Source organism: Bactrocera oleae, chromosome 5, assembly GCF_042242935.1.
Source record: "Bactrocera oleae isolate idBacOlea1 chromosome 5, idBacOlea1, whole genome shotgun sequence".
In the NCBI taxonomy this organism is placed as follows: Eukaryota; Metazoa; Arthropoda; class Insecta; order Diptera; family Tephritidae; genus Bactrocera; species Bactrocera oleae.
The window spans coordinates 22,907,093-22,979,181 of record NC_091539.1 but is presented as its reverse complement, the minus strand read 5'-3'; the positions used below and the strand labels follow the sequence as shown (position 1 = coordinate 22,979,181).

Below are 72,089 nucleotides of genomic sequence, written 5' to 3'. Positions count from 1 at the left end.
GTGATATCGCTATACTCGGCGAGACGATTAGAATTCGCGTTAAAAGATTTTATGCTGAATATGCACGTTTTGCCAACTTCACAAACTGTCTTTAATTTGATTTTGCGATGGTGTATACATCTATTCTTGAAATCGACCAAGAGCTCTAAATCTGCCGGAAAGTCAGCACCAATAATTGCTTGAGAAACGTTGGCGATAACGAAATTCTTTAAAATTCGCGTCGTAAATTTAGGTTAAGTTTCAGAATTACCTCACTGATAACAGAGATGGGCGGTACATTCGCAGCAAACAATTTCATACCATTAGAAGAAGCTCAGGCTGTGTTGTTGCACTTTGGTATAACGAAGAGTGTCTATAACAAAATTTAAAAACGGTAAACCTTGTGTCTGGCAGCCGAGCGGTCCTATAAAGCTTTCATTAATAATACAAAATTACACGGCTCTGGGCATTTAGTTGCTTTCGCACCGAATTTACCTTGGCAGCAATAAATTTGATCGAGTTTCGCATCATTTCATCCTTGACATGATATGAAACTCTTTAATTCGAGAGAGAGCTGTCAAAACCCACATTTTTATAACATTTGTCAATCATGCCACTTTCGAAAGAAAATGGATTCGGTATTTTAAAAATAACTTTTGAGTATTTTGCATTTCGATAATATTTTTAGGTGCTCGGTTACTCGAAGGCCTATGTAACGCATATATAATATGTACATCAATAAATACGTGTATTCATATAATAAAATTTTGAAAACATCATATAACTTAGAATAAATATCATGGTTTTATGATTAACGTTTTAAATTGCATTAGCAAAAAAAAACCTTAGTTACACGTTGTTGAAAGTATATGTGTCGTTCTTTGAAAATTTCCTTTGGTTATCAGTTGTTCAAAAATCCCTAATCTTAATAATCAGGGAAAGAGAATGACAGAAAAATTAGGGAAAATGAGAGTGGCTCGCATCATGAACTCCCCACTCGAACATTCTCCTAGATGCGAATTTCGCTGTCTGGTTATGGTAATTTATCGTCGTTTCAATTACTGGCATCCCTATTCGTTACAAAAATAATAATTATTGCCAATATTTATCAGGCTAACCATATTCCAGAAAATAGTTATTCTAATTATTGTATATTGTGACGAACACGGATAATAGAACAAAATCGAATCAACGATAAACTGCCAGAAGCAACTAGTTAACGAATTCGTAGTTGCCAGAATGTTCTAGAAGCAATGTTTTGTTACAGATTTACTATATAAGGGCTGCCGGATTGTGCAGCAAACACAGTTCTAGCAGAGAACGTATATCATAGAGAAGGTTGAAATCTGGCTCGGAAGGAGAAATTTTACAGTGGAGAGTGAACAGAGCTGCGAATTCAATGAAAATTATGCTCAGAGACTTGCTTTGATATTACAGCTGCATGTTAGCCTTTTGGCTTATATTTTTATACGTTTATATGCAATCATATTTATTGATATGAATATCATTTTGCGAATTTTTATGAATGCATGCAAAACTGATAAGATCTATTAAATTATGGAATTTCGAAATAATATTTATAGTCAATTTGGGCATTTAATAATATTATATAGTTTTTACATAATATGCATTCTTATATAATTGTATATCTTTTATCATATTAATCTTATACAGTCATATGTACATTTATTTGAACATGCGCATTTGAATGTACGCATTCAGAAATTCAAATCATAATTTATCACTTATCAATTCACTATATGAAGAGAATGTTAATAAATATATAAATATTCATATATTAACATTCTCTGCTATATGTGCGCACATTGATTTATATGTCAACATATATATGTATGTATATATATATAACATTGCCAACAAATAATGCATTCACAAACCAACCTACATACATATGAATATCCGTACACATGTATATATGTCACCTGCAAAAACTACAAACATTGTTTCTTCCAAATAGGCGAAGCCCAAATTTATAGTAAATTGACAACAACAACAACATTTTCATTCATGAACGCAGGCGTACTTTTAACAAGCAACCTCGCTTCATTCATAAAAACAGATACCCTCACATCCCCCCGAGCATGCTTTTGCCCACAAGCGTCTTTTCACGACGATGGCAAAAGCTAAAAATCATAAATTGAACAAATTTCTGATATTCCCTCTAGAAGGGAAAAGTGACAACCCCTCAAATATGAGTATTAAAATATTTTAGAATAAAAGTGACAACATAGTATATTTGTCGATTTACAATTCAAGAAACTTTTTAAAGAAAATATTCAATATTCCTCTGATTTATGTATACAGTAAGCCCCGGTTAAGTATCACTCCTCCAATCCCTCTTATCTGCCTGTGTCTTGCTGTATCTCACGTTATTTTTTTCTTAATTTTTTAAGGAAAACGTTAATTTTTTTTTAAATACATAGAAATTATTTTTTTGGTACCAGTCGCATAAGTACCACAATCGCTTATGTACTACAAAGCACACAAAATCTGCAACTTTGGTTTTGGCACTTAACTGGGTTTGACTGTATTTGTCAAAGAATCTGCGTATGTAAATATGCGAATTTTTTGTACACACATCTGCCCGTATATATGCACATGACTTTTTGACTTTGTTTCCATTTACGCATGCCACGTTGAATATGAAAAAGGGTTGATTTTGCAATTGCCATATGCGATGTATGTTTGTAAGAGTGTGTATGGTTCTGATATCCCATGAAACAATGAGTGTACATATTTACATACATACGTTGCATATAGACAAATTAACAATTATAATGGGTACTTTCATATTTGTTTACATGCACACATAATTATACATATACTTACATATATATTATATGTATAAGAATATTTGCGACCGCTTGGTCTTTTCTTATGGGGTTATGTCAAGCTGACTGTATGACTGAACTGAACTGAAGCAGTCCATTAAATAGATATTTGAGGCAATCCCGACGAACCCTCCAGCCCGCATTAATTTTCTAATTAGGTGTCGCATATGCGTGGCTGAGCATGGAGGAATAATTAATTGTATAAAATAAAATAAGATTTTCTATACAATACAAAAAAAATTAATGTAATGCATTGATTAAAAAGAAACTTATTACGGTTTATTCTTGTAGCACGATTCGTGAGCCGCCCTGTATATGCAGAATATCTTAAAATTATATGTAAATTCGTTTGCGCATTGTAAATATAGAATATGTAAGCGTACATTTCTTAACATTGAATTTAGCAATATTTTTCTCTTTTAACATTCAAAATGCTCAATTCTGCTATTTTGTGCTCCGCAGGGGTAAAATTCTGGTGAAATCAGCTTATAATTTGTTTGTGGTGAAATTCACTAATGTTGGCGAGTAACCCTCCGTCAAGAGGAACATTTTGACAATCGGCACACCATGAACCTTCTCTATGATATACCAGAGAACATAAAACAATGAGAAGGTGCAGGTTCGACAGCGAACAATTTGTAGGAATTTATCAAGGAGTTCACCACATATGCACGAGAAACAAATAACATTTCTCGCTTTTATAACAGCGGTGAATCTGTAAACATACGCTCTCTTAACATAACCAAACGGCGAATATTGAAGAGAATATAATATGTATGCCAAACTGGGAATGTTGATATGCCATTTGAAATATATTCCCTTTAGTTGAACTATTATTTATTATTTTTTAAATTATTTTATGTTATATATCAAAACTTTTAAATTATTACTAATAAAGTATTTTGATATATTTCTTAAAATATTTCATTAATTGTACTTGACACCATTATGGAGTCATAAAAGTACAGAATTGTGTTTTGCCGTTGGTATTTCACATTCATGCTTCAATTTTTCTTTTCAAATGCATGTGTAAACATATGTAACAGGACATACATATATTATGTCGTTTACACATTTGTATGTATTTTTATGTAGATATGTACACTCATTACTTCATGTGAAATCTCCGTTGACACATTTTTTGCTTTTAGGTCAAAAAGTCAATCTGTCGAAGAACTGACGCGACGACAAAGCGTCACAACATTGTGTTGTTGGTAGAAAATCCGAGATGTGCCATACACACTCTTACAAACATACATCGCATATGGGCAAGTGCAAAGTCAATGTGTGTACAAAAAATTCGAACGTACTTACGTAAATTCTTTGACAAATACAGTCAATCCCGGTTAAGTGCCAAAACCAAAGATGCAGATTTTTTGTGCTTTGTAGTACATAAGCGATTGTGGTACTTAAGCGAGTGGTACCAAAAAAAAATTATTTCTATGTATTTAAAAAAGAATTACCGTTTTCTTTAAAAAATTAAGAAAAAAAAAGTGAGATGCAGCAAGACACCGGCAGATAAGAGGGATTGGAGGAGTGATACTTAACCGGGGTTTACTGTATACATAAATCAGAGGAATATTGAATATTTTCTTTAAAAAGTTTCTTGAATTGTAAATCGACAAATTTACTATGTTGTCACTTTTATTCTAAAATATTTTAATACTCATATTTGAGGGGTTGTCACTTTTCCCTTCTAGAGGGAATATCAGTAATTTGTTCAATTTATGATTTTTAGCTTTTGCCATCGTCGCGAAAAGACGCTTGTAGGCAAACGCATGCTCGGGGAGATGTGTAAGGCGTTTGCTTTTATGAATGAAACGACTTAGCTTATTGCTTGTGCGCCAGCGTTCATGAATGAAAATGTTGTTGGTGTGTGATTTACTACAAATTTAGGATTTGTCAATTTGGCTGCCATATTGATTTCTGGTGCTGATGCTATTTGAGACAATTGTTGTTTTTGTACAACAATGTTTGTATTTTTTCTATTGGCTCACATACTTACATTTGTACGCATATATATGTATATATGTGGATTTGCGTATGTATTACTTATTTTGCAATGTCATATGCATATTTGTACATACATACTTACATATAGAGCAGTGCGCTCACATGTATTTATTGATAATTGATAATATATTATTATATTATATAATATAACATATTGATGTACATACATAAATTATTAATTCTGTAAAAATTGAAATTAGAAAATTATGAAAATAGTAAAATATCATTTTTTGCATAATCTTTCACATTTTATCAATGTAGCATTTGTGCAAAAAAATAATAATTTATCAATTTTTCATCATAAAAATCGTTTATATGGCAAAAAATAATCATGCATATGTGAAGTGGCATTTGTATTTCTTGTTTTCTCATTCATTTCATTTCATTTTTCTCTTTATATTGGTAGATACGTATTTTGTCAGAGAACTTTGTTAAAAATTCTCATTTCTGTTAAATAACAGCAAAACTATACAGAAAGTGGTGAACTCCTTGATCTCAAATTTTCAGCCAACCAATCGAGCATCATACAAAATTCAATTTGCACCTTCTCATTGTTCTAAGTTCTCTGGATATACGTTCTCCGGTTCTAGTTAGAGTGTTGTCGTGATAAGAGCAATTAAGCTATAAGCAAGAAGTTGTAAGCTCGAATAACGAGCAATAAGTGTTAAGTTATTGGAATTAGAAATAAAGATAAGTGTGTAGCCATTAAATTGGGACTTTTATTTAACAATCCAGGTGATCGAACTCAAGAGTGAGTTACAGGTAGACGATTTATCGAGAAATCCGTTACAATATTTATTTTATTCTAATAAATATTATTGCCTTTTAAAATATATTTATTTTGAAAACATTGTTTTTATTGAGTAACAAGTATTGTCTGTGTAGACAGCAAGTAATACTGTCGTTTTAATATATCATTATGTATTCTTTGAAACTAGATAATCTTTTAAAAAATGTGTGTAGATCCAAAAGCCTACGAGGATATAAATATAAATTTTCTGATTTGAGTGAAAAGCCAGATCCTAGGACTATAACAAAGGACTATGTTGGTCCGCCCGACAAGTTATCTAATATACGGCCTTATGTTAGACATATCCCCAAGGATGAAACAGCCCTGGAAATGCGCCTAAGGCAAAGGCAGGAGGAGGCTGAAAAATGGAATCATGATTTCTGGTCAAATCATAATAAGAACTTCTATCAGGTAATGTAATATTGTTTGATTATTGTGTAAAGTTTCATATATACATGTATCGTATAACATCAAATCACTCACTCATTGTAGTTTACTGAGGTCTATTTACGTAAAACGAAAATGCAAAACTATTGATACAATTGTCAGTGATTATTAGTGGGTCAGCTTTAGTATATCGTCCCAGGCTTTCGGGTATAAAATGGGTATGGGCAGATTTCGGGGATAAAATGTGTATGGGCAGATAGAGGAGATCAACAATATATATAGATATAGCCGTGGGAAACTTATAGTTTTCGAGATATTTACGTTTAAACTTATTATATTTCACTTTTATATCCACTAACACTTAACTAATTCGTTTTTAGACATTATTTGGTAAATGCTTAGTTTAGGTCCCCCAACTAAGAAGTCCCCAAAAATCAATTTTTTTTCTTTAAATCGTCTTATTTTGACGCGAGTATTACAAATCTGGGCACGAGTATTACAAAAATGGGTATGGGCGGATAGAGGAGATCCTCCAGATCAAGAGCATATATAGATATAGCTGCGGGAAACTTATAGTTTTCGAGATATTTGGGTTTAAAGTTCAAAATTTCGACTATTTAAACTACGCATTTTTTCCATTTCAATTGAGTTATACACTTATATATCCACTAACACTGCTCTAATTCGTTTGTACACATTTATTTTACATTATATAAAGCAAAAATAGTTTAATTCAATAATTAAATTATTGTTAAATTCTATTAATTCTGACAATAACAAAAGGGTTGCAAAATTTCAAATAACCAGTGTTACCTTATCGACATCTTTTGTAATTGAACTGAAAGAAATTAAAACAGATAATACCCCAAATACAGGAATCCAAAACCTAGAGAAATAAACTATTACAAAGCATTGATGTTAAGTATTATGTTATACCCTCTATGACAATATTACTTTTTTCTTGTAGAACTTCTTTTTGCGTTGGCGGCCTTCGGCCGCGCTGCAAAAAAAAATAACCCTGGTCGGTCCAACACCGGGGTGTATCAAGGTTTTTTTGCGCAGAACTCCTTTTTGCTTTGGCGGCCTTCGGCCGCGCTTCAAAAAAATAACCCTGGTCGATCCAAGGTTTTTTTGCGCAGAACTTCTTTTTGCGTTGTTTCCTGTATCTAGGGTACAATCTCTCTGTTTATTTTATTTTTCTTCGTTTACAAAATATATTAGTATGGCAACACTGATGTTTTGACATTCGTTATTGTCAAAATTAATAAAATTGAAGAATGATTTAAATATGGAAATAAAGCTATTTTTGCAGCATCTAATATAAAAATAATTTCTAAAAACGAATTAGTCAAGTGTTAGTGGATATAAAAGTGAAAAATGTAAGTGTATAATTCATTTTAAATCGCAAAAATACGTACTTTAAATAGTTGAAATTTTCAACTTTAAACGTAAATATCTCGAAAACTATAAGTTTCCCGCGGTTATATCTTGAACAGGAGGATCTCCTCTATCCGCCCATACCCGTTTTATCCCCGAAAGCCCGTGACGTTATTCTAAAGCCGACCCCAAATCTGTGAGCGGAAATTGAATTTTTTCAATAATTTAGGTATATATTTACAAATATAATATATTTAACGCACTTTGCACATATTTTTCAAGTCACTTCTTCTTCTTGTTGTAGCGGCAAAATTCTTCAGAATTCAGATCACTTAGCTGTAATTACCAGTTCAGCGAGTTAAACATTTTCTTGTGAAAAAAATACTGAGAATTGTAACAGTCACAATTTCTTTTGCCGTTCGTAGTATAGCGGATAGACTCGTTGTACGCACGGTGGTTCCGTGGTCGGAATGTAGTTCATGACTGCATGTTTGGTTGATGTGTGCTTGAATGGAGTGCCCAACAAAACAAAGGAAAGTCCTTAAAAATTTGGGTGAATGTGTTACTTTCACTGACAGCGGTGATTGATGAGATTAAAGTATTGGTGTATGAGCCTGTGCTGTGGGAATCGGTGCAGAGGTCTGAGATGCATCCACGTTTGAGGTCCACGATGAGCCGTTTTTGGTGCAGAGGGATTTGATATGGATTGGATGTGGCACGTTGTCGATGCAAAATATCCAGCGTTTCCACCACAGTCGGGTCTACGTAAGCTGAACGGACTCGGATTTTATCCGGCCGAGGATTGTCAATTCGGCAGATTGCTGCCGCTATAACAACAACATGCAGCTCTTTAACCATACGTTTTTATCTCGGTCAAACATAATCAGTCGACGGGGACTGACATTGCCACCAGTAATCGTCGAATTTTCTGTTGGCTTGTGGTGTTTCTCTGGTGTATGCATTTTCTGGCTTCTCCTATTATTGTTGTTTGGTTAATATCTAGACCCTGCTTTTTCTTCTCTAACATCCCTTCCCTATGGTCCGACCTCGGCGAAACAGTACGATTCCTGGGCCTGCCGTTAGATAACCGCTACAACAACAAAACATTGCTTTGTGACGAAGATAGGTGAAATCGATCCACGAATTAACTCAGTTCTCTTCTAATAGGTATAAAGATTATCGTTACTCTAGTGTACAATATATTCATATCGGTAATATTTTATGTTTAATAAAATTGTGGGGAAACTAGTTTTGAACATACTTGAGTATGTTTGACAAATGTAAAATTTTTTATATTACTTAATATATGTGATATTTTAATGAAATTAAGTGAACATGCTTTCTTAACCACATTGATTTTTAGCGCTGAAAATTAATGTAGTATTTCCTCTACTCCATTATTAGCATTACAAGGCGTGTTATAAAAATAACCGTTCTTTTTGGACATTGAATAAAATGCAAAAAATAGGTACCATTCGCCTCGATACAACGTTCGGAACGATCAACCAGCGCGTACATAGAGATTTTGTGTCATTTTCTGCACACTTTTTCTTTTCTTGAAATTGTAACCGTCTGTCATCCGATGTACATAAAGTTAAGTGTGTTTGAAAAAGGATGATTGTATCCTTTTAATGCTGTAAAATTGCAATTTGTATTATTTAATTATAAAGTTCGGTTATTTTTGGGGCACCTTTGTATGTCGTCATTTTTACATAAAAAGCATTGATTTTGATAAATTTTTAGGAACGGGAAGAGTACGTTAAATCGCATGGAGCTGCAAAAAATGGGGATGTTTCTGCGGATAAGATGAGTGAATTCTACAAGGCATTTTTAGATAAGAACAAAAACACCCATCTGTGCTACAACTTTTCATGGTATTTAAAAAATTTTGAAATGCTGAAATTAGATTTTATAGTTTCTGTTAAACGCGCTTTAAAACGAGTAAAAACAAAAATATTGAAATGAAATGCACGTTGTTTGTTAAAATTAATTTTTTTTAACTGTTGTTCATTGAATTAAGTTATGTCAATACCCGGTGTTATAAATATTCAAAACATTAATAAGTATAATAAAATTTAAATTTTTATTAAAAAATAAATATATTTTTAAGTATAAATAAAAAAAATAAATATATTTTTAAGTATAAATAAAAAAAAATATATAGATTTTTAAGTACAAATAAAAAAAAAATATATATTTTTAAGTATAAATAAAAAAAAATAAATATATTTTTAAGTATAAATAAAAAATAAATAAATATATTTTTAAGTATAAAAAAAAAATAAATATATTTTTAAGTATAAATAAAAAAAAAATTATGAAAAAATTAATACGTTTTTGCCATTGCGATATTTAGTGTTACCAGGGGTGAAACACCACACGTTTACTTAATCTTTTAAACTCTTTTGGTATATGCACGAAAACTACACAAAATCATATTTTCAGTTTGTCCAAAAAGTAACTGAAGCTCCGAAGATATAAAGCAGCTGACTTTATTTGATAATTTGTGTACAATGTATGAGTGATAAAAAGGAAGGGAGAACAACAATATTTTACAGGGTGGCAAGAAGCACAAATGTATATGTAACTGTACATGTATATATACATGTTAATTTAATACTATTTACTACGAACTACTTTGGCTCCACAACATCTCGCGAAGTAGAGAGTTTATATTTCTGGACTACGTTCAATCAGAGAACTTAAATGAACGAGAAGGTGCAGGTTCGACAGCGAACAATTTGTAGCAATTTATCAAGGAGTTCACCACACATGCACGAGAAACAAATAACATTTCTCGCATTTATAACAGCGGTGAATCTGTAAACATACGCTCTCTTAACATAACCAACCGACGAATATTGAAGCAGAGAACTTAAATGAAGTTCTGTGATTGAAGAGAATATAATATGTAAGCAAAACTGGGAATATTGATATGCCATTTGAAATATATTCCCTTTTATTGAATTATTATTTATTATTTTTAAATTATTTTATGTTAATTCATTTTTACTTTATTGTGAGTTACTAATAATAATTTAAACATATTTTGATATATTTCTTAAAATAATTCATTTACTTGACACCATTATGGAGTCACAAAAGTACAGAATTGTGTTTTGCCGTCGGCATTTCACATTCATGCTTCAATTTTTCTTTTCAAATGCATGTGTAAAAGTAATTATGTACGTAAATATGTACTTCTTTTTCGTTTTGGCCCATTTTACATATGTATTTATTAAAGCAAGTGTCAGTTATTGCGCCAAAAAAATATATTCTTGCTCAAAAGTCTATTTTATTTCAATATTAATTTCAGTGGATTTTCCTACAGAAATTTGACTGGCGTAGAAGCAAATGTACAACATGTATATATGTACACTCATTACTTCATGTGAAATCTCCGTTGACACGTTTTTTGCTTTTATGTCAAAGAGTCAATCTGTCGAAGGACTGACGCGACGACAAAACGTCACAACATTGTGTTGTTGTTAAAAAATCCGAGATGTGCCGAAAAATAAACGAACGCTCGCCGATTGTCATTATTTCCCTTGCCGCTCTAACAGCTTTGCCAACAAATCATCGTAAATATGTGTGTTTTTATATGAACGTGCATACATATTGACGAAGATTTTTGCGAGCCACGGAAAAATATTTTAGAATTGTGAAATATTTTAAATCGACAAAAGCTTTGTTTTGTGGGCTTGCAGAGTTGTCACTTTTCCCTTGTAGAGGGATCATCAGAAAGATGTTCAATTTATGATTTCTAGCTTTTGCCATCGTCGCGAAAAGACGCTTGTAGGCAAACGCATGCTCGGGAAGATGTGTAAGGCGTTTGCTTTTATGAATGAAACGACTTAGCTTATTGCTTGTGCGCCAGCATTCATGATTGAAAATGTTGTTGGTGTGTGATTTACTACAAATTTAGGATTTGTCAATTTGGCTGCCATATTGATTTCTGGTGCTGATGCTATTTGAGACAATTGTTGTTTTTGTACAACAATGTTTGTATTTTGCCTATTGGCTGATGTGCTTACATTTGTATGCTTAAATGTAAGTAGATTTGTGTATGCATTACTTATTTTGCGCGGTCGTACGCATATTTGTACATACATACTTACATATAGAGCAGTGCGCTCACATGTTTTCATTGATAATTGATAATATATTATTAAAAATATATTATATAATATAACATATTGATGTACATATGTACATAAATAAATTATTAATTCTGTAACAACTGAAATTAGAAAATTATGAAAATAGTAAAATATCATTTCTTGCATAATCTTTCACATTTAATCAATGTAGCATTTGTGCAAAAAAGTCCTATTTTATCAATTTTTCATCATAAAAAACGTTTATATGGCAAAAAATAATCATGCATATGTGTAGTGGCATTTGTATTTTTTGATTTCTCATTCATTTTTCTCTTTATATTGGGAGATACGTAATTTGTCAGAGAACGTTGTTATAAAATCTCATTTCTGTTAAATAACAGCAAATATTACAGAAAATGGTGAACTCCTTGATCTCAATTTTTCAGCCAACCAATCGAGCATCATACAAAATTCAATTTGAACCTTCTCGTTGTTTTAAGTTCTCTGGTTCAATAAGGCCCAAATTCGGCGAATAGCTATTGTGCTACATCGTACAAATGTGTACCAGTCTTCTTGTATAGCAGACCTTGTTGCAATGTACCCTTGATGTATAATAAAATTCTGTCAAGTATTTGCCAAAGTTTTGTTCCTCATAAGTATCAAAAATTCATCTTCAAGCGCCCGTGCATCGAACCGTTTGCCATGAACATCAAATCGCGCTCGATAACATGTCCAATTCTGTAATGCCACAAATCAACACTGTTTTTCGCATTTGCCTGATTCGCGAAGTTTTTCGTTGTTTTTAAATAATATAAATTACGTTCGGCTTCAACTATCACTTTATCGTCACTGTTCATAATCACGGCTTCATTCTTTACGAATTTTACAGCGTAACACTCGTCTGTAATTTTACGAACCGATAACAAATTCGAACGCAAGTCAGCCACATGCTAAACGTTTTCTAAGTCCAAATCGTTTTGTTTTTCGCGAATGACTACCTTAGTGCACACTTTACCAACCCTTCTTATTTTTGTCGAGCAATTGGTTGTTAAACTCGTCATTTATTTGTTTGACACTTTCAAAAATATTTGTATTCGCACTCCTATGAGATGTACAATTACTGTCCAAACAGCATATAATATTTTCTACTGGGACTGCAAATTCCTTTTCCATTCTATTTAATGTCGCTTTCGCTTTAGATCCTTCTATTGTCAGTGGCTTGATCTGCAGTTACCTACCGAATTTTCGGCAAAGCTTAAATCCAGGCAGGAGCTCGCTTTTAACAAATACGCTTTAACATCATTTAATTTGCGCCCATACTTACATAACTTAAATTTAAGATACGCGTAATTATCTACGCGTAGACGGCATTGATTTGATGACGTGTAAACAATCGTCTAGTCGACACCATGTCGTCTACGCGGCACATCACTGCTCACACCCGAATTTTGCTTTTGTGGTTTGTTTTTGTAATTTTTCGCGAAATGTTCCGGTTTACCGCACCGCTGCGACTTTTTGTTTGCTTTGAATTCGCCAAATTTCGATCAACGTACGGTTGATTTTGGATTTGCTTCATGTAAAGCACGTTATTGGTTTCCACTTTACCCTCTTTTGATTTTGCCGACTCATGTGCTTCGAGAATTTTTACACTAAGTACATCCGGCTTCGGAAATTTGTCTCGCGTTTCAACTGCGCATCTAAATGTCTCGTATGACGCCGGCATACTGTACTATGGCGATTCCTATTTCTTTCAACTTCGCTATTGCATCGAAGAATGCGTTGAGATGTTGTCGACATTGCTACACGTTTAAGTAGTGTCGCTTTTCTAGCTGGACCTTCAGACTGAAATGTCGATTATAATTTCGATCAATTTCGTGCACTGCTGCACTCCGAAATCAGCCTTAGCCCCTAATAAATAAAATCATTTTAGTTTTACTTGGGTTGTCGGCTAGGCCGTTTCTATTCGCAAATGGTGAATCAGCATAAGCGGACAAAATGGATAGAGCACCTGGAGTTCTGGAACCTCTCCACCGGTGTGAGTTTTGGACTACTGTCAAGGCTTGTCTAATCCGACGAGAGATGACAACCGGGTTGAAATTCAATGCCATGCCTCCTCGGATCCGAAGAAGTGCCCGAGCTATTTTAGCCGGCAATTTACACTGCACCCTTCGGCCGACAAGGCCAAACGATGTATTACCCGACTGATGTGCAAATTGCCAAAAGATTGCGCACCACTTACATTCACCGATGGGGAGGTTCAGAGTGTCATCATTAAGGCTAAATCGTCTAAATCCATTGGCCCTGACGGAATAAGCATGTTGATGCTAAAATATCTAAGAACGACGGGAGTAAGCTACCTCACCAAGTTCCTCAACTTGTCGATGTCCACTCTTCAAATACTCAATGTGTGGAAAATCGGAAGAGTGGTCCCACTACTGAAACCAAAGGAGACTCTTATCGCCCGATATCTCTCCTTTTCCTAGTTGTGAAAAAACTTGAGGCCTTGCTACTCCCGACATTCACTTACCACCTGAGTCTAGCAGACCATAAGCATGGCAACAGGTGGAGGATCTTGTGATGCGTGGTGTTTTGACATTTTGCGCCGCCGTCGGGCAACACATCGTTTGGTCTTGTCTGCCGAAGGGCGCAGCTTAATTGTGAAATACCTCACGGACACGGGTCCGAGGAGGCATTGCCATCAAGTTGAATTTCAACCCGGTCGTCATATTTCCTCGTATGAGATAAAGCCTTGACAGTAGTCCAAAGCTAACTTACACTCGTGGAGAGGTTGCTTGACTTCAGACGCTCTACCCATTTTGTCCGCTTATGTTGGTTAACCAAGTGTCGAATCTCCAAATTGAGATCCCTTATTCGGTGATCACAGAGATCGGCTTGGCGTAAGGTGTCGCGATCGTTGGCTAGTACAGCTGCTTCGGCTGAGAAATAAGGGCGAAGTTACGCAATTCTTCCAGCCAGTATAAAGCGAGCGGTAGCAGCAGCGATCACCTTGCGGAATCGACGTTCGCCTATAATGACGTCCATAGGAATGTGTTGTGCGGCGAAGGTGCTCCGGTAAATTTTGTGGAGCCGACCCAGTTAGCTTTGTTAAAGTTAACAAAGGTGCGATTGTCCACAGAAAAAAAGTCGGGAGGTTTCTCGATCGAGATAATTATGGGCAGGTGGTCTGATGCTTGAGTTAGCATAAGTCGCCAAGTTATTCTGTATAGCAGAACACCGCTAGCGATGGTAATATCTGGCTAGCTATTACAGGTGCCAAAAATTCTGGTGGGGCCTTCGTCATTCATTGTGCAGAATGTCGAATCGTCTATCTGTTCCTCAGCTCCATCACTCTACAATCGTTTAACAGGCAGGAGTACCGCTTTTCTGCGGTCGCTTCGGTTAGCACCCTTTTGGCCCAATCAAGTATGCTAGCAGGCTGTTCAGGAATCTGACCAGCTTATTGATGGTCCGACTTAAGCTTTCTAGCTGCGGTCACGCGCTTCCTCACAGGGCCCTTAGCGTTCGCTTGGGTTCCCGTGCCCCCTTACGCTGAGGTTCCTCTACTAATGCTGGCGATTCCGCCTCGCGTATGTTATATGTAGGGTGCGTTCGAGCTACGTAATAATTACAGCAGTATAGCAACTGTGTTGTATATTTGCTGATGTGCCGACAAAAATTTAGTGTTGCCGATTATTTGTATACATTACGTGCAAAAATTGATAGTAGAACGTGAAGCTGTTGCAAGTGTTGCCAGAAATTCTGGCAGAACGTGATACTTTGATAAACTTGCAACACTGTTGTCGCGATTGCCATCTCGAACGGCATATACCTGGAAGACAAATTGCATATTTCAAATATTAGGCTACAAACAACTTTTCCCCATCAGCACTACACTCTGGTGAAACGGTCCTCTATGGCTACCAGAATAACAAGAATTCTGGCCAAAGTCTCCCGTTCGTAATGTAATACCTCCTGAATGTCGGAAAATTGAAAACCTACATGTTATTACTTAAACATCAAATTAAAGGAATAACAAATGATCTTTCCGCACAACTAACGCACTCCGACCTGCAATATGCCACGGTAAATCTTATCACACATACACAAACTGGCTATTTCTCTGATTCAAACTTACTCGAAAGACGACCTCGAAAAGGGAAGCTCACTTCCCAAATGGGCAATGCAAGACTAAAGAACTTCAAGCTTGGGTACAAAGAACGACATTCTATTATTATTCCATAGAAATCCCGTTTTAATTATTTGTTCCTAATACATGTATCTCCCCCAACTCACATTAAATGGTAAGCATCAGCTTGATGCCACAAATGGCCCGACAAGAATTGTATAAGACGCAACTAAAGTCAAAATAAAAAATCAAGATTATGAGCGACAATGGGAAAAACTTTGTCGAAGCTCAAAGAGCCACAGAGAAAGAGTGTAAAATTCTTGAAAGAAGTCTCCTCAGAAGTGGAAAGATTGGCAGTTGAGGCCTTCAGGGTCTCCTCACATGGGCGGACTCTGTGAATCAGCAGTAAAAAGCTTTATGTCCCATTTAAAGAATACGGCTGGTGATCATAAATTCAATTATGAGGAGTTTACACAATCGCTTGTATACATAGAAGCCGTACTAAACCCACGACCTATCTCACCACTCGCAAGATTCCTCTGGTTTTACAGCTCGATACACCTGAACATTTCCTCAGAGGAGCTCCACATCGCCCCATATCTGAGGCAGAAGGAGACTCACTCTCTTTAATAAATCGATAGGAAAAAATCAAGATTTTCCATCATGAACTTAGCCATAGATGGAGGGAAGATTACCTCGAAAGATCTCCATAAGAGACATTGATGTAAAATGATCCAGAAGGAACCCAGTGCGGGAAATGGAATGGCTGCTATGCCGCATTGAAAAGGTTCATCGAGGATTAGATGGTCTCATAAGAGTACTACGATGTTCGAACTCAAACCGGCATGTTCAGGGGTTTTGTTGAATCTGATTGTTGTCGGATTTAGAATTGAAACCGGTAAGAAAAAATGTAGTAGTGTCATGAATTCAGATATTTGAGTTTAGTTTGACATTCGAAACAGATATTGTATCAGTTTTGGGTGTCACGGAAACGGATTCTATCGGTTTTGTTATCTGAAACAAAGCAAGCGGATAGTCGCTGACAAATGTGAACTGTAAGTTAACAAATTCATTTATATTATTGTTACGATATAATTAATTTTTTTTTTATATAGGAAAATATAAGAATAAAACAAAATGCCATAATTATTGAGTTTCTTAAAAAAATTCAGATGTTTTAAGAGGACATAACAAACGTAATTTAACACTCGAATGCGTTGAGTTCATATACAAGCATACAACTAAATCAAATTTCACATGCAATTCCCCTGGTGCATCAAGTGGATTACTGTGATTTCTTAATATTTTCTTTTAATTTTTTCGTTGCTTTTTTTTTCCAATAAAATAAAAGCTTATAAAGCGAAACTCATTGTAAACTTTAGTAGACTTTATTCAGTATTTTAAATTTATCACATGCTTCCAAATTTATTCATTTGCAAGTTTCGTCACATTAGTAAACAGCTGATTCGAATATTGGTTTTGTTTGTTCGAAAATACGAAAATCCAATCAGATTCTGTGACACCATTAAAAATCAGAATTGGTTTACAATTCTGACAACTATGCAAGTTTGTATTGGATTCTACAACACCCCTGATTAACTTGACTACTCGTAAAACTGTGGTTTCTTCCCAACAAATCGAAGAACAATTTTATCAAAACCGAAAATCAAAATTAATCAAAAACCAATATCCGTATATCACTCGTAATATTCGAAATACAATCGTTTTGTAATTCATTTATGCAAATCTAATCCGAACAAACGCGATTAAAAATAAACTGCAATATATGTATATATATTTATATATCCTATCAAACTTCACAAAAAACAATTAAATAAATGATTCAAATTATGAGCCAAACCAAGTTTAACATAATTTCCTATTCCCAAAAAAATGGGCATAGAAGAAAGAAATATTTCGCTTAAGACTGTGAGGTCCGAGATTACTCTACCTAGAGCAGCAGCTGCACCCGTCGCGGCTTCGAGGTTGCAATGGGATATGGGACCGCCATTCGCAGCAGCAGGTAGAGAAACAGGCGAAGAACAACTATTTGCATCAGGGAACTTCACACTGCAGCCTTTGCCATCTCCCTCACGCCCTAAAGAAGTATACAATTTTCAAAAGCATGGAGCCCGCCCAGGGGCAGCAGGTCGCAAGAGTTCCCGGTCATTGCATGACTTGCTTGGCAGACGATCACGCCACTGTGTAATATGTTTTTATTATATTATTCTAATAAAGTTTCTGTGCGATTGTGCACACGTATACTTTAAATTATATTTGGTGGCCAGGAATGATAGGCTATTAAGTAGAAAACCACACCTCTTTTCCCAAAGTGCTGCCAGCTAGCGATTTGAGGATCTTTTTATGGCTCAGTACTTTGGTTGTTACCGCGATCGTATGCAGGGTGCATACAAGTGTTACGTAAAATAGTTATTTATAATCAATATTAATTGATATCTGGGAGGGACCAGTGAAGGTACCTAAATCATCGGTTCTTAAGAAACCATGTTTTCAAAATTTGCAACTAATACTAACGAAAAAATACAATATTTGTCTGCGTGATCATAATAATAGTGGTTTCATATTACAATAACAGCTGTTCCACTAAGGAAAACACCAATCAAGTCAAACTGCTTTTGAAGTTGTCATCGTTTATAGAAAATGAAATTCCCTCACGAGGTCATGTAAGATTTCCGCATATATAGGATGCGTTCGAGATGGCAATCACGACAACAGTGTTGCAAATTCATCAAAGTATCACGTTCTGCGTGAATTTCTGGCAATACCTGCAATAGCTACACGTTTTACTGTCACTTTTTGCGCGTAATTTATGCAACACTAAATTTTTGTCTGCACATCGGCAGAGTATCAGCAAATATACAACACAGTTGCTATACTGCTGCAATTATTATGTAGCTTGAAACCGTCGGAGACAATTCAAGAAGACCAAATCCGACCTGTGGCCAAACGAAGGATCGTAAGACCGATTATCACGTATGGAGCGGTATCGTGGGTTTCTAAAGCATCGCAGACTTCAGTTGGACTTAAACTGTCGAAGCTGCAAAGACTTGCCTGCATCTGCGCGTCGGGCGCAATGTGTACGTGTCCGACTGCAGCACTGGAAGTAATGCTCGAACTTACACCGCTGCATATGGTAATCAAACAGACAGCCAAACAGACTCTCCTCCAAATGACAGCAGAGGGAGTTGGCAGAGGGAAGGTAATCTCGTCGCAGCAGATGAAGGCGTTAAGTGAAGAAATGCCACTGGCCCTTCTCCCAAGGGACAGCATTACCAAAGTAGTAAACTTCACTAAGAAGTTCAAAGTTACCCTTGACAGCAAGGCCGAATGGAATGATTCATCGCAGTACCTGCTGCTAAGGGAAAGCACTATCAAGTGGTACACCGACGAGGGGATTGGGGCAGGGGTCGCTGGGCCAAGCACCAAACTCTTCATTCTCAAGGGAAGTTTTTAAAGCATTTTTCAAGCCGATGTCTATGCTATAAGTCGGTTTGTAGAGATAAACCTCCAACACAACTATCGCAATATCGCAGCTAGATTGATATTCTCCGGAATATCCTAATTACTGACTTCAAGTGGATAACTTAAGTGATAATCGGTGATTGTTGGAGTTACAGCAGATTCTAAGTTTGCAGTAAAGTTGTTATGTACAGACTGAATTGAAATGTTAAGGCTAAAATTTACAATAAATTCCGAATCTCCGATACCGGAGACTGCTCCGTCCCCTTGGGCAATCCGTCAATCAGAACCTTTTCTGGAGATGAAGTTAATTTTGTGAACTGCTCTTACTTTGCAAAAGATATAGAAAACGCTGAGGCGCTTAAGTAACAGTTAGCTTTATTTCATAAAAATGAAAGTGAACACTCTGGAATAATAGCTAACTTTGAAGCCATAAGAAGTAGGATATACTACCCTAAGCTTAAAATTGCTATACATAAACTAAAACATAACTGTCATATTTGTTCATTATCAAAATATAACAGAAATCTAAATAAAATTATGTTTAAATTTACAGAACCTCCATCTGCTATAAACAATACTATATAGATAGTACAAGATATAGGATAAAATTCTTTTGTCATCTTAATAGACAAATTCTCCACACATTCTGTCTTTTGTTCACTTACCTGACAAAAATAGTGTAACAATAGTACAAGAGCTCAGAAAATTTCTAGCATTAAGGAAAATGTTAGGAATTTTGTGTTTGATAATGAAATGAACTCAAAAAATGTTTTTTTGACTATTCAGGGAAAATAGTTTCACTTAACAAAACCAAATAGACACACAGGAAGTTTGGACATAGAGCGGTTAAATAGGACTTTAACCGAAGGAATTATAGCGCCTAGTCTTGAAAAAAAGCTACCAATACAAACACGAATGGCAAAAACAATTAATATATAATATCTGTAAATAATCAAATTCAGGTTTTAACATATCAGGAAAACGGCTGTTAAAAAAATCTTAAAAAAAGCAAACATTGCACATTATGTAATAATTGTAAGTTTATTTACAACAATGTTACGGAAATTGCTAACATCGACGCCACACAACTTTGTGTAAAATAAAGCATAGAAACAAGTTAAAAAATCCGGGAGTATCTTCAAAAAAGGGGTGGGGATGTTCCTATACCCATACATATATACGTACGAACGTACATACATACAAATAAATATACATTAATATCAAATTCGGTCAGTTCCCAAATGCAAAAATGCTTACTACCATATATCTCATTTCAAGGTAAACTGAATTTGAACCGAATACATTTTGCTAGCTCTAAATGCATTTGTAAAATTAATATAAACCATAAAAAATGTTCGCTAAAGCATTCGCAGAAATCCCCTTAAAAAAAAGAAAATGATGTCAAGGGAAAAGCATATATCGGCCAAATCAATGTAAATACTTACTCGAGATGATCTCCGTGTGAAATCCTTCCGTCGGTTAACTGGTTATCTTCTGACAAATCGCTTGAAGTAAATAAGAATCAACAAATCATGCGGCTTCTTTAGTGGCAGCAGATGATTGGCAGTCTGGAAGTCCAGATTTGAATCCAGTTTGTGAAGAACATGTCTGGTCGAATATCCCACCGAAATTTGGACAGTCTCAAAAATCTTTGGTTCGAGCAGAGTTGTTCACATCTATAGAAACTGTGCGTGCTGATGTTGATCAATGGCCGAATCGTTTGAGTGCTTGTGTTTTTTCTTCAGAAACAAATTTCTTACAACATATTTTTAATATTGATGTTACTTTGTAAATTCTTCTGAATTTGAATTAAAAATATTTTCCCTGCTTTGATTTTATAATAGTAACGGACTCTATGAAACGATCATTAACAACTTCGCAATACGCAACTTTTCATATCAATTTCCTCAAGCAAGTGACCGTAAACTAAGCTCAGAAATCCTTGTTATTTTTGGTACTGACTTGTGAGCACCGTGAAAGTAAAAATAAGAACATTAGCAGGGGATGATCTGTATCACAATTAAATCGTAAAAACTTATGTTGTCAAGTAATTTTTAATCATGAAACAAAACTTACTGTTTTATTTGGTCGGCTCGGGTTTTAGTTGAAGAGTATGTACTGAACTAAAATACTATCGCATTTCACATTCCCTCTCTCGACACACATGTTGCTCACTTGAAGAGATTTCTAGACCATAAGTCAGTTTTGGAGAATTTTTGAGTTATCTTTCCAAAATACGATTTTGACAAAGAAAAAAATTAAGCGCTGTTTTCCTTTTATGAAAAAGTGATCGAATGCTCGAAAGAATATATGCTCATGGAGGTTAAGAGGCGGAAGCAGAGAACTTTGTAAACAAAACATGTTACCCAAATATTTTTAAGTTTTAACGTATACTCGCATATAACTTATACTCAATAAAAACACCTGAACTGAGTTTTTCATGTTTGAAAATAATTGAAAGAAAAAGAGAACTGAAAAAAATAATCAAAACGTACATGCGGAATACAACAGGTCGGAAGACTCAACGGTCTAGTAACCATGAATATTCACAGAGACATACAAGCATAAGTGTTTCAGTTGACGCAGTTTTGAAAAAATTTTTGGAAATACCCAGACAAATATGACAAGAAACTTTAATATTGTTGTAAATGTTATTCGTTTTCATGGAATCGAGATAGTTTTTGTAAATGTAGAAAATTTAATACAAGTTCTTCATATAGTATGCATAAAGAAATGATAAATATTTCGCCAATCTTTTATTAATACCGAACTTTTATTTAGGGGCCAAACACCTGTTGTTATGTAAGTTTTTTTTTTACAAATGTTAAACACGCTTCAATTAATGCGTTTGTTATCCCGATAGGTTACCTTTGTTACATTCTCCTCTTTCACTACACGTCATTGTGATTATCTTATTCGCTCTCTCTCATTGCTTTTCAGCAAATGCCACCTATATTTTTCTGCTCTAATTTGCCAACTAAATATTTTGGAAAACTTTTTCTTTAACAGCGTCCTTTTCATTGGTCAATTGTTTGATTAGCCATCTGTTACTGAAAATAGTTTGTGGTTACCTTTAAATTAACGTTACCTTTTACCTTATAAATAAAACAATTGAAATTTAATTTTTTTTTTAAATGTTCATATTTATACAATATGGTTCTAGTTTTAGTCTTAATTTTTACAAAATTTTAGTAATTATTTTAGATTAGTTTTTAAATATTAACCTTTATATAATATATACACACATTACAAACAAAATTTGCCTTCTTACAACAATGTGTTTGGCTAACATTGATATATATTCATTATTATCATTATTTTTTATTAAAAACCTTATATGTGATTTATAGATAATATTAATTGTTTTAATTTACAATAGTTATACTAATGTTTAATATTCCACATTATATACAAACATGTATTACAATATTTATACTCTCGCAACCTGTTGCTACAGAGTATAATAGTTTTGTTCACCTAACGGTTGTTTGTATCACCTAAAACTAATCGAGTTAGATATAGGGTTATATATATATAAATGATCAGGATGAAGAGACGAGTTGAAATCCGGGTGACTGTCTGTCCGTCCGTCCGTCCGTCCGTGCAAGCTCTAACTTGAGTAAAAATTGAGATATCTTTACATGTTTCTTGGTACCCGCCCACAAAACGGCATTAATCAAAAACAAATAAATTGCCATAACTGAGCTCCTTAAAAAGATATAAGACTGTTTTTTGGTACACAGGATCAAATTAGGGAGGGGCATCTGCAGTTTCAATTCTTTTTTAAAAAGTGGGCGTGGTCCCGCCTCTAATAGGTTTAATGTGCATATCTCCTAAACCGCTAATGCTATAATAACAAAATTCCCTGGAAGCAAATTTTTTTAGAACCTCTACGAACAGTGTGAAAATAGTTGAAATCGGGTGGCAACTCCGCCCACTCCCCATATAACGGTACTGTTTAAAACTACTAAAAGCGCGATAAATCAAGCACTAAACACGCCAGAGACATTAAATTTTATCTCTGAGATGGTATAAGTTGGCTTTATAGGAACCGCGTTCAAAATTAGTCAGTGGGCGTGGCACAGCCCACTTTTAGGTGAAAACCCATATCTTGAGATCTGCTCAACCGATTTCAACCAAATTCGGTGCATAACGTTCATGTTTCTATGTCATAGTGCGAAAATGGGCGAAATCGGACTACAACCACGCTTACTTCCCATGTAACACCATTTTCAATTCCATCTGATTCTTTCACTTTCCACTATGCAAATCAGGTAACGATGATTATATCGGGGTAAAACTTTGCGTGAATAATGCAATTAAAGTATGCCACCTTGCGGCCAAAAATTGTCTAAATCGGACCAAAACTGTTCAAGCCCCTAAGTACTAAATATATGGACCCCATTGCCTATAGTTGACCTTCTACCGAAAATATCAGTCAATCCACAAAGAAATCTCAAACGAGTATACCATTTGACTTTGCGAGAGTATAAAATGTTCGGTTACATCCGAACTTAGCCCTTCCTTACTTGTTTTAATTAAATTTAGTACTTAATACTAATAGGTAATACAGATTTCATAACTTAAAAACTAAAACGGTGGTATAGAAGTGCTCCTTGAGAACTTTCCATTGAAATTCGCAAATATCTAAAGTGAACAAAATAGAAAAAAAAAAATTTTTTTGTATTTTTTAAAGTATCTATATTATATTTTAAGAATAAATGCAAGGCAGTTTTTATACAACTCTAATAAAAAGTTGAGGGCTACAATATATAACATACTATTTAACATAGACATGTTATTTATGATGATTACCTTGGTTTTCATGTTAAGAAGGTAAAAAATTGTTCTGAAACATAACATAGAATATTTTGTTAACTTCCCTTAACATTTTGTTTGGTTACCTTAACATTTGTTTCGTAATCAAATAAATGATTAACATGGGCTACATATGTTAAGGTAACCAAATAAAATGTTGAAATTTCAGTAAAGACATTTTCTAACTGAATAAAAGATTTTAGGGTAAGATGAAGAAATCCTCCCTTTCAATTTTGTGCTAAAATGAAGCAGAAGAAATGACTGAAGAGGGTTGAAACGTTGTAATATAACTTAAAATGTGCTTTCCAAGGAATAGTAGACTTTATAACAGTCCTTTAATTTTATTTTTATCATTTTTATACTCTCGCACCATGTTGCTACAGAGTATAGTAGTTTTGTTCACCTAACGGTTGTTTGTATCACCTAAAAGTAATCGAGATATATACCGAATTATATATATATAAATGATCAGGGTGACGAGACGAGTTGAAATTCTAGTGAATGCCTGTTCGTCCGTCCCTCTGTCCGTGCAAGCGATAACTTGAGTAATAATTGAAATATCTTGATGAAATTTGGTACACGTATTGCTTAGCACCCAAGGGGGGTTGTTATTGCAGATGGGAGTAATCGGACCACTGCCACGCCCACAAACACGTCATTAAACGAAAACCTATAGAGTGTCATAACCAAGTACTTAATAAAGATAAGAAACTGTAATTTGTGAAAAGGAATCGCCGAGCGGTCCTATAAAGCTTTCATTAATAATACAAAATTACACGGCTCTGGGCATTTAGTTGCTTTCGCACCGAATTTACCTTGGCAGCAATAAATTTGATCGAGTTTCGCATCATTTTATCCTTGACATGATATGAAACTCTTTAATTCGAGAGAGAGCTGTCAAAACCCACATTTTTATAACATTTGTCAATCATGCCACTGTCGAAAGAAAATGGATTCGGTATTTTAAAAATAACTTTTGAGTATTTTGCATTTCGATAATATTTTTAGGTGCTCGGTTACTCGTAGGCCTATGTAACGCATATATAATATGTACATCAATAAATACGTGTATTCATATAATAAAATTTTGAAAACATCATATAACTTAGAATAAATATCATGGTTTTATGATTAACGTTTTAAATTGCATTAGCAAAAAAAAACCTTAGTTACACGTTGTTGAAAGTATATGTGTCGTTCTTTGAAAATTTCCTTTGGTTATCAGTTGTTCAAAAATCCCTAATCTTAATAATCAGGGAAAGAGAATGACAGAAAAATTAGGGAAAATGAGAGTGGCTCGCATCATGAACTCCCCACTCGAACATTCTCCTAGATGCGAATTTCGCTGTCTGGTTATGGTAATTTATCGTCGTTTCAATTACGGGCATCCCTATTCGTTACAAAAATAATAATTATTGCCAATATTTATCAGGCTAACCATATTCCAGAAAATAGTTATTCTAATTATTGTATATTGTGACGAACACGGATAATAGAACAAAATCGAATCAACGATAAACTGCCAGAAGCAACTAGTTAGCGAATTCGTAGTTGCCAGAATGTTCTAGAAGCAATGTTTTGTTACAGATTTACTATATAAGGGCTGCCGGATTGTGCAGCAAACACAGTTCTAGCAGAGAACGTATATCATAGAGAAGGTTGAAATCTGGCTCGGAAGGAGAAATTTTACAGTGGAGAGTGAACAGCTGCGAATTCAATGAAAATTATGCTCAGAGACTTGCTTTGATATTACAGCTGCATGTTAGCCTTTTGGCTTATATTTTTATACGTTTATATGCAATCATATTTATTGATATGAATATCATTTTGCGAATTTTTATGAATGCATGCAAAACTGATAAGATCTATTAAATTATGGAATTTCGAAATAATATTTATAGTCAATTTGGGCATTTAATAATATTATATAGTTTTTACATAATATGCATTCTTATATAATTGTATATCTTTTATCATATTAATCTTATACAGTCATATGTACATTTATTTGAACATGCGCATTTGAATGTACGCATTCAGAAATTCAAATCATAATTTATCACTTATCAATTCACTATATGAAGAGAATGTTAATAAATATATAAATATTCATATATTAACATTCTCTGCTATATGTGCGCACATTGATTTATATGTATGTATATATATATAACATTGCCAACAAATAATGCATTCACAAACCAACCTACATACATATGAATATCCGTACACATGTATATATGTCACCTGCAAAAACTACAAACATTGTTTCTTCCAAATAGGCGAAGCCCAAATTTATAGTAAATTGACAACAACAACAACATTTTCATTCAAGAACGCAGGCGTACTTTTAACAAGCAACCTCGCTTCATTCATAAAAACAGATACCCTCACATCCCCCCGAGCATGCTTTTGCCCACAAGCGTCTTTTCACGACGATGGCAAAAGCTAAAAATCATAAATTGAACAAATTTCTAATATTCCCTCTAGAAGGGAAAAGTGACAACCCCTCAAATATGAGTATTAAAATATTTTAGAATAAAAGTGACAACATAGTATATTTGTCGACTTACAATTCAAGAAACTTTTTAAAGAAAATATTCAATATTCCTCTGATTTATGTATACAGTAAGCCCCGGTTAAGTATCACTCCTCCAATCCCTCTTATCTGCCTGTGTCTTGCTGTATCTCACGTTATTTTTTTCTTAATTTTTTAAGGAAAACGTTAATTTTTTTTTAAATACATAGAAATTATTTTTTTGGTACCAGTCGCATAAGTACCACAATCGCTTATGTACTACAAAGCACACAAAATCTGCAACTTTGGTTTTGGCACTTAACTGGGTTTGACTGTATTTGTCAAAGAATCTGCGTATGTAAATATGCGAATTTTTTGTACACACATCTGCCCGTATATATGCACATGACTTTTTGACTTTGTTTCCATTTACGCATGCCACGTTGAATATGAAAAAGGGTTGATTTTGCAATTGCCATATGCGATGTATGTTTGTAAGAGTGTGTATGGTTCTGATATCCCATGAAACAATGAGTGTACATATTTACATACATACGTTGCATATAGACAAATTAACAATTATAATGGGTACTTTCATATTTGTTTACATGCACACATAATTATACATATACTTACATATATATTATATGTATAAGAATATTTGCGACCGCTTGGTCTTTTCTTATGGGGTTATGTCAAGCTGACTGTATGACTGAACTGAACTGAAGCAGTCCATTAAATAGATATTTGAGGCAATCCCGACGAACCCTCCAGCCCGCATTAATTTTCTAATTAGGTGTCGCATATGCGTGGCTGAGCATGGAGGAATAATTAATTGTATAAAATAAAATAAGATTTTCTATACAATACAAAAAAAATTAATGTAATGCATTGATTAAAAAGAAACTTATTACGGTTTATTCTTGTAGCACGATTCGTGAGCCGCCCTGTATATGCAGAATATCTTAAAATTATATGTAAATTCGTTTGCGCATTGTAAATATAGAATATGTAAGCGTACATTTCTTAACATTGAATTTAGCAATATTTTTCTCTTTTAACATTCAAAATGCTCAATTCTGCTATTTTGTGCTCCGCAGGGGTAAAATTCTGGTGAAATCAGCTTATAATTTGTTTGTGGTGAAATTCACTAATGTTGGCGAGTAACCCTCCGTCAAGAGGAACATTTTGACAATCGGCACACCATGAACCAGAGAACATAAAACAATGAGAAGGTGCAGGTTCGACAGCGAACAATTTGTAGGAATTTATCAAGGAGTTCACCACATATGCACGAGAAACAAATAACATTTCTCGCTTTTATAACAGCGGTGAATCTGTAAACATACGCTCTCTTAACATAACCAAACGGCGAATATTGAAGAGAATATAATATGTATGCCAAACTGGGAATGTTGATATGCCATTTGAAATATATTCCCTTTAGTTGAACTATTATTTATTATTTTTTAAATTATTTTATGTTATATATCAAAACTTTTAAATTATTACTAATAAAGTATTTTGATATATTTCTTAAAATATTTCATTAATTGTACTTGACACCATTATGGAGTCATAAAAGTACAGAATTGTGTTTTGCCGTTGGTATTTCACATTCATGCTTCAATTTTTCTTTTCAAATGCATGTGTAAACATATGTAACAGGACATACATATATTATGTCGTTTACACATTTGTATGTATTTTTATGTAGATATGTACACTCATTACTTCATGTGAAATCTCCGTTGACACATTTTTTGCTTTTAGGTCAAAAAGTCAATCTGTCGAAGAACTGACGCGACGACAAAGCGTCACAACATTGTGTTGTTGGTAGAAAATCCGAGATGTGCCATACACACTCTTACAAACATACATCGCATATGGGCAAGTGCAAAGTCAATGTGTGTACAAAAAATTCGAACGTACTTACGTAAATTCTTTGACAAATACAGTCAATCCCGGTTAAGTGCCAAAACCAAAGATGCAGATTTTTTGTGCTTTGTAGTACATAAGCGATTGTGGTACTTAAGCGAGTGGTACCAAAAAAAAATTATTTCTATGTATTTAAAAAAGAATTACCGTTTTCTTTAAAAAATTAAGAAAAAAAAAGTGAGATGCAGCAAGACACCGGCAGATAAGAGGGATTGGAGGAGTGATACTTAACCGGGGTTTACTGTATACATAAATCAGAGGAATATTGAATATTTTCTTTAAAAAGTTTCTTGAATTGTAAATCGACAAATTTACTATGTTGTCACTTTTATTCTAAAATATTTTAATACTCATATTTGAGGGGTTGTCACTTTTCCCTTCTAGAGGGAATATCAGTAATTTGTTCAATTTATGATTTTTAGCTTTTGCCATCGTCGCGAAAAGACGCTTGTAGGCAAACGCATGCTCGGGGAGATGTGTAAGGCGTTTGCTTTTATGAATGAAACGACTTAGCTTATTGCTTGTGCGCCAGCGTTCATGAATGAAAATGTTGTTGGTGTGTGATTTACTACAAATTTAGGATTTGTCAATTTGGCTGCCATATTGATTTCTGGTGCTGATGCTATTTGAGACAATTGTTGTTTTTGTACAACAATGTTTGTATTTTTTCTATTGGCTCACATACTTACATTTGTACGCATATATATGTATATATGTGGATTTGCGTATGTATTACTTATTTTGCAATGTCATATGCATATTTGTACATACATACTTACATATAGAGCAGTGCGCTCACATGTATTTATTGATAATTGATAATATATTATTATATTATATAATATAACATATTGATGTACATACATAAATTATTAATTCTGTAAAAATTGAAATTAGAAAATTATGAAAATAGTAAAATATCATTTTTTGCATAATCTTTCACATTTTATCAATGTAGCATTTGTGCAAAAAAATAATAATTTATCAATTTTTCATCATAAAAATCGTTTATATGGCAAAAAATAATCATGCATATGTGAAGTGGCATTTGTATTTCTTGTTTTCTCATTCATTTCATTTCATTTTTCTCTTTATATTGGTAGATACGTATTTTGTCAGAGAACTTTGTTAAAAATTCTCATTTCTGTTAAATAACAGCAAAACTATACAGAAAGTGGTGAACTCCTTGATCTCAAATTTTCAGCCAACCAATCGAGCATCATACAAAATTCAATTTGCACCTTCTCATTGTTCTAAGTTCTCTGCATGAACCTTCTCTATGATATACCAGAGAACATAAAACAATGAGAAGGTGCAGGTTCGACAGCGAACAATTTGTAGGAATTTATCAAGGAGTTCACCACATATGCACGAGAAACAAATAACATTTCTCGCTTTTATAACAGCGGTGAATCTGTAAACATACGCTCTCTTAACATAACCAAACGGCGAATATTGAAGAGAATATAATATGTATGCCAAACTGGGAATGTTGATATGCCATTTGAAATATATTCCCTTTAGTTGAACTATTATTTATTATTTTTTAAATTATTTTATGTTATATATCAAAACTTTTAAATTATTACTAATAAAGTATTTTGATATATTTCTTAAAATATTTCATTAATTGTACTTGACACCATTATGGAGTCATAAAAGTACAGAATTGTGTTTTGCCGTTGGTATTTCACATTCATGCTTCAATTTTTCTTTTCAAATGCATGTGTAAACATATGTAACAGGACATACATATATTATGTCGTTTACACATTTGTATGTATTTTTATGTAGATATGTACACTCATTACTTCATGTGAAATCTCCGTTGACACATTTTTTGCTTTTAGGTCAAAAAGTCAATCTGTCGAAGAACTGACGCGACGACAAAGCGTCACAACATTGTGTTGTTGGTAGAAAATCCGAGATGTGCCATACACACTCTTACAAACATACATCGCATATGGGCAAGTGCAAAGTCAATGTGTGTACAAAAAATTCGAACGTACTTACGTAAATTCTTTGACAAATACAGTCAATCCCGGTTAAGTGCCAAAACCAAAGATGCAGATTTTTTGTGCTTTGTAGTACATAAGCGATTGTGGTACTTAAGCGAGTGGTACCAAAAAAAAATTATTTCTATGTATTTAAAAAAGAATTACCGTTTTCTTTAAAAAATTAAGAAAAAAAAAGTGAGATGCAGCAAGACACCGGCAGATAAGAGGGATTGGAGGAGTGATACTTAACCGGGGTTTACTGTATACATAAATCAGAGGAATATTGAATATTTTCTTTAAAAAGTTTCTTGAATTGTAAATCGACAAATTTACTATGTTGTCACTTTTATTCTAAAATATTTTAATACTCATATTTGAGGGGTTGTCACTTTTCCCTTCTAGAGGGAATATCAGTAATTTGTTCAATTTATGATTTTTAGCTTTTGCCATCGTCGCGAAAAGACGCTTGTAGGCAAACGCATGCTCGGGGAGATGTGTAAGGCGTTTGCTTTTATGAATGAAACGACTTAGCTTATTGCTTGTGCGCCAGCGTTCATGAATGAAAATGTTGTTGGTGTGTGATTTACTACAAATTTAGGATTTGTCAATTTGGCTGCCATATTGATTTCTGGTGCTGATGCTATTTGAGACAATTGTTGTTTTTGTACAACAATGTTTGTATTTTTTCTATTGGCTCACATACTTACATTTGTACGCATATATATGTATATATGTGGATTTGCGTATGTATTACTTATTTTGCAATGTCATATGCATATTTGTACATACATACTTACATATAGAGCAGTGCGCTCACATGTATTTATTGATAATTGATAATATATTATTATATTATATAATATAACATATTGATGTACATACATAAATTATTAATTCTGTAAAAATTGAAATTAGAAAATTATGAAAATAGTAAAATATCATTTTTTGCATAATCTTTCACATTTTATCAATGTAGCATTTGTGCAAAAAAATAATAATTTATCAATTTTTCATCATAAAAATCGTTTATATGGCAAAAAATAATCATGCATATGTGAAGTGGCATTTGTATTTCTTGTTTTCTCATTCATTTCATTTCATTTTTCTCTTTATATTGGTAGATACGTATTTTGTCAGAGAACTTTGTTAAAAATTCTCATTTCTGTTAAATAACAGCAAAACTATACAGAAAGTGGTGAACTCCTTGATCTCAAATTTTCAGCCAACCAATCGAGCATCATACAAAATTCAATTTGCACCTTCTCATTGTTCTAAGTTCTCTGGATATACGTTCTCCGGTTCTAGTTAGAGTGTTGTCGTGATAAGAGCAATTAAGCTATAAGCAAGAAGTTGTAAGCTCGAATAACGAGCAATAAGTGTTAAGTTATTGGAATTAGAAATAAAGATAAGTGTGTAGCCATTAAATTGGGACTTTTATTTAACAATCCAGGTGATCGAACTCAAGAGTGAGTTACAGGTAGACGATTTATCGAGAAATCCGTTACAATATTTATTTTATTCTAATAAATATTATTGCCTTTTAAAATATATTTATTTTGAAAACATTGTTTTTATTGAGTAACAAGTATTGTCTGTGTAGACAGCAAGTAATACTGTCGTTTTAATATATCATTATGTATTCTTTGAAACTAGATAATCTTTTAAAAAATGTGTGTAGATCCAAAAGCCTACGAGGATATAAATATAAATTTTCTGATTTGAGTGAAAAGCCAGATCCTAGGACTATAACAAAGGACTATGTTGGTCCGCCCGACAAGTTATCTAATATACGGCCTTATGTTAGACATATCCCCAAGGATGAAACAGCCCTGGAAATGCGCCTAAGGCAAAGGCAGGAGGAGGCTGAAAAATGGAATCATGATTTCTGGTCAAATCATAATAAGAACGGGTCGGCTTTAGAATAACGTCCCACGCTTTCGTGGATAAAATGGGTATGGGCGGATAGAGGAGATCCTCCAGATCAAGAATATATATAGATATAGCCGCGGGAAACTTATAGTTTTCGAGATATTTACGTTTAAAGTTGAAAATTTCAACTATTTAAAGTACGTATTTTTGCTATTTAAAATGAATTATACACTTGTATTTATCACTTTTATATCCACTAACACTTGACTAATTCGTTTTTAGAAATTTTTTTTATATTAGATGCTGCAAAAATAGCTTTATTTCAATATTTAAATCATTCTTCAATTTTATTAATTTTGACAATAACAAAATGGTTGTGAATGTCAAAACATCAGTGTTGCCATACTAATATATTTGGTAAACGAAGAAAAATAAAATAAACAGAGAGATTGTACCCTAGATACAGGAAACAACGCAAACAGAATTTCTGCGCGTAAAAACTTTGATACACCCCGGTGTTGGATCGACCAGGGTTATTTTTTTTGAAGCGCGGCCGAAGGCCGCCAACCCAAAAATAAGTTCTGCGCAAAAAAACCTTGATCCACCCCGGTGTTGGATCGACCAGGGTTATTTTTTTGAAGCGCGGCCGAAGGCCGCCAACGCAAAAAGGAGTTCTGCGCAAAAAAAACCTTGATCCACCCCGGTGTTGGATCGACCAGGGTTATTTTTTTGAAGCGCGGCCGAAGGCCGCCAACGCAAAAAGAAGTTCTGCGCAAAAAAACCTTGATCCACCCCGGTGTTGGATCGACCAGGGTTATTTTTTTGAAGCGCGGCCGAAGGCCGCCAACCCAAAAAGGAGTTCTGCGCAAAAAAACCTTGATACACCCCGGTGTTGGACCGACCAGGGTTATTTTTTTCAAGCGCGGCCGAAGGCCGCCAACGCAAAAAGAAGTTCTGCGCGAAAATTATTTTGATACACCCCGGTGTTGGACCGGCAAGGGTTATTTTTTTTGAAAAAGTAATATTGTCATAGAGGGTATAACATAATACTTAACATCAATGCTTTGTAATAGTTTATTTCTCTAGGTTTTGGATTCCTGTATTTGGGGTATTGTCTGTGTTAATTTCTTTCAGTTCAATTACAAAAGATGTCGATAAGGTAACACTGGTTATTTGAAATTTTGCAACCCTTTTGTTATTGTCAGAATTAATAGAATTTAACAATAATTTAATTATTGAATTAAACTATTTTTGCACTATATAATGTAAAATAAATGTGTACAAACGAATTAGTGAAGTGTTAGTCGATATAAAAGTGGAAAATATAAGTGTATAACCCATTCGAAATGGGAAAAATGCGTACTTTAAATAGTCAAAATTTTGAACTTTAAACCTAAATATCTCGAAAACTATAAGTTTCCCGCGGCTATATCTATATATATTCTTGATCTGGAGGATCTCCTCTATCCGCCCATACCCATTTTATCCCCGAAAGCGTGGGACGTTATACTAAAGTTTTCCCATAAGAACTTCTATCAGGTAATGTAATATTGTTTGATTATTGTGTAAAGTTTCATATATACATGTATCGTATAACATCAAATCACTCACTCATTGTAGTTTACTGAGGTCTATTTACGTAAAACGAAAATGCAAAACTATTGATACAATTGTCAGTGATTATTAGTGGGTCAGCTTTAGTATATCGTCCCAGGCTTTCGGGTATAAAATGGGTATGGGCAGATTTCGGGGATAAAATGTGTATGCGCAGATAGAGGAGATCAACACTATATATAGATATAGCCGTGGGAAACTTATAGTTTTCGAGATATTTACGTTTAAACTTATTATATTTCACTTTTATATCCACTAACACTTAACTAATTCGTTTTTAGACATTATTTGGTAAATGCTTAGTTTAGGTCCCCCAACTAAGAAGTCCCCAAAAATCAATTTTTTTTCTTTAAATCGTCTTATTTTGACGCGAGTATTACAAATCTGGGCACGAGTATTACAAAAATGGGTATGGGCGGATAGAGGAGATCCTCCAGATCAAGAGCATATATAGATATAGCTGCGGGAAACTTATAGTTTTCGAGATATTTGGGTTTTAAGTTCAAAATTTCGACTATTTAAACTACGCATTTTTTCCATTTCAATTGAGTTATACACTTATATATCCACTAACACTGCTATTTCGTTTGTACACATTTATTTTACATTATATAAAGCAAAAATAGTTTAATTCAATAATTAAATTATTGTTAAATTCTATTAATTCTGACAATAACAAAAGGGTTGCAAAATTTCAAATAACCAGTGTTACCTTATCGACATCTTTTGTAATTGAACTGAAAGAAATTAAAACAGATAATACCCCAAATACAGGAATCCAAAACCTAGAGAAATAAACTATTACAAAGCATTGATGTTAAGTATTATGTTATACCCTCTATGACAATATTACTTTTTTCTTGTAGAACTTCTTTTTGCGTTGGCGGCCTTCGGCCGCGCTGCAAAAAAAAATAACCCTGGTCGGTCCAACACCGGGGTGTATCAAGGTTTTTTTGCGCAGAACTCCTTTTTGCTTTGGCGGCCTTCGGCCGCGCTTCAAAAAAATAACCCTGGTCGATCCAAGGTTTTTTTGCGCAGAACTTCTTTTTGCGTTGTTTCCTGTATCTAGGGTACAATCTCTCTGTTTATTTTATTTTTCTTCGTTTACAAAATATATTAGTATGGCAACACTGATGTTTTGACATTCGTTATTGTCAAAATTAATAAAATTGAAGAATGATTTAAATATGGAAATAAAGCTATTTTTGCAGCATCTAATATAAAAATAATTTCTAAAAACGAATTAGTCAAGTGTTAGTGGATATAAAAGTGAAAAATGTAAGTGTATAATTCATTTTAAATCGCAAAAATACGTACTTTAAATAGTTGAAATTTTCAACTTTAAACGTAAATATCTCGAAAACTATAAGTTTCCCGCGGTTATATCTTGAACAGGAGGATCTCCTCTATCCGCCCATACCCGTTTTATCCCCGAAAGCCCGTGACGTTATTCTAAAGCCGACCCCAAATCTGTGAGCGGAAATTGAATTTTTTCAATAATTTAGGTATATATTTACAAATATAATATATTTAACGCACTTTGCACATATTTTTCAAGTCACTTCTTCTTCTTGTTGTAGCGGCAAAATTCTTCAGAATTCAGATCACTTAGCTGTAATTACCAGTTCAGCGAGTTAAACATTTTCTTGTGAAAAAAATACTGAGAATTGTAACAGTCACAATTTCTTTTGCCGTTCGTAGTATAGCGGATAGACTCGTTGTACGCACGGTGGTTCCGTGGTCGGAATGTAGTTCATGACTGCATGTTTGGTTGATGTGTGCTTGAATGGAGTGCCCAACAAAACAAAGGAAAGTCCTTAAAAATTTGGGTGAATGTGTTACTTTCACTGACAGCGGTGATTGATGAGATTAAAGTATTGGTGTATGAGCCTGTGCTGTGGGAATCGGTGCAGAGGTCTGAGATGCATCCACGTTTGAGGTCCACGATGAGCCGTTTTTGGTGCAGAGGGATTTGATATGGATTGGATGTGGCACGTTGTCGATGCAAAATATCCAGCGTTTCCACCACAGTCGGGTCTACGTAAGCTGAACGGACTCGGATTTTATCCGGCCGAGGATTGTCAATTCGGCAGATTGCTGCCGCTATAACAACAACATGCAGCTCTTTAACCATACGTTTTTATCTCGGTCAAACATAATCAGTCGACGGGGACTGACATTGCCACCAGTAATCGTCGAATTTTCTGTTGGCTTGTGGTGTTTCTCTGGTGTATGCATTTTCTGGCTTCTCCTATTATTGTTGTTTGGTTAATATCTAGACCCTGCTTTTTCTTCTCTAACATCCCTTCCCTATGGTCCGACCTCGGCGAAACAGTACGATTCCTGGGCCTGCCGTTAGATAACCGCTACAACAACAAAACATTGCTTTGTGACGAAGATAGGTGAAATCGATCCACGAATTAACTCAGTTCTCTTCTAATAGGTATAAAGATTATCGTTACTCTAGTGTACAATATATTCATATCGGTAATATTTTATGTTTAATAAAATTGTGGGGAAACTAGTTTTGAACATACTTGAGTATGTTTGACAAATGTAAAATTTTTTATATTACTTAATATATGTGATATTTTAATGAAATTAAGTGAACATGCTTTCTTAACCACATTGATTTTTAGCGCTGAAAATTAATGTAGTATTTCCTCTACTCCATTATTAGCATTACAAGGCGTGTTATAAAAATAACCGTTCTTTTTGGACATTGAATAAAATGCAAAAAATAGGTACCATTCGCCTCGATACAACGTTCGGAACGATCAACCAGCGCGTACATAGAGATTTTGTGTCATTTTCTGCACACTTTTTCTTTTCTTGAAATTGTAACCGTCTGTCATCCGATGTACATAAAGTTAAGTGTGTTTGAAAAAGGATGATTGTATCCTTTTAATGCTGTAAAATTGCAATTTGTATTATTTAATTATAAAGTTCGGTTATTTTTGGGGCACCTTTGTATGTCGTCATTTTTACATAAAAAGCATTGATTTTGATAAATTTTTAGGAACGGGAAGAGTACGTTAAATCGCATGGAGCTGCAAAAAATGGGGATGTTTCTGCGGATAAGATGAGTGAATTCTACAAGGCATTTTTAGATAAGAACAAAAACACCCATCTGTGCTACAACTTTTCATGGTATTTAAAAAATTTTGAAATGCTGAAATTAGATTTTATAGTTTCTGTTAAACGCGCTTTAAAACGAGTAAAAACAAAAATATTGAAATGAAATGCACGTTGTTTGTTAAAATTAATTTTTTTTAACTGTTGTTCATTGAATTAAGTTATGTCAATACCCGGTGTTATAAATATTCAAAACATTAATAAGTATAATAAAATTTAAATTTTTATTAAAAAATAAATATATTTTTAAGTATAAATAAAAAAAATAAATATATTTTTAAGTATAAATAAAAAAAAATATATAGATTTTTAAGTACAAATAAAAAAAAATATATATTTTTAAGTATAAATAAAAAAAAATAAATATATTTTTAAGTATAAATAAAAAATAAATAAATATATTTTTAAGTATAAAAAATAAATAAATATATTTTTAAGTATAAATAAAAAAAAATAAATATATTTTTAAGTATAAATAAAAAAAAAATTATGAAAAAATTAATACGTTTTTGCCATTGCGATATTTAGTGTTACCAGGGGTGAAACACCACACGTTTACTTAATATTTTAAACTCTTTTGGTATATGCACGAGAACTACACAAAATCATATTTTCAGTTTGTCCAAAAAGTAACTGAAGCTCCGAAGATATAAAGCAGCTGACTTTATTTGATAATTTGTGTACAATGTATGAGTGATAAAAAGGAAGGGAGAACAACAATATTTTACAGGGTGGCAAGAAGCACAAATGTATATGTAACTGTACATGTATATATACATGTTAATTTAATACTATTTACTACGAACTACTTTGGCTCCACAACATCTCGCGAAGTAGAGAGTTTATATTTCTGGACTACGTTCAATCAGAGAACTTAAATGAACGAGAAGGTGCAGGTTCGACATCGAACATTTTGTAGGAATTTATCAAGGAGTTCACCACACATGCACGAGAAACAAATAACATTTCTCGCATTTATAACAGCGGTGAATCTGTAAACATACGCTCTCTTAACATAACCAACCGACGAATATTGAAGAGAATATAATATGATATATGCAAAACTGGGAATATTGATATGCCATTTGAAATTTGAAATATATTCCCTTTTATTGAACTATTATTTATTATTATTTTTGTTGGTAGGCAAATTCTGAAAGTCGTGTTTTATTAAAATTATATACTATTAATAAATTTATATATTTTTCTAATATACAAAATTTTCTTTTTATTTTTCATTCCAGATTTTTTATAAATTTAAATTAATTAAATTTATGTTTATATAAACATGTATTCTTTCTATATTACAAAACATACATGGCATATGGGCAAGTGCAAAATCAACCCCTATTCATATACAACGTGGCATGCGTAAATGGAAACAAAGTCAACAAGTCATGTGCATATATACGGGCAGATGTGTGTACAAAAAATTCGAACGTACTTACGTACATTCTTCGACAAATACAGTCAATCCCGGTTAAGTGCCAAAACCAAAGATGCAGATTTTTTGTGCTTTGTAGTACATAAGCGATTGTGGTACTTAAGCGAGTGGTACCAAAAAAAATTATTTCTATTTATTTAAAAAAAATTACCGTTTTCTTTAAAAAATTAAGAAAAAAAAAATTAAGATGCAGCAAGACACCGGCAGATAAGAGGGATTGGAGGAGTGATACTTAACCGGGGTTTACTGTATACATAAATCAGAGGAATATTGAATATTTTCTTTAAAAAGTTTCTTGAATTGTTAATCGACAAATATACTATGTTGTCACTTTTATTCTAAAATATTTTAATACTCATATTTGAGGGGTTGTCACTTTTCCCTTCTAGAGGAAATATCAGAAATTTGTTCAATTTATGATTTTTAGCTTTTGCCATCGTCGTGAAAAGACGCTTGTAGGCAAAAGCATGCTCGGGGGGATGTGAGGGTATCTGTTTTTATGAATGAAGCGAGGTTGCTTGTTAAAAGTACGCCTGCGTTCATGAATGAAAATGTTGTTGTTGTGTAATTTACTATAAATTTGGGCTTCGCCTATTTGGCTGACATATTGACTTGTGACGATTGTTGTTTTTGTAAAACAATGTTTGTAGTTTTTGCGGGTGACATATTTACATGTGTTTTCTAGACGGAATATCAGAAATTTGTTCAATTTATGATTTTTAGCTTTTGCCATCGTCGCGAAAAGACGCTTGTAGGCAAACGCATGCTCGGGGAGATGTGTAAGGCGTTTGCTTTTATGAATGAAACGACTTAGCTTATTGCTTGTGCGCCAGCGTTCATGAATGAAAATGTTGTTGGTGTGTGATTTACTACAAATTTAGGATTTGTCAATTTGGCTGCCATATTGATTTCTGGTGCTGATGCTATTTGAGACAATTGTTGTTTTTGTACAACAATGTTTGTATTTTTTCTATTGGCTCACATCCTTACATTTGTACGCATATATATGTATATATGTGGATTTGCGTATGTATTACTTATTTTGCAATGTCATATGCATATTTGTACATACATACTTACATATAGAGCAGTGCGCTCACATGTATTTATTGATAATTGATAATATATTATTATATTATATAATATAACATATTGATGTACATACATAAATTATTAATTCTGTAAAAATTGAAATTAAAAAATTATGAAATTAGTAAAATATCATTTTTTGCATAATCTTTCACATTTTATCAATGTAGCATTTGTGCAAAAAAATAATAATTTTTCATCATAAAAATCGTTTATATGGCAAAAAATAATCATGCATATGTGAAGTGGCATTTGTATTTCTTGATTTCTCATTCATTTCATTTCATTTTTCTCTTTATATTGGGAGATACGTAATTTGTCAGAGAACGTTGTTAAAATTCTCATTTCTGTTAAATAACAGCAAAACTATACAGAAAGTGGTGAATTCCTTGATCTCAATTTTTCAGCAAACCAATCGAGCATCATACAAAATTCAATTTGCACCTTCTCATTGTTCTAAGTTCTCTGGATATACGTTCTCCGGTTCTAGTTAGAGTGTTGTCGTGATAAGAGCAATTAAGCTATAAGCAAGAAGTTGTAAGCTCGAATAACGAGCAATAAGTGTTAAGTTATTGGAATTAGAAATAAAGATAAGTGTGTAGCCATTAAATTGGGACTTTTATTTAACAATCCAGTGATCGAACTCAAGAGTGAGTTACAGGTAGACGATTTATCGAGAAATCCGTTACAATATTTATTTTATTCTAATAAATATTATTGCCTTTTAAAATATATTTATTTTGAAAACATTGTTTTTATTGAGTAACAAGTATTGTCTGTGTAGACAGCAAGTAATACTGTCGTTTTAATATATCATTATGTATTCTTTGAAACTAGATAATCTTTTAAAAAATGTGTGTAGATCCAAAAGCCTACGAGGATATAAATATAAATTTTCTGATTTGAGTGAAAAGCCAGATCCTAGGACTATAACAAAGGACTATGTTGGTCCGCCCGACAAGTTATCTAATATACGGCCTTATGTTAGACATATCCCCAAGGATGAAACAGCCCTGGAAATGCGCCTAAGGCAAAGGCAGGAGGAGGCTGAAAAATGGAATCATGATTTCTGGTCAAATCATAATAAGAACTTCTATCAGGTAATGTAATATTGTTTGATTATTGTGTAAAGTTTCATATATACATGTATCGTATAACATCAAATCACTCACTCATTGTAGTTTACTGAGGTCTATTTACGTAAAACGAAAATGCAAAACTATTGATACAATTGTCAGTGATTATTAGTGGGTCAGCTTTAGTATATCGTCCCAGGCTTTCGGGTATAAAATGGGTATGGGCAGATTTCGGGGATAAAATGTGTATGCGCAGATAGAGGAGATCAACACTATATATAGATATAGCCGTGGGAAACTTATAGTTTTCGAGATATTTACGTTTAAACTTATTATATTTCACTTTTATATCCACTAACACTTAACTAATTCGTTTTTAGACATTATTTGGTAAATGCTTAGTTTAGGTCCCCCAACTAAGAAGTCCCCAAAAATCAATTTTTTTTCTTTAAATCGTCTTATTTTGACGCGAGTATTACAAATCTGGGCACGAGTATTACAAAAATGGGTATGGGCGGATAGAGGAGATCCTCCAGATCAAGAGCATATATAGATATAGCTGCGGGAAACTTATAGTTTTCGAGATATTTGGGTTTTAAGTTCAAAATTTCGACTATTTAAACTACGCATTTTTTCCATTTCAATTGAGTTATACACTTATATATCCACTAACACTGCTATTTCGTTTGTACACATTTATTTTACATTATATAAAGCAAAAATAGTTTAATTCAATAATTAAATTATTGTTAAATTCTATTAATTCTGACAATAACAAAAGGGTTGCAAAATTTCAAATAACCAGTGTTACCTTATCGACATCTTTTGTAATTGAACTGAAAGAAATTAAAACAGATAATACCCCAAATACAGGAATCCAAAACCTAGAGAAATAAACTATTACAAAGCATTGATGTTAAGTATTATGTTATACCCTCTATGACAATATTACTTTTTTCTTGTACAACTTCTTTCTGCGTTGGCGGCCTTCGGCCGCGCTGCAAAAAAAATAACCCTGGTCGGTCCAACACCGGGGTGTATCAAGGTTTTTTTGCGCAGAACTCCTTTTTGCTTTGGCGGCCTTCGGCCGCGCTTCAAAAAAATAACCCTGGTCGATCCAAGGTTTTTTTGCGCAGAACTTCTTTTTGCGTTGTTTCCTGTATCTAGGGTACAATCTCTCTGTTTATTTTATTTTTCTTCGTTTACAAAATATATTAGTATGGCAACACTGATGTTTTGACATTCGTTATTGTCAAAATTAATAAAATTGAAGAATGATTTAAATATGGAAATAAAGCTATTTTTGCAGCATCTAATATAAAAATAATTTCTAAAAACGAATTAGTCAAGTGTTAGTGGATATAAAAGTGAAAAATGTAAGTGTATAATTCATTTTAAATCGCAAAAATACGTACTTTAAATAGTTGAAATTTTCAACTTTAAACGTAAATATCTCGAAAACTATAAGTTTCCCGCGGTTATATCTTGAACAGGAGGATCTCCTCTATCCGCCCATACCCATTTTATCCCCGAAAGCCCGTGACGTTATTCTAAAGCCGACCCCAAATCTGTGAGCGGAAAGTGAATTTTTTCAATAATTTAGGTATATATTTACAAATATAATATATTTAACGCACTTTGCACATATTTTTCAAGTCACTTCTTCTTCTTGTTGTAGCGGCAAAATTCTTCAGAATTCAGATCACTTAGCTGTAATTACCAGTTCAGCGAGTTAAACATTTTCTTGTGAAAAAAATACTGAGAATTGTAACAGTCACAATTTCTTTTGCCGTTCGTAGTATAGCGGATAGACTCGTTGTACGCACGGTGGTTCCGTGGTCGGAATGTAGTTCATGACTGCATGTTTGGTTGATGTGTGCTTGAATGGAGTGCCCAACAAAACAAAGGAAAGTCCTTAAAAATTTGGGTGAATGTGTTACTTTCACTGACAGCGGTGATTGATGAGATTAAAGTATTGGTGTATGAGCCTGTGCTGTGGGAATCGGTGCAGAGGTCTGAGATGCATCCACGTTTGAGGTCCACGATGAGCCGTTTTTGGTGCAGAGGGATTTGATATGGATTGGATGTGGCACGTTGTCGATGCAAAATATCCAGCGTTTCCACCACAGTCGGGTCTACGTAAGCTGAACGGACTCGGATTTTATCCGGCCGAGGATTGTCAATTCGGCAGATTGCTGCCGCTATAACAACAACATGCAGCTCTTTAACCATACGTTTTTATCTCGGTCAAACATAATCAGTCGACGGGGACTGACATTGCCACCAGTAATCGTCGAATTTTCTGTTGGCTGGTGGTGTTTCTCTGGTGTATGCATTTTCTGGCTTCTCCTATTATTGTTGTTTGGTTAATATCTAGACCCTGCTTTTTCTTCTCTAACATCCCTTCCCTATGGTCCGACCTCGGCGAAACAGTACGATTCCTGGGCCTGCCGTTAGATGAGCTTGGTGACAATTAACTTGCGCCGTGGCACGCAAGCGCTGGTCTAGATAACCGCTACAACAACAAAACATTGCTTTGTGACGAAGATAGGTGAAATCGATCCACGAATTAACTCAGTTCTCTTCTAATAGGTATAAAGATTATCGTTACTCTAGTGTACAATATATTCATATCGGTAATATTTTATGTTTAATAAAATTGTGGGGAAACTAGTTTTGAACATACTTGAGTATGTTTGACAAATGTAAAATTTTTTATATTACTTAATATATGTGATATTTTAATGAAATTAAGTGAACATGCTTTCTTAACCACATTGATTTTTAGCGCTGAAAATTAATGTAGTATTTCCTCTACTCCATTATTAGCATTACAAGGCGTGTTATAAAAATAACCGTTCTTTTTGGACATTGAATAAAATGCAAAAAATAGGTACCATTCGCCTCGATACAACGTTCGGAACGATCAACCAGCGCGTACATAGAGATTTTGTGTCATTTTCTGCACACTTTTTCTTTTCTTGAAATTGTAACCGTCTGTCATCCGATGTACATAAAGTTAAGTGTGTTTGAAAAAGGATGATTGTATCCTTTTAATGCTGTAAAATTGCAATTTGTATTATTTAATTATAAAGTTCGGTTATTTTTGGGGCACCTTTGTATGTCGTCATTTTTACATAAAAAGCATTGATTTTGATAAATTTTTAGGAACGGGAAGAGTACGTTAAATCGCATGGAGCTGCAAAAAATGGGGATGTTTCTGCGGATAAGATGAGTGAATTCTACAAGGCATTTTTAGATAAGAACAAAAACACCCATCTGTGCTACAACTTTTCATGGTATTTAAAAAATTTTGAAATGCTGAAATTAGATTTTATAGTTTCTGTTAAACGCGCTTTAAAACGAGTAAAAACAAAAATATTGAAATGAAATGCACGTTGTTTGTTAAAATTAATTTTTTTTAACTGTTGTTCATTGAATTAAGTTATGTCAATACCCGGTGTTATAAATATTCAAAACATTAATAAGTATAATAAAATTTAAATTTTTATTAAAAAATAAATATATTTTTAAGTATAAATAAAAAAAATAAATATATTTTTAAGTATAAATAAAAAAAAATATATAGATTTTTAAGTACAAATAAAAAAAAATATATATTTTTAAGTATAAATAAAAAAAAATAAATATATTTTTAAGTATAAATAAAAAATAAATAAATATATTTTTAAGTATAAAAAATAAATAAATATATTTTTAAGTATAAATAAAAAAAAATAAATATATTTTTAAGTATAAATAAAAAAAAAATTATGAAAAAATTAATACGTTTTTGCCATTGCGATATTTAGTGTTACCAGGGGTGAAACACCACACGTTTACTTAATATTTTAAACTCTTTTGGTATATGCACGAGAACTACACAAAATCATATTTTCAGTTTGTCCAAAAAGTAACTGAAGCTCCGAAGATATAAAGCAGCTGACTTTATTTGATAATTTGTGTACAATGTATGAGTGATAAAAAGGAAGGGAGAACAACAATATTTTACAGGGTGGCAAGAAGCACAAATGTATATGTAACTGTACATGTATATATACATGTTAATTTAATACTATTTACTACGAACTACTTTGGCTCCACAACATCTCGCGAAGTAGAGAGTTTATATTTCTGGACTACGTTCAATCAGAGAACTTAAATGAACGAGAAGGTGCAGGTTCGACAGCGAACAATTTGTAGCAATTTATCAAGGAGTTCACCACACATGCACGAGAAACAAATAACATTTCTCGCATTTATAACAGCGGTGAATCTGTAAACATACGCTCTCTTAACATAACCAACCGACGAATATTGAAGCAGAGAACTTAAATGAAGTTCTGTGATTGAAGAGAATATAATATGTAAGCAAAACTGGGAATATTGATATGCCATTTGAAATATATTCCCTTTTATTGAATTATTATTTTTAAATTATTTTATGTTAATTCATTTTTACTTTATTGTGAGTTACTAATAATAATTTAAACATATTTTGATATATTTCTTAAAATAATTCATTTACTTGACACCATTATGGGTCACAAAAGTACAGAATTGTGTTTTGCCGTCGGCATTTCACATTCAGCTTCAATTTTTCTTTTCAAATGCATGTGTAAAAGTAATTATGTACGTAAATATGTACTTCTTTTTCGTTTTGGCCCATTTTACATATGTATTTATTAAAGCAAGTGTCAGTTATTGCGCCAAAAAAATATATTCTTGCTCAAAAGTCTATTTTATTTCAATATTAATTTCAGTGGATTTTCCTACAGAAATTTGACTGGCGTAGAAGCAAATGTACAACATGTATATATGTACACTCATTACTTCATGTGAAATCTCCGTTGACACGTTTTTTGCTTTTATGTCAAAGAGTCAATCTGTCGAAGGACTGACGCGACGACAAAACGTCACAACATTGTGTTGTTGTTAAAAAATCCGAGATGTGCCGAAAAATAAACGAACGCTCGCCGATTGTCATTATTTCCCTTGCCGCTCTAACAGCTTTGCCAACAAATCATCGTAAATATGTGTGTTTTTATATGAACGTGCATACATATTGACGAAGATTTTTGCGAGCCACGGAAAAATATTTTAGAATTGTGAAATATTTTAAATCGACAAAAGCTTTGTTTTGTGGGCTTGCAGAGTTGTCACTTTTCCCTTGTAGAGGGATCATCAGAAAGATGTTCAATTTATGATTTCTAGCTTTTGCCATCGTCGCGAAAAGACGCTTGTAGGCAAACGCATGCTCGGGAAGATGTGTAAGGCGTTTGCTTTTATGAATGAAACGACTTAGCTTATTGCTTGTGCGCCAGCATTCATGATTGAAAATGTTGTTGGTGTGTGATTGACTACAAATTTAGGATTTGTCAATTTGGCTGCCATATTGATTTCTGGTGCTGATGCTATTTGAGACAATTGTTGTTTTTGTACAACAATGTTTGTATTTTGCCTATTGGCTGATGTGCTTACATTTGTATGCTTAAATGTAAGTAGATTTGTGTATGCATTACTTATTTTGCGCGGTCGTACGCATATTTGTACATACATACTTACATATAGAGCAGTGCGCTCACATGTTTTCATTGATAATTGATAATATATTATTAAAAATATATTATATAATATAACATATTGATGTACATATGTACATAAATAAATTATTAATTCTGTAACAACTGAAATTAGAAAATTATGAAAATAGTAAAATATCATTTCTTGCATAATCTTTCACATTTAATCAATGTAGCATTTGTGCAAAAAAGTCCTATTTTATCAATTTTTCATCATAAAAAACGTTTATATGGCAAAAAATAATCATGCATATGTGTAGTGGCATTTGTATTTTTTGATTTCTCATTCATTTTTCTCTTTATATTGGGAGATACGTAATTTGTCAGAGAACGTTGTTATAAAATCTCATTTCTGTTAAATAACAGCAAATATTACAGAAAATGGTGAACTCCTTGATCTCAATTTTTCAGCCAACCAATCGAGCATCATACAAAATTCAATTTGAACCTTCTCGTTGTTTTAAGTTCTCTGGTTCAATAAGGCCCAAATTCGGCGAATAGCTATTGTGCTACATCGTACAAATGTGTACCAGTCTTCTTGTATAGCAGACCTTGTTGCAATGTACCCTTGATGTATAATAAAATTCTGTCAAGTATTTGCCAAAGTTTTGTTCCTCATAAGTATCAAAAATTCATCTTCAAGCGCCCGTGCATCGAACCGTTTGCCATGAACATCAAATCGCGCTCGATAACATGTCCAATTCTGTAATGCCACAAATCAACACTGTTTTTCGCATTTGCCTGATTCGCGAAGTTTTTCGTTGTTTTTAAATAATATAAATTACGTTCGGCTTCAACTATCACTTTATCGTCACTGTTCATAATCACGGCTTCATTCTTTACGAATTTTACAGCGTAACACTCGTCTGTAATTTTACGAACCGATAACAAATTCGAACGCAAGTCAGCCACATGCTAAACGTTTTCTAAGTCCAAATCGTTTTGTTTTTCGCGAATGACTACCTTAGTGCACACTTTACCAACCCTTCTTATTTTTGTCGAGCAATTGGTTGTTAAACTCGTCATTTATTTGTTTGACACTTTCAAAAATATTTGTATTCGCACTCCTATGAGATGTACAATTACTGTCCAAACAGCATATAATATTTTCTACTGGGACTGCAAATTCCTTTTCCATTCTATTTAATGTCGCTTTCGCTTTAGATCCTTCTATTGTCAGTGGCTTGATCTGCAGTTACCTACCGAATTTTCGGCAAAGCTTAAATCCAGGCAGGAGCTCGCTTTTAACAAATACGCTTTTACATCATTTAATTTGCGCCCATACTTACATAACTTAAATTTAAGCAGTAATAATATTTTTATAGTTTCAGAATTCTTATTTGAAATCCTGGATGGAGCTGGCATTGAAGAGTGGGATCACTTTCGACACAAAACCGGATTCTTATATTACAAAACCTATCGTTTTTTGGAGTATGGCAGAAATGAAGTATCCAACATTAGGAAAATTAGCACTCAAATTGTTGATCATACCTCTTTCCTCCGCTCAGATTGAAATACTTGTTTCCAGCTCATAGGCCCAGCTTCATACTCCTTCGAGGAACCGGTTGACGTGTCATAGGTCAAACAAATTTTTCTATTTATTTTATACTTTAGGAATCAAAGATACGCGTAATTATCTACGCGTAGACGGCATTGATTTGATGACGTGTAAACAATCGTCTAGTCGACACCATGTCGTCTACGCGGCACATCACTGCTCACACCCGAATTTTGCTTTTGTGGTTTGTTTTTGTAATTTTTCGCGAAATGTTCCGGTTTACCGCACCGCTGCGACTTTTTGTTTGCTTTGAATTCGCCAAATTTCGATCAACGTACGGTTGATTTTGGATTTGCTTCATGTAAAGCACGTTATTGGTTTCCACTTTACCCTCTTTTGATTTTGCCGACTCATGTGCTTCGAGAATTTTTACACTAAGTACATCCGGCTTCGGAAATTTGTCTCGCGTTTCAACTGCGCATCTAAATGTCTCGTATGACGCCGGCATACTGTACTATGGCGATTCCTATTTCTTTCAACTTCGCTATTGCATCGAAGAATGCGTTGAGATGTTGTCGACATTGCTACACGTTTAAGTAGTGTCGCTTTTCTAGCTGGACCTTCAGACTGAAATGTCGATTATAATTTCGATCAATTTCGTGCACTGCTGCACTCCGAAATCAGCCTTAGCCCCTAATAAATAAAATCATTTTAGTTTTACTTGGGTTGTCGGCTAGGCCGTTTCTATTCGCAAATGGTGAATCAGCATAAGCGGACAAAATGGATAGAGCACCTGGAGTTCTGGAACCTCTCCACCGGTGTGAGTTTTGGACTACTGTCAAGGCTTGTCTAATCCGACGAGAGATGACAACCGGGTTGAAATTCAATGCCATGCCTCCTCGGATCCGAAGAAGTGCCCGAGCTATTTTAGCCGGCAATTTACACTGCACCCTTCGGCCGACAAGGCCAAACGATGTATTACCCGACTGATGTGCAAATTGCCAAAAGATTGCGCACCACTTACATTCACCGATGGGGAGGTTCAGAGTGTCATCATAAAGGCTAAATCGTCTAAATCCATTGGCCCTGACGGAATAAGCATGTTGATGCTAAAATATCTAAGAACGACGGGAGTAAGCTACCTCACCAAGTTCCTCAACTTGTCGATGTCCACTCTTCAAATACTCAATGTGTGGAAAGTCGGAAGAGTGGTCCCACTACTGAAACCAAAGGAGACTCTTATCGCCCGATATCTCTCCTTTTCCTAGTTGTGAAAAAACTTGAGGCCTTGCTACTCCCGACATTCACTTACCACCTGAGTCTAGCAGACCATAAGCATGGCAACAGGTGGAGGATCTTGTGATGCGTGGTGTTTTGACATTTTGCGCCGCCGTCGGGCAACACATCGTTTGGTCTTGTCTGCCGAAGGGCGCAGCTTAATTGTGAAATACCTCACGGACACGGGTCCGAGGAGGCATTGCCATCAAGTTGAATTTCAACCCGGTCGTCATATTTCCTCGTATGAGATAAAGCCTTGACAGTAGTCCAAAGCTAACTTACACTCGTGGAGAGGTTGCTTGACTTCAGACGCTCTACCCATTTTGTCCGCTTATGTTGGTTAACCAAGTGTCGAATCTCCAAATTGAGATCCCTTATTCGGTGATCACAGAGATCGGCTTGGCGTAAGGTGTCGCGATCGTTGGCTAGTACAGCTGCTTCGACTGAGAAATAAGGGCGAAGTTACGCAATTCTTCCAGCCAGTATAAAGCGAGCGGTAGCAGCAGCGATCACCTTGCGGAATCGACGTTCGCCTATAATGACGTCCATAGGAATGTGTTGTGCGGCGAAGGTGCTCCGGTAAATTTTGTGGAGCCGACCCAGTTAGCTTTGTTAAAGTTAACAAAGGTGCGATTGTCCACAGAAAAAAAGTCGGGAGGTTTCTCGATCGAGATAATTATGGGCAGGTGGTCTGATGCTTGAGTTAGCATAAGTCGCCAAGTTATTCTGTATAGCAGAACACCGCTAGCGATGGTAATATCTGGCTAGCTATTACAGGTGCCAAAAATTCTGGTGGGGCCTTCGTCATGCATTGTGCAGAATGTCGAATCGTCTATCTGTTCCTCAGCTCCATCACTCTACAATCGTTTAACAGGCAGGAGTACCGCTTTTCTGCGGTCGCTTCGGTTAGCACCCTTTTGGCCCAATCAAGTATGCTAGCAGGCTGTTCAGGAATCTGACCAGCTTATTGATGGTCCGACTTAAGCTTTCTAGCTGCGGTCACGCGCTTCCTCACAGGGCCCTTGGGTTCCCGTGCCCCCTTACGCTGAGGTTCCTCTACTAATGCTGGCGATTCCGCCTCGCACTTTCGCCCTACCTGATAAATTGATGAGTAATTGACATGCGTATGTTATATGTAGGGTGCGTTCGAGCTACGTAATAATTACAGCAGTATAGCAACTGTGTTGTATATTTGCTGATGTGCCGACAAAAATTTAGTGTTGCCGATTATTTGTATACATTACGTGCAAAAATTGATAGTAGAACGTGAAGCTGTTGCAAGTGTTGCCAGAAATTCTGGCAGAACGTGATACTTTGATAAACTTGCAACACTGTTGTCGCGATTGCCATCTCGAACGGCATATACCTGGAAGACAAATTGCATATTTCAAATATTAGGCTACAAACATCTTTTCCTCATCAGCACTACACTCTGGTGAAACGGTCCTCTATGGCTACCAGAATAACAAGAATTCTGGCCAAAGTCTCCCGTTCGTAATGTAATACCTCCTGAATGTCGGAAAATTGAAAACCTACATGTTATTACTTAAACATCAAATTAAAGGAATAACAAATGATCTTTCCGCACAACTAACGCACTCCGACCTGCAATATGCCACGGTAAATCTTATCACACATACACAAACTGGCTATTTCTCTGATTCAAACTTACTCGAAAGACGACCTCGAAAAGGGAAGCTCACTTCCCAAATGGGCGATGCAAGACTAACGAACTTCAAGCTTGGGTACAAAGAACGACATTCTATTATTATTCCATAGAAATCCCGTTTTAATTATTTGTTCCTAATACATGTATCTCCCCCAACTCACATTAAATGGTAAGCATCAGCTTGATGCCACAAATGGCCCGACAAGAATTGTATAAGACGCAACTAAAGTCAAAATAAAAAATCAAGATTATGAGCGACAATGGGAAAAACTTTGTCGAAGCTCAAAGAGCCACAGAGAAAGAGTGTAAAATTCTTGAAAGAAGTCTCCTCAGAAGTGGAAAGATTGGCAGTTGAGGCCTTCAGGGTCTCCTCACATGGGCGGACTCTGTGAATCAGCAGTAAAAAGCTTTATGTCCCATTTAAAGAATACGGCTGGTGATCATAAATTCAATTATGAGGAGTTTACACAATCGCTTGTATACATAGAAGCCGTACTAAACCCACGACCTATCTCACCACTCGCAAGATTCCTCAGGTTTTACAGCTCGATACACCTGAACATTTCCTCAGAGGAGCTCCACATCGCCCCATATCTGAGGCAGAAGGAGACTCACTCTCTTTAATAAATCGATAGGAAAAAATCAAGATTTTCCATCATGAACTTAGCCATAGATGGAGGGAAGATTACCTCGAAAGATCTCCATAAGAGACATTGATGTAAAATGATCCAGAAGGAACCCAGTGCGGGAAATGGAATGGCTGCTATGCCGCATTGAAAAGGTTCATCGAGGATTAGATGGTCTCATAAGAGTACTACGATGTTCGAACTCAAACCGGCATGTTCAGGGGTGTTGTTGAATCTGATAGTTGTCGGATTTAGAATTGAAACCGGTAAGAAAAAATGTAGTAGTGTCATGAATTCAGATATTTGAGTTTAGTTTGACATTCGAAACAGATATTGTATCAGTTTTGGGTGTCACGGAAACGGATTATATCGGTTTTGTTATCTGAAACAAAGCAAGCGGATAGTCGCTGACAAATGTGAACTGTAAGTTAACAAATTCATTTATATTATTGTTACGATATAATTAATTTTTTTTTTTATATAGGAAAATATAAGAATAAAACAAAATGCCATAATTATTGAGTTTCTTAAAAAAATTCAGATATTTTAAGAGGACATAACAAACGTAATTTAACACTCGAATGCGTTGAGTTCATATACAAGCATACAACTAAATCAAATTTCACATGCAATTCCCCTGGTGCATCAAGTGGATTACTGTGATTTCTTAATATTTTCTTTTAATTTTTTCGTTGCTTTTTTTTCCAATAAAATAAAAGCTTATAAAGCGCAACTCATTGTAAACTTTAGTAGACTTTATTCAGTATTTTAAATTTATCACATGCTTCCAAATTTATTCATTTGCAAGTTTCGTCACATTAGTAAACAGCTGATTCGAATATTGGTTTTGTTTGTTCGAAAATACGAAAATCCAATCAGATTCTGTGACACCATTAAAAATCAGAATTGGTTTACAATTCCGACAACTATGCAAGTTTGTATTGGATTCTACAACACCCCTGATTAACTTGACTACTCGTAAAACTGTGGTTTCTTCCCAACAAATCGAAGAACAAGTTTTATCAAAACCGAAAATCAAAATTAATCAAAAACCAATATCCGTATATCACTCGTAATATTCGAAATACAATCGTTTTGTAATTCATTTATGCAAATCTAATCCGAACAAACGCGATTAAAAATAAACTGCAATATATGTATATATATTTATATATCCTATCAAACTTCACAAAAAACAATTAAATAAATGATTCAAATTATGAGCCAAACCAAGTTTAACATAATTTCCTATTCCCAAAAAAAATGGGCATAGAAGAAAGAAATATTTCGCTTAAGACTGTGAGGTCCGAGATTACTCTACCTAGAGCAGCAGCTGCACCCGTCGCGGCTTCGAGGTTGCAATGGGATATGGGACCGCCATTCGCAGCAGCAGGTAGAGAAACAGGCGAAGAACAACTATTTGCATCAGGGAACTTCACACTGCAGCCTTTGCCATCTCCCTCACGCCCTAAAGAAGTATACAATTTTCAAAAGCATGGAGCCCGCCCAGGGGCAGCAGGTCGCAAGAGTTCCCGGTCATTGCATGACTTGCTTGGCAGACGATCACGCCACTGTGTAATATGTTTTTATTATATTATTCTAATAAAGTTTCTGTGCGATTGTGCACACGTATACTTTAAATTATATTTGGTGGCCAGGAATGATAGGCTATTAAGTAGAAAACCACACTTCTTTTCCCAAAGTGCTGCCAGCTAGCGATTTGAGGATCTTTTTATGGCTCAGTACTTTGGTTGTTACCGCGATCGTATGCAGGGTGCATACAAGTGTTACGTAAAATAGTTATTTATAATCAATATTAATTGATATCTGGGAGGGACCAGTGAAGGTACCTAAATCATCGGTTCTTAAGAAACCATGTTTTCAAAATTTGCAACTAATACTAACGAAAAAATACAATATTTGTCTGCGTGATCATAATAATAGTGGTTTCATATTACAATAACAGCTGTTCCACTAAGGAAAACACCAATCAAGTCAAACTGCTTTTGAAGTTGTCATCGTTTATAGAAAATGAAATTCCCTCACGAGGTCATGTAAGATTTCCGCATATATAGGATGCGTTCGAGATGGCAATCACGACAACAGTGTTGCAAATTCATCAAAGTATCACGTTCTGCGTGAATTTCTGGCAATACCTGCAATAGCTACACGTTTTACTGTCACTTTTTGCGCGTAATTTATGCAACACTAAATTTTTGTCTGCACATCGGCAGAGTATCAGCAAATATACAACACAGTTGCTATACTGCTGCAATTATTATGTAGCTTGAAACCGTCGGAGACAATTCAAGAAGACCAAATCCGACCTGTGGCCAAACGAAGGCCATCACGCTAAGACTGGATAGTCGCCAAACAGCTCTTCACTGCAGACTCCATCAAGTGGGCTTTGGCCTTCTTTGATACATATAAGTCTCCGTGTGCGGATGGCATCCTTCCAGCATTTCTGGCCAATCAGTCTTACTTCCTTCCTGCTTAAGAGTATGGAAAAGATCATAGACAACGAAATACGATCGAAGGTGCTGAAGGCTTACAGCATCCTTACAGAGCAGGCAGATCAACAAATACTGCTCTGTATCAGCTAACCTCGGAGATCCAGAGTTCGTTAGACGGGGGTGAGGTGATGTTATGCGCCTTCCTTGACATCGAAGGTGCTTTTGACAATACATCTCACGAAAGCGTGTCAAAAGCAATGGAGAAAAGGAGTGCGGCAGCACCAGTATGCAGATGGATCACAGCCGTACTGTGCACTAGGGTAGATGAAACCTCAGTAGGAGATACTAAAATTCGTCTTGGCACAACAAGAGGTTGCCCACAGGGTGGAGTGCTGGGAAATCCTGGGGGTGTTTCCCAAGGACCATCAGATGGATGTACACCATGATCGTAAGACCGATTATCACGTATGGAGCGGTATCGTGGGTTTCTAAAGCATCGCAGACTTCAGTTGGACTTAAACTGTCGAAGCTGCAAAGACTTGCCTGCATCTGCGCGTCGGGCGCAATGTGTACGTGTCCGACTGCAGCACTGGAAGTAATGCTCGAACTTACACCGCTGCATATGGTAATCAAACAGACAGCCAAACAGACTCTCCTCCAAATGACAGCAGAGGGAGTTGGCAGAGGGAAGGTAATCTCGTCGCAGCAGATGAAGGCGTTAAGTGAAGAAATGCCACTGGCCCTTCTCCCAAGGGACAGCATTACCAAAGTAGTAAACTTCACTAAGAAGTTCAAAGTTACCCTTGACAGCAAGGCCGAATGGAATGATTCATCGCAGTACCTGCTGCTAAGGGAAAGCACTATCAAGTGGTTCACCGACGAGGGGATTGGGGCAGGGGTCGCTGGGCCAAGCACCAAACTCTTCATTCTCAAGGGAAGTTTTTAAAGCATTTTTCAAGCCGATGTCTATGCTATAAGTCGGTGTGTAGAGATAAACCTCCAACACAACTATCGCAATATCGCAGCTAGATTGATATTCTCCGGAATATAATTACTGACTTCAAGTGGATAACTTAAGTGATAATCGGTGATTGTTGGAGTTACAGCAGATTCTAAGTTTACAGTAAAGTTGTTATGTACAGACTGAATTGAAATGTTAAGGCTAAAATTTACAATAAATTCCGAATCTCCGATACCGGAGACTGCTCCGTCCCCTTGGGCAATCCGTCAATCAGAACCTTTTCTGGAGATGAAGTTAATTTTGTGAACTGCTCTTACTTTGCAAAAGATATAGAAAACGCTGAGGCGCTTAAGTAACAGTTAGCTTTATTTCATAAAAATGAAAGTGAACACTCTGGAATAATAGCTAACTTTGAAGCCATAAGAAGTAGGATATACTACCCTAAGCTTAAAATTGCTATACATAAACTAAAACATAACTGTCATATTTGTTCATTATCAAAATATAACAGAAATCTAAATAAAATTATGTTTAAATTTACAGAACCTCCATCTGCTATAAACAATACTATATAGATAGTACAAGATATAGGATAAAATTCTTCTGTCATCTTAATAGACAAATTCTCCACACATTCTGTCTTTTGTTCACTTACCTGACAAAAATAGTGTAACAATAGTACAAGAGCTCAGAAAATTTCTAGCATTAAGGAAAATGTTAGGAATTTTGTGTTTGATAATGAAATGAACTCAAAAAATTTTTTTTTGACTCTTAAGGGAAAATAGTTTCACTTAACAAAACCAAATAGACACACAGGAAGTTTGGACATAGAGCGGTTAAATAGGACTTTAACCGAAGGAATTATAGCGCCTAGTCTTGAAAAAAAGCTACCAATACAAACACGAATGGCAAAAACAATTAATATATAATATCTGTAAATAATCAAATTCAGGTTTTAACATATCAGGAAAACGGCTGTTAAAAAAATCTTAAAATAAGCAAACATTGCACATTATGTAATAATTGTAAGTTTATTTACAACAATGTTACGGAAATTGCTAACATCGACGCCACACAACTTTGTGTAAAATAAAGCATAGAAACAAGTTAAAAAATCCGGGAGTATCTTCAAAAAAGGGGTGGGGATGTTCCTATACCCATACATATATACGTACGAACGTACATACATACAAATAAATATACATTAATATCAAATTCGGTCAGTTCCCAAATGCAAAAATGCTTACTACCATATATCTCATTTCAAGGTAAACTGAATTTGAACCGAATACATTTTGCTAGCTCTAAATGCATTTGTAAAATTAATATAAACCATAAAAAATGTTCGCTAAAGCATTCGCAGAAATCCCCTTAAAAAAAAGAAAATGATGTCAAGGGAAAAGGATATATCGGCCAAATCAATGTAAATACTTACTCGAGATGATCTCCGTGTGAAATCCTTCCGTCGGTTAACTGGTTATCTTCTGACAAATCGCTTGAAGTAAATAAGAATCAACAAATCATGCGGCTTCTTTAGTGGCAGCAGATGATTGGCAGTCTGGAAGTCCAGATTTGAATCCAGTTTGTGAAGAACATGTCTGGTCGAATATCCCACCGAAATTTGGACAGTCTCAAAAATCTTTGGTTCGAGCAGAGTTGTTCACATCTATAGAAACTGTGCGTGCTGATGTTGATCAATGGCCGAATCGTTTGAGTGCTTGTGTTTTTTCTTCAGAAACAAATTTCTTACAACATATTTTTAATATTGATGTTACTTTGTAAATTCTTCTGAATTTGAATTAAAAATATTTTCCCTGCTTTGATTTTATAATAGTAACGGACTCTATGAAACGATCATTAACAACTTCGCAATACGCAACTTTTCATATCAATTTCCTCAAGCAAGTGACCGTAAACTAAGCTCAGAAATCCTTGTTATTTTTGGTACTGACTTGTGAGCACCGTGAAAGTAAAAATAAGAACATTAGCAGGGGATGATCTGTATCACAATTAAATCGTAAAAACTTATGTTGTCAAGTAGTTTTTAATCATGAAACAAAACTTACTGTTTTATTTGGTCGGCTCGGGTTTTAGTTGAAGAGTATGTACTGAACTAGAATACTATCGCATTTCACATTCCCTCTCTCGACACACATGTTGCTCACTTGAAGAGATTTCTAGACCATAAGTCAGTTTTGGAGAATTTTTGAGTTATCTTTCCAAAATACGATTTTGACAAAGAAAAAAATTAAGCGCTGTTTTCCTTTTATGAAAAAGTGATCGAATGCTCGAAAGAATATATGCTCATGGAGGTTAAGAGGCGGAAGCAGAGAACTTTGTAAACAAAACATGTTACCCAAATATTTTTAAGTTTTAACGTATACTCGCATATAACTTATACTCAATAAAAACACCTGAACTGAGTTTTTCATGTTTGAAAATAATTGAAAGAAAAAGAGAACTGAAAAAAAATAATCAAAACGTACATGCGGAATACAACAGGTCGGAAGACTCAACGGTCTAGTAACCATGAATATTCACAGAGACATACAAGCATAAGTGTTTCAGTTGACGCAGTTTTGAAAAAATTTTTGGAAATACCCAGACAAATATGACAAGAGACTTTAATATTGTTGTAAATGTTATTCGTTTTCATGGAATCGAGATAGTTTTTGTAAATGTAGAAAATTTAATACAAGTTCTTCATATAGTATGCATAAAGAAATGATAAATATTTCGCCAATCTTTTATTTATACCGAACTTTTATTTAGGGGCCAAACACCTGTTGTTATGTAAGTTTTTTTTTTACAAATGTTAAACACGCTTCAATTAATGCGTTTGTTATCCCGATAGGTTACCTTTGTTACATTCTCCTCTTTCACTACACGTCATTGTGATTATCTTATTCGCTCTCTCTCATTGCTTTTCAGCAAATGCCACCTATATTTTTCTGCTCTAATTTGCCAACTAAATATTTTGGAAAACTTTTTCTTTAACAGCGTCCTTTTCATTGGCTAATTGTTTGATTAGCCATCTGTTACTGAAAATAGTTTGTGGTTACCTTTAAATTAACGTTACCTTTTACCTTATAAATAAAACAATTGAAATTTAATTTTTTTTTTAAATGTTCATATTTATACAATATGGTTCTAGTTTTAGTCTTAATTTTTACAAAATTTTAGTAATTATTTTAAATTAGTTTTTAAATATTAACCTTTATATAATATATACACACATTACAAACAAAATTTACCTTCTTACAACAATGTGTTTGGCTAACATTGATATATATTCATTATTATCATTATTTTTTATTAAAAACCTTATATGTGATTTATAGATAATATTAATTGTTTTAATTTACAATAGTTATACTAATGTTTAATATTCCACATTATATACAAACATGTATTACAATATTTATACTCTCGCAACCTGTTGCTACAGAGTATAATAGTTTTGTTCACCTAACGGTTGTTTGTATCACCTAAAACTAATCGAGTTAGATATAGGGTTATATATATATAAATGATCAGGATGAAGAGACGAGTTGAAATCCGGGTGACTGTCTGTCCGTCCGTCCGTCCGTCCGTCCGTCCGTGCAAGCTCTAACTTGAGTAAAAATTGAGATATCTTTACATGTTTCTTGGTACCCGCCCACAAAACGGCATTAATCAAAAACAAATAAATTGCCATAACTGAGCTCCTTAAAAAGATATAAGACTGTTTTTTGGTACACAGGATCAAATTAGGGAGGGGCATCTGCAGTTTCAATTCTTTTTTAAAAAGTGGGCGTGGTCCCGCCTCTAATAGGTTTAATGTGCATATCTCCTAAACCGCTAATGCTATAATAACAAAATTCCCTGGAAGCAAATTTTTTTAGAACCTCTACGAACAGTGTGAAAATAGTTGAAATCGGGTGGCAACTCCGCCCACTCCCCATATAACGGTACTGTTAAAAACTACTAAAAGCGCGATAAATCAAGCACTAAACACGCCAGAGACATTAAATTTTATCTCTGAGATGGTATAAGTTGGCTTTATAGGAACCGCGTTCAAAATTAGTCAGTGGGCGTGGCACAGCCCACTTTTAGGTGAAAACCCATATCTTGAGATCTGCTCAACCGATTTCAACCAAATTCGGTGCATAACGTTCATGTTTCTATGTCATAGTGCGAAAATGGGCGAAATCGGACTACAACCACGCTTACTTCCCATGTAACACCATTTTCAATTCCATCTGATTCTTTCACTTTCCACTATGCAAATCAGGTAACGATGATTATATCGGGGTAAAACTTTGCGTGAATAATGCAATTAAAGTATGCCACCTTGCGGCTAAAAATTGTCTAAATCGGACCAAAACTGTTCAAGCCCCTAAGTACTAAATATATGGACCCCATTGCCTATAGTTGACCTTCTACCGAAAATATCAGTCAATCCACAAAGAAATCTCAAACGAGTATACCATTTGACTTTGCGAGAGTATAAAATGTTCGGTTACATCCGAACTTAGCCCTTCCTTACTTGTTTTAATTAAATTTAGTACTTAATACTAATAGGTAATACAGATTTCATAACTTAAAAACTAAAACGGTGGTATAGAAGTGCTCCTTGAGAACTTTCCATTGAAATTCGCAAATATCTAAAGTGAACAAAATAGAAAAAAAAAATTTTTTTTTGTATTTTTTAAAGTATCTATATTATATTTTAAGAATAAATGCATGGCAGTTTTTATACAACTCTAATAAAAAGTTGAGGGCTACAATATATAACATACTATTTAACATAGACATGTTATTTATGGTGATTACATTGGTTTTCATGTTAAGAAGGTAAAAAATTGTTCTGAAACATAACATAGAATATTTTGTTAACTTCCCTTAACATTTTATTTGGTTACCTTAACATTTGTTTCGTAATCAAATAAATGATTAACATGGGCTACATATGTTAAGGTAACCAAATAAAATGTTGAAATTTCAGTAAAGACATTTTCTAACTGAATAAAAGATTTTAGGGTAAGATGAAGAAATCCTCCCTTTCAATTTTGTGCTAAAATGAATCAGAAGAAATGACTGAAGAGGGTTGAAACGTTGTAATATAACTTAAAAAGTGCTTTCCAAGGAATAGTAGACTTTATAACAGTCCTTTAATTTTATTTTTATCATTTTTATACTCTCGCACCATGTTGCTACAGAGTATAGTAGTTTTGTTCACCTAACGGTTGTTTGTATCACCTAAAAGTAATCGAGATATATACCGAATTATATATATATAAATGATCAGGGTGACGAGACGAGTTGAAATTCTAGTGAATGCCTGTTCGTCCGTCCCTCTGTCCGTGCAAGCGATAACTTGAGTAATAATTGAAATATCTTGATGAAATTTGGTACACGTATTGCTTAGCACCCAAGGGGGGTTGTTATTGCAGATGGGAGTAATCGGACCACTGCCACGCCCACAAACACGTCATTAAACGAAAACCTATAGAGTGTCATAACCAAGTACTTAATAAAGATAAGAAACTGTAATTTGTGAAAAGGAATCACAGTGGTGAGGGGCTCTTGAGGGCCGCTAAACATTCTTAAAGGCTGTGGCCTGGCCCTTTAAATGGTTACATGTACATATCTTCTAAAGGACTAAAGCTAACTCAATCAAACTGGGTGAGAAGAAGTCTTTTTAGCGCTTCTTTATACACTGTGAAAAAAGAGAATCAAATAATAACGACACCCACTCCCCAACGGCTATGTTGAAAATTAGTAAAAGTGCGAAAACTCACTGGAAAGTAAAATAATATCGGTTGTATGGATACATAGAATTTCAAAATGCACTTATGTACTCAATTTCATTCTGATATATCAAAAACTGACGAAAAAATTTTTATAATCCCGAAAAAAATACTTCACTTAAAAAATTGCTGGCTTAAAACCAGTTTTAGACTCATATTCTCTTAGGCAAAGATGTTCAGAATAATCTGTAGAACTTCCGCGAGTTTTTAGTTTTTTTGGCTCCCTGTAAATCAACCCGCTCTATGTACATACATATATGTCGGATTTTGTTTAAATTTTTTACAAATTTGTGTTTGGGATGCCGAAAAAAGGTTTTGGATAGTGCAGCGGTATAATGCTTTGCAGTCGGTCATTTCCATCCAAAGGGAATTAAGACGGAACCGCATTGCCCCGAGTAGATAGACTATTATGAGGTTGGTAAACATGTTTGCCGAAACTGAGAGATTGGTATGTTCGTGTTCAAGATATAATCGTGGCTGTAGCATCGTCAATTCAGGCACATCCAAGAGTTTCGACTCACAACTTGGAGTTAGCAGTCGAACATTATAACGGATAATTCATTATGGCTTGAACCTGTTTCCGACCAAAGTTTAAATAACAAGCCGGTTGAACCCTCTAGATTTGCATATTCGCCTTTAATTTTTTCAAAAAATTAATGAAATGGCCGAAGTCAATAACTTGATAAATTGCCTGTTTATTTCTGACAAGACCCATTTTGATCTAAACGGAAATGTAAACAAGCAAAATCGTCATATATGAAATGAATTGAATCTAGAAATATTCTACGATACGGAACTTCACCCAGAACGAGTCACTGTATTGATGATAATTAGATGTCGCATATGCTGGCTGAGTTATTACAAAAAGAATAGCATAGCTTAGAAATTGTAAAGGGTGTTCGTGAATGGGAATTAGATATTTATACATTTCTTGTGTATTAAAAAAGTTGTAAGTGGATTTGGATTTTAGTATTTGCATAATTTCAATTTGTTCATTTTGGTAACCATATATCATATTTTTTAATGTGGTTTAAATATGTCTTATTATCTAAAGTGGTACTAATATTAAATGAAATGAATTTTGTTTCTGTGACATTATGTGACATCCATACCATATATGATATTAAATATGGCACATTATTTTCTTGAACAATGCTACAATATACTTTATCCTTATTTAATAATACTGCGATTCTTGTTTACAAATATTTATTCCTATATTATTTTTACACTTATAAATTTATTTTCACATTTTGCAATTTTAAAGTGAAACTTTTTTCGCGTGACACTTACGTGACGTCACTTATCAGTAATAACATGAGCGCGCACTGCTCTATATGTACATACATATGTGCGTATGACATTGCCGAACAAATAATGCATACACAAACCTACATACACATATGTGTGCAAATTTAAATATGTTACTTGCAAAAACAACAATCGCCTGAAGTAGCATATGCATCACACAGATATGTATATCAATATGGCAGCCAAATACGCAATACACAATGAACGCAATACACATCTCCCCGAGCATGAGTTTGCCTACAATCGTCTTTTCGCGACGATGGCAAAAGCTGGAAAGGCAATTGCAAACACAGAAAAAATTTACAAAAATGACAACATAGTTCTTGTCGATTTAAAATATTTTTTATGGCTTATTGAATATTTAGGTAATAATACAATCCTTACCTTGTTATATATAATATTTAAATAGATTTTATGGATTTTGCGATAGGAATAGGTAAATTGAACATAGATACTTATGTTCTGTGATACCAAATATATACAGATTATCTGTAAATTATATGCAGCGTCGTTTGCGCATTGTAAATAAACGAATCTGCAAGCGTACATTTCTTAACATTGGAATTAGCAGTATTTTTCTAATTTAACAGTGCTCAATTCTGCTATTTTTGAGTCCCTCGAAGTTAAATGTGGTGAAACACGTTCATGGTTTTCAGTACCCCTCCGAAAAGTGGTGAAACACGTTCACCGTTTTCAGAACCCCTTCGAAAAGTGATAATGGCCGCACCGTGAACCTTCTCCATGAAAAACGTTGTCTGTAAAGACTATTACTCATTTGTGCCAGTGCTCCACGCTATTTTGTTGGTTTTTGTTAGTGTTTAATATAAATGTTGTTATTTATTCGCTTTTGGTAAGCAACGACACAGCTAGTGAGTTAATACAACTGATCAACGAGGAAAAAGCGAAGAATAGTACACAAATTAATAACGATGGATTAATTTTACGCCGTAAAAAGCAGAACGCCGAAAGAGCACGTGCTTATGGAAAAAGATCTTGGTGAGTAAACATAGTTTTCATATATAATTTTTAGAACTTTTTGATGGTGCATGTTGTTGTTATGGATTTACTTTAATTTAGGGGGCTTGAATTTATTATTTAACTTATTTCGTATGACTATTAAATTAAATATTTTTATTTATATTCGGTTCATTTACATATATTTAATTTTATTTAACAGATGCCATGCCGAGTACTAGTACCGTTCAAAGTGGTTAGCTTGTATCTGAAAATATTGTTACAGTAAAAATTTTACATCAAAAGCAACGAAATACGAAACGATGCCGCAGGTATCGTCAAATATGCAAGCGGTTGTGCAACTCATGATGTAGATGGAATTAATAATAGAATGATTGAAAATAGTTGAAAAACGGACGAAAAGGACTCAACGATTATAACATATTGTTTTCAGTTTGTTATGTATGTCGTATTCTGAGACGCAGTGTTCAATAATTATTAGTTTGAGACCTAGTCTACTTTTATCATTTCCCTTTTCCAAGTATAAAATTAATGTTGATGAAGCGATTTGTATACTCTTAATAGAATATTATTCCGAAAAATTTTAGTTTAACGTCTATAATGTGAACAAAAAATTTCGCTTTTACCATGTGTTTAAGATTTATTTTCTATTTTTTATTTTATATCACACGATGCACCTTGTGCATAGTGTTTCTCTTTTTCCTATCATCCCGTACTTCAGTTATTTGCTGTAACTATTATACTATTCCTGTAGATTCTTTCTTCTCCTTTGGATCGCCGCAGTAAACAGACGATTTTAAGTTTATTCCTGCCTTTTATTGAACATAATTCCTCCTGTGAGGACTAAGAACATTGCCAACTTTGAGAGTTTTAATTGGTGATTCTCATAAGTAAATTATCTTGACGCTATCTTAAAGGGTTAACGCTATATTTTAGGATAAAGTTCAGTTTATGCAGTACCACTGTAAGGCATAACCGCACTTTACATTTACATAAATAGGAAATGGCAGAAATAAATCCCCGCCAGTTTCATGCAGATGCGCAAGGGCACGCAGGTGAATTAGATGCATCCAAGCAACTGTTGAACTCGGCAAAATCCCATTACGACCGCATGCTCGTAAACCACGAGTCTCTCCTCAGTCTTGCGAAAGACGAAGAGTTGGAAGTACATTCAGCATGGTGGGACGTCACTGAAGAAATGTATAACGACCTATGTTCCAGCCTTATGCGCTTACGTCCGACGAAAAGTGACGAGTTACACGCTCTAAGGGAGGGCAATATAGACTCGTCGGTCGAGTTTAAGTTGGCGCCATTGCATATGCCATCATTTGATGGCGCGTTTCATAATTGGTTGGCAATTAAGGAGGCATTCGAAACTTTAGTGCACAACCGGGAATTGCCCACCGCATTCAAACTCGGTAAGTTGCGGCAAGCTGTTCCCTGCTCCTTGGTTTTGGTGTTTGTTCTGGAGGTTACGAAGAACTGTGGGCAGCTTTAAAAAAACGATATGATAACCCCAAACAGTTGGCAGAAATTCAGGTGGCGCGTTTCCTAAAACTTTCATTGGCTTCAGAGGAGTCAGCGCAATTATTGCTGAATATTGGGGATGTTGTAAGTGATTCTCTGCGTTCGTTAGCTGTTATGAATTTGTCAGTTCAAGAGTGAAATGCATTAACTGTATCAAATATCAAAGCTCCCTCCTACAACAAAGCGCGAATGATGCATGCACTGCTCTCCAACGGAGTGGTCAAGGTTATCGGATTTATTGAAATTATGGAAGAAAAGGACTCAAAGTCTATCAACAGAGCTTGCTCGGGTCGCAGATGGTCCCGATACACTATCCTGTCGTCCATATCAGCGCGTATCAACCACGCGCACCGTAAAATGCAACCATTCAATGGAAGAATCAAAGTGTCAGTATTGTCAATGCCCTCATAAGGTTACGCGTTGTCCAACCTTATTAGACTTACCACAAGAGAAACGTTTCGATGTCCTCAGGAAACTAGGCTTATACTTAACCTGCTTAAGGTCAGGGCATATGTCCAAACAGTGTCCCTCTGGAGGATGTCGCCAATGTGGCCGCAGGCACTATACCATATTTTGTCGAGATTCACAGCACTCTGCTTCGCTTTCCGCCACGAGGAGAGGGGTGACTACTACCAGTACTAAACCGCAGCCCTGTCAACCGTTAGTACCGGCTCAAAATACGTTATGACACCATGACTCTGTAATTGGATGCCATGCTCGGGGTGACCAAATCATACTTCTTGCTACAACGTGTGCATATGTCTCTGGAGACAACTCGGAGGAACGACTGGCGAGAATTTTCCTGGATCACAAGTAATTTTTTTACATATACAGCGTGTGGGTCCAACCATTGGAATTCGTTGAACGATATCCTTTACCGTTTCCGAAGATACCCAATTGCTCTCACAGCTGATGTAGAAAAGATGTTTCGCCAGGTTTTAGTAGCACCAGAGGATCGAGATCTTCAACGTATCTTATGGCGCGAATCCCCGAACGAGGATATTAAAATACATCAGCTTACGGCGGTGACGTATGGCATGGCATGTAGCCCTTGCAATGCAGTGCGAGCGCTGAAACAATGTGTTGTCGATAATTATACAGCGGTGAGCGACCGTAAGCAGATTGAAGAGAGGGCCAGATTTTTAACTTCAATCGGTTGCAGCTCACCACCCGACGTATCGATGGACAACATATCCACTAACACAGCGGTTTAGTTTTATCAAACGACTAAAGAGAACTACAGCTATAATCCTCGGCTGGTTACCAAAGCATCGCCACCTCTGCCAACATCTTGTGACAGCTTCAGAGATGGAAACCGTGCTTGAATTACTCATTCGTATTGATCAAGCGTCCGCTTTTCCACAAGACATTGCTTACGCGAATGCCCAAATTTATCAACCTCTAGCCAACTACTACCATTTAACCCCTACTTGGATGATCATGGTATCATACGGGTAAGCGGTCGCATTAATAGGTCAGCATTGGACGAAGAACATCGTCATCCAACTATACTTCCGAAGGTTAGCAATTTAGTTAGGCTGCTTGTACTCCAAACTCATATCGACACCCTTCACGGCGGTACACAGCTAATGCTACATACTCTACGCTACCAATACTGGATTCTTTATAAAAGGCAAGTTGTACGCAGCTCAATACATAAATGTGTGATTTGCAGAAGACACCGTGGAGTTACCGTTACTCAGCAGATGGCCTCATTATCACGACATCGGGTCTGTGAACCTCGGCCATTTCTGACTACCAAAGCTGTGCACATCGAGCTGGTGGATGACTTGTCATCAATGGCGTTTATAGACGCTTTCGCGCGTTTTGTTAGTCGACGCGGTCTGTGCATCGACTTATACAGCGATAACGCTACAAATTTTGTAGGATTTTGTTACCTCTTATGGAGTGTGCACCCGGGCCGTGCAGAACTGTGCTCCCTAAGGAGCTCACACAGACAGCATGAATCCCAGTCTGACCAACCTCCCCCCCCCCCAACCTTCATACAGCTCCAATCCTCGTGCGAGAACCACCCAGCCACTCCTGGTTCCTCGCACAGTCTGTTCCGTGTGTCAGACCATAATACGCCGGAATGTCACATCAGTCAAGTGCAACTCCTGTACTGGCTGGTGTCACTTTCTGTCGTGTTCAGGTCTGCGCACCACACGAGAGTGGAGTGCATGGACTCCAGAGTAAGATCGAGGAGATAGTTCCATTCATGAGCCGGGAGCGCGTAACGATAGCTGCGGTCCAAGAAAACAAGTTAAACAGCCGCTCAAATCTTCTGAATTGTGCAGGTTTTATCGTTTTACGTAAGGATCGCGAGCGAGATAATGGTGGGGGCCTATCCTTCATATTGCACAACACCGTGCAATATCGTCTAATCGATGTTGACATCGACCGTAGGGACACTACCCTAGAATGTCAGGGTATAGCTGTCCGGTCGGGCGATGTCGAGCTCGAAATATTTAATATATACATCCCTAAGTTACATGTTGCCCAACAGGATATCACCCGAACATAGATGCGCTACTTCGTGGTGAAAACCGTTTGGTACTATGCGACTTTAACGCGCATGACGACTTTTGGCATTCCTGCCTGTCAAACGATCGTAGGGGGATGGAGCTGGCGGAACAGATTGACGATTCGACATTCTTCACAATGAATGACGAAGGCCCCACTAGAATTATGGGCAGTTGTAATAGCTCGCCAGATATTACCATCGCTAGCGGTGGTCTGATAAATAGTATAACCTGGCGACCTATGCTAACTCTCGCATCAGACCATCTGCCCATAATTATCTCGATCGAGAAACCTCCTGACTTTATTTCTGTGGACAACCGCACTTATGATAACTTTAACAAAGCTAACGTCAATTCCGCAAGGTGATTGCTGCTGCTACTGCTCACTTCATACCGGCTGGAAGAATCGTGGCTGGAAGAATTACGCCATGCCGATCCCTGTGATCCCCGAATAAGGGATCTCAATGTGGAGATTCGGCAAATGGTAAATCATCATAAGCGGACAAAATGGATAGAGCACCTAAAGTCCTGTAACCTCTCCACCGGTGTGAGTAAGCTTTGGACTACTGTCAAGGCCCTGTCAAATCCGAGGAGACATGACGATCGGGTTGAAATTCAATTCGATGGCCATGCCTCCTCGGACCCGAAGAAGTGCGCGAGCTATTTCAGCCCGCAGTTTACACTGCACCCTTCGACTGACAAGGCCAAACGACGTCTTACCCGACGGCTGCGCAAAATGCCAAAAGACTGCGCACCACTTTCACCGATGGGGAGGTCCAGAGTGTCAAAAAGGCGAAATCGTCTAAATTCATTGGCCCTGATGGAATAAGCATTCTGATGCTAAAAAACCTAGGCCCAACGGGAGTAAACTATCTCACTAAGGTCCTCAACCTGTCGATATCTACTCTTCAAATACCCGATGTGTGGAAAGTCGGAAGAGTGGTCCAACTACTGAAGCCTGGGAAACCCGCCAACAAAGGGGAGTCTTATCGTCCGATAACTCTCCTTTCCCCAGTAGTGAAGACACTTGAGGCCTTGTTACTCCCGTCATTCACTCACCACCTGAATCTAGCAGATGATCAGCATCCCTTCTCCCCGCTACTGTTTAATTTCTATATTTCAAAACTCCCCCAGCCACCAGCGGGAATTTCAATGACCTCGTACGCTGATGACTGTACGATATTGACGTCGGGTAATGGAATCGATGGCATGTGTTCAAAAGTAAACGGCCACCTCTCCGATCTTTCTCGCTTCTTTTCTGCAAGGAACCTAACACTCTCCCCAACCAAATCCACAGCGACCATCTTCACAACTTGGACGAAGGAGTACAGACTGGACCTGAACATTTCAGTCGATGGCACAAAATTTCCGACAGTCAATAACCCTAAAATTTTAGGCGTCACTTTGGACAGTCTGTGCTCTTTCTCTCCTCACACGACCGCGATAACTGCCAAAATACAGAGCCGCAACAAAATCCTCAAGTCGCTTGCCGGCAGCTCTTGGGAAAAAGACAAAGAAACGTTGTTGGCAACATACAAGGCAATCGGCCGGCCGGTTCTAAATTACGCATCCCCAATATGGTCGCCTGGATGCAGTGACACGCAGAAGAAGAAGCTTCAGACCTGTCAGAACACTGCACTCCGGACTATCACGGGATGCCTCTTGATGTCTCCAATCGAACACCTACATAGTGATTCCCGTATGCTTCCAGTTAAGGAACACAACGAACTCCTCTCTAAGCAGTTTCTACTGGGGTGTTTTCGTAGAAGCCTCGCCTGCCTGTAGCGGAGCCGCCTCCTAGGAACATCAAGAGGTCTTTCCTTGATTACGTCGACGACATTAGACAGTACGCCGACCGGACTTGGAGCCATCAACACCTTCACAGACTCCCTCTCAGTGAATGGCGTAATACGAGTCAAACCACCACCCATAGCAGACGTAGAGCTCGAGTTGCCTCGCGAAACCAGAGTGACCCTCGCGCAACTTCGTTTTGGATGCTGTACAGATTAAACTCCTACTTATCCAGAATAGACCCCGACATACCAAACACATGTCCTGCGTGCAATGAGTCTCCGCATGACACTAACCACCTCTTTGCATGCCCAACGAACCCCACTCATCTAACACCCTTCTCCCTATGGTCCGACCCCGTCGAAACAGCTCGTTTCCTGGGCCTCCCGTTAGATGACCTCGACGACGACGAATCTGGAATTTATCAACAACAACAACAACCGGGCAGGATGTTTAAGATTTATTTTCTATTTATTATTTCACATCACACGATGCACCCAGTGCATAGTGTTTCTCTATTTCCGTACTTCAGTTATTTGCTTTAACTATTATACTATTCCTGTAAATTCTTTCTTCTCTTAACACAATCCTTTTTATTTCTTTCAATTTGTAATTTTCTATGTTTTAGGTTAATGGAATTAAATTAAATAATTTACATATATTATTAATGATAGGGTATTTATAAATTGTGATTACCGCATACCTGTGCACACAAACATTATTTGAAATAAGTTCGTGAATATTGTTTAAGTCTAAATTTCCAGAATAAAAATTTACTTTTTGAGCAAGTTTTATTGTATTTGTAATCGCTTTTATGTAATTCTTTATAAACTTCTCTGATTACAAATTCTTTAACAACTGATTTTGGTTCAAGTTTTTCTAATATTTTTTTTCAAATGGAGTATTACTTATCTATCGCTTATTGTTTTCTATTAAATGATTTAAGCATGTTCTTATTTCTATTAAATCGTCATGGTCTGGATAAGCATTGTAGTTGTTTCACATAATAGTTGCGTATGGTGTACATGTAGTCGTTAAATTGGCTACATTCTACACAAGTTTTGTGTCCTCAAATAACTACACTATGTCTGCCTCAGTCAAAACATATTTTTTGTTAGGTCTGTAATTCTATCGACAAATCCGAGTGAGAGTATTCCCAAAATTATGAACTCTATTCCTATTATGAACTCTATTCGTGCAAGCTCTAACTTGAGTAAAAATTGAGATATCTTTATGAAACTTGGTAGACATGTTTCTTGATACCGTGAGACGGTTGGTATTGCAGATGGGCGTTATCGGATCACTACCACGCCCACAAAACGCTATTATTCAAAAACAAATAAATTGCCATAACTAAGCTCCGCAATAAGATACAAGACTCTTATTTGGTATACAGGATCACAATAGGGAGGGGCGTCTGCAGTTTAAATTTTTTTTTTAAAGTGGACGTGGTCTCGCCCTTAATTGGTTTAATGTGCATATCTCCTAAACCGCTAATGGAATAACAACAAAATTCACTGGGAGCAAATGTTTTTAGAACCTCTACCTACAGTGTGAAAATGGGTGAAATCGGGTGGCAACTCCGCCCACTCCCCATATAACGGTACTGTTAAAAACTACTAAAAGCGCGATAAATCAAGCACTAAACACGCCAGAGACAATAAATTTTATCTCTGGTATGGTATGAGATGACTTTATAGGAACCGCGTTCAAAATTAGACAGTGGGCGTGGCACGGCATTTCTATGTCATAGTGCGAAAATAGGCGAAATCGGACTACAACCACGCCTATTTCCCATATAACACCATTTTCAATTTCATCTGATTCATTCTTTCACTTTCCACTATGCAAATCTGCTAACAATGACTGTATCGGGATAAAATTTTGCGTGAATAATGCGATGAAAGTATGCCACCTTGTGGCCAAAATTGTCTAAATCGAACGCAAACTGTTCAAGCCCCTAAGTCCTAAATATGTGGACCCCAGTGCCTATAGTTCTACCGAAAATATCAGTCAATCCACAAAGAAATCTCAAACGAGTATACTATTTGACTTTGCGATAGTATAAAATGTTCGTTTACATCCAAACTTAGCCCTTCCTTACTTGTTTTACTTTGTGTTTGTTATATTTTGTTGCAATTTTATTACGGCGATCTGTTCGACTGTATATTATGTATCTAGGTTTATATGTTATAACTTGCCTATCTTTATTACAAGGTGCGTTCCAAAGTAAACAGGACTTTAAAAAAAAAGACAGAACAAATGGTTTTATCGGCAAAATCAATTAATTTTATTCAAAATAGTTTCCTTCAGCTTTTTGCACGGTCCAAAAGCATGTCGAACGAATGTTTTAACTCGTTGCCCGGTATGCCGCCAGTATGCCGGGGCAAGCCTTTTGAATGGCCTCCACGTCTGCATAACGCTTTCCTTTCATCAGCAAATGCATTTTTCCGAAAAGGTAGAAGTCGCACAGTGCCATATCAGGTGAATACGGGGAGTGGCTGATTGTTAAAATGTGATTTTTGTTCAAATAATCGGCCACAAGCGTCAATCGATGAGGCGCATTATCGTACAACAAACGCCAACTTCCATCTTCGCGATATTCGGACCGAACAACTCCAAGGTAGAATACCGCATTAACGTTTTGGCCGGGTGGAATAAATTCTTTGTGGACAATATCCTTAGAATCATAAAAACAAATCAGCATTGTCTTCACTTTTGACTTCTCCAGGCGCGATTTTTTGGGTTTCGGCTTATTTCTCATTTATGTCCTCACGACGACTTTGAAAACGTTGAAACGTGTACTCTGCTACGGGATAGGCAATCATCGCTATAAACGTGTTTCATCAATTGAAACGTTTCAGTAAAAGTTTGACCAATTTTAAAACAAAATTTAATGTTGGCTCTTTGTTCGAAGCTCATTTTCGCACCGATGACAAAAACATACTGACACTTAAAACGCAATAACTTCACTTCCAATAGATGAAACGTCATGAAATTTTTACTGGAAGTCGATTAAGGATAGCAGATTCTAACGCACTAGTCGACATATAGAGTCACTAGAGCTTACTCAGTTACTTTTTTTATTGTTTACTTTGGAACGCACCTTGTATGATATTGAAGAAACTTATCCTATCCCTCGAGTATATCTTTAATGTCGGGATATTTTTAGTTTAGTTTAGTTTTAAACTGCCAAGCTTGTCGAAATGTCTATGAACGTACCGTGCATCCGTTCCACATGAGCGATCGTTGTTGAATGGTGTACTGGCGTCAGGGCATGTGTAATTTGAAGTCTGTCATACACTGCCTTCGCTACGTTGCCTACGAATACATTTTCATTGTCCGTCATGAGATGTTTGGCGTTAGGGTACCCTTGAAATATAATTTCTTCTATGTACTCATGACAATTTAATTTACTTTCCATTTTCGTAGGTATATATTATTGCTCATGTGAAAAATGTCCATTTGCATGTATTCAACTACGACTTTACTTTACCTT

The 72,089-nt window shown here is 35.3% G+C and overlaps 3 protein-coding genes and 2 long non-coding RNA genes across 12 annotated transcripts in view; 4 read left to right on the top strand and 1 right to left on the bottom strand.

The window, feature by feature from the left end:
• The first annotated feature begins 5,701 nt into the window (after positions 1-5,701).
• LOC138857372 (COA8 family protein CG14806, mitochondrial-like) lies at positions 5,702-9,418 on the top strand. The gene is made up of 2 exons (XM_070109832.1): positions 5,702-6,045; positions 9,142-9,418. The coding sequence occupies exons 1-2, from the start codon at positions 5,764-5,766 to the stop codon at positions 9,361-9,363; spliced, it is 504 nt and encodes a 167-aa protein (XP_069965933.1). The 5' UTR covers positions 5,702-5,763; the 3' UTR covers positions 9,364-9,418.
• A 22,503-nt stretch (positions 9,419-31,921) lies between these two features.
• On the top strand, positions 31,922-37,157 carry LOC138855684 (COA8 family protein CG14806, mitochondrial-like). 6 transcript variants are annotated; one of them, XM_070109720.1, is made up of 3 exons: positions 31,922-32,291; positions 33,775-33,786; positions 36,881-37,157. In XM_070109720.1, exons 1-3 carry the CDS (start codon positions 32,013-32,015, stop codon positions 37,100-37,102), a joined length of 513 nt encoding a protein of 170 aa, XP_069965821.1. In that variant the 5' UTR covers positions 31,922-32,012; the 3' UTR covers positions 37,103-37,157. The 6 variants fall into 6 exon arrangements, 1 of the variants encoding a protein (XP_069965821.1); XR_011396419.1 differs by lacking the exon at positions 31,922-32,291 and adding an exon at positions 36,542-36,730 and having other exon boundaries at positions 33,770-33,786; positions 36,881-37,104; XR_011396421.1 differs by lacking the exons at positions 31,922-32,291; positions 33,775-33,786 and adding exons at positions 33,793-35,139; positions 35,257-36,304 and having other exon boundaries at positions 36,881-36,958.
• A 3,127-nt stretch (positions 37,158-40,284) lies between these two features.
• LOC106625296 (Cytochrome c oxidase assembly factor 8) lies at positions 40,285-44,050 on the top strand. The gene is made up of 2 exons (XM_014245119.3): positions 40,285-40,629; positions 43,774-44,050. The coding sequence occupies exons 1-2, from the start codon at positions 40,348-40,350 to the stop codon at positions 43,993-43,995; spliced, it is 504 nt and encodes a 167-aa protein (XP_014100594.1). The 5' UTR covers positions 40,285-40,347; the 3' UTR covers positions 43,996-44,050.
• A 5,921-nt stretch (positions 44,051-49,971) lies between these two features.
• LOC138857543 (uncharacterized) lies at positions 49,972-52,003 on the top strand. Its single transcript, XR_011396650.1, has 3 exons — positions 49,972-51,524; positions 51,589-51,681; positions 51,743-52,003. It is a non-coding gene; the product is annotated as an uncharacterized lncRNA (long non-coding RNA).
• A 17,025-nt stretch (positions 52,004-69,028) lies between these two features.
• LOC138857627 (uncharacterized) overlaps positions 69,029-72,089 on the bottom strand; it is a 20,357-nt gene continuing 17,296 nt past the window's right edge. For all 3 annotated transcript variants that reach the window (XR_011396799.1, XR_011396798.1, XR_011396797.1), the window contains one exon: positions 69,029-72,089. This exon is cut by the window's right edge and continues 249 nt beyond it. This is a non-coding gene — a long non-coding RNA (uncharacterized lncRNA).

Bases quoted from the DNA above. Each gene is read 5' to 3' on its own strand.
- LOC138857372 (XM_070109832.1), top strand. From the start codon at position 5,764: ATGTATTCTTTGAAACTAGATAATCTTTTAAAAAATGTGTGTAGATCC. The intron at 6,046-9,141 runs GTAATGTAATAT...ATAAATTTTTAG, and splicing joins ATAATAAGAACTTCTATCAG to GAACGGGAAGAGTACGTTAA.
- LOC106625296 (XM_014245119.3), top strand. From the start codon at position 40,348: ATGTATTCTTTGAAACTAGATAATCTTTTAAAAAATGTGTGTAGATCC. The intron at 40,630-43,773 runs GTAATGTAATAT...ATAAATTTTTAG, and splicing joins ATAATAAGAACTTCTATCAG to GAACGGGAAGAGTACGTTAA.
- LOC138855684 (XM_070109720.1), top strand. From the start codon at position 32,013: ATGTATTCTTTGAAACTAGATAATCTTTTAAAAAATGTGTGTAGATCC.